Raw genomic sequence first — 71,640 nt, forward strand, 5'->3', positions numbered from 1 at the left:
ATACTGGCACGTAGTAGATGTCCAATTAATGATGAGTCAGCAAATAAAAACTGCCAGCAGATAACGAGGCCACGGTGTTTCTCGTTAAACAAAAACGAGAGATACAGAGTAGTCAGACTGGAATGGCCCCTCAAACCACTGAATCACTAGGGCTGGGCAGCCAGGAGATTAGTGTGTGTGTGTGTGTGTGTGTGTGTGTGTGTGTGTGTGTGTGTGTAAGAGAGAGAGAAAATGACAGGATAAGGGAGGGGGTGGTGACGGAGCCCGGGGTCTGTGTTCAGTGACACTGAGCTGCTGAAGCAGCGGGGCTGTTCTGGGCAGGAGACTGAGAGAAAGACATCAGTTGCCTCTTCTTTCTCCCTCCTGGATGATGGGGGAGGAGAGAGAACAGTGCAGCAGGCAGAAAGGAGAGGGGCCAGCAAGAGGGTGTGGGGTGACCCAGTCACTGAGGCATCCCCAGGGGCAGGGAGGCAGGCAGGCTTCTAGGAAGGCTGGTGTTGAATTTGAAACTGCCAAGTGAATCGCCATCCATCTTTCTTCAGTTCTCTCCCCAACTACTTCCATGCTTCAGTAAAGCACAACCCATGAATCAAGAGATGGGCAAGAGGAAAACGATGGGCTGAGTTTCATTTCTGGGTTGATGTAATGGAGCCAAGACAGCACACTGAAAACAGTACCAGGAAGCCGAGTGGCCATGGGGTACATTTTCCCCAGGGATCCCCCTAAATCCTAGGTTGGGCTTTAGAGGAATTCAAACTAAGTTTGTCCAAATCCCAGAGTACCATCTAATCCCTGCTGGCCTCTGGGTTACGTAGGGTAACCCACTGGCTAATAGCTGACTGTGTGTCTGCCTAATGACTGTGCGCTGGTTGAGCCCCGGGCTAAATTCAAGTTATACCTGAGACACCCCGCAACCCCTCCCTGCCATCAGGTGCTCTATTTGGGAGGATTTACTGGCAGTGCCCTGGACACACCACACTCTCTCATGCAGCCACTGCCTGCCCAGCACCCCTCCTCGGGTAGAGGGATGCCTGGCATATAAATTCCACAGCCAGACCCTCTCCCCTTGACCATGGACGTCAAAGGACACGACCCACCGTGCCGCTCATTGGGCTCTAAGGTGGATAGGCGGACAGAGCATCATAAAAGTTTCTCCATAGGGCAGGACAGCACCAATCCAGAGGCCTCTCAGGAAGCCTGGACGCTTTTCTGGTGTCCGAGGAAGAGCAGCACCTGTGAACTGACTCCCCGCGGACCCTGCTGCCTGCCCCGCCCCTCCTGCTTCTCCGTCCAGGCAGTGCCTGGCGTGGCCAACTCAGAGGCTGGTCACGGGGCTAGCACAGCTGTTGGAGACCTGACAGCTCCCATGGCAAAGGGGCAGCTTCCTCTTGGCTAGACTGTGTGGGGTGTGTGTGTGTGTGTGTGTGAGAGAGAGAGAGAGAGAGAGAGAGAGTCTTGAAGTCACAGAAATTAGTGGCCATTTCAAAATGTAACACTTGTACGTACTTTTCCATAAAATTAAAAGAGGGTAATGACATCTCCCGCCCACAAGCTAAGTAAACACAAGAAGAGATAAGCCTAATTGCCATGACAAAGTTCAAGTGGCTTTCAAGAAAGAAAGAATCCCACTTCATGGGCCCAGCTTCTGACTTTTGTCCACTCGCAGACTCCAGCCCCCTCCAAGCCCCACCGGACATCCCCTCTCCTCACTTTCCCTACTCAGATGAGCAACGTGGAGGCGTGAGAGGGGTGACAGCCTCTTGGTAGCCAGGATATGACTGCTATTTATTTGAGGCCAGGCACCTCTGCACTTGGATCTGATCCCAGGATGTCTGCAGTGCCAGTTTCCCCACTTCCTGGGTGTTTCAGGAGATGCCGTGTACCTCACTAGAGGCAGGGCTGCAGGAGGGGAAGGACTTGAGTTTGGGCCCAGCTCTTCTCGCTAACAGACGTGTGACCCTGGACAAATCATTCAACCTCACTGGGCCTCCACTTCCTTATCTATTAAATGGTCCTGACATTCTCTGCCTTGTGAAAGCCCTGTGTCAATCCAAGTCCTTCAGGAAAGTGAAGTCAGAGGGGATCAGAGCGCTTTGCATCTGCTTGTGTCAGGTGTCCAGAGGTATCTCCAGCCCAGGGCCAACTTTTATGTTTATCTCCTGACTTGGGGACAAGCTTCCTTCCCATCTCCCTGGGCCAGTGGTAATGTCTCCAGGTGCCCCAGCCTCAGCTCACTGCTTACTTCTCTGACTTACAATTCCTGCGGTGCTCCTGGCATCTGGGGATTTTTCTTTCTTTCCTGAGACCTCAGCTGTACATCAGAAAAGGCGTTGTGGTTCAAGCTGCACATTTGATGTGTCCTGAGGGAAGAATTTGTATCAGCTTCACTGGCTGTGTCATCAGTCCTGCAAGTCCTGTGTTTTTATCATGTGCTGTTTCAAATCTTTTTGGTGGGGGGACTTCCCTGGTGGTGCAGTGGATAAGACTCTGCGCTCCCAATGCAGGGAGCCTGGGTTCGATCCCTGGACAGGGAACTAGATCCCACATGTATGCTGCAACTAAGAGTTCGCATGCCACAACTGAGGAGGCTGCATGCCGCGGCTAAGGAGCCCACGTGCTGCAACCAAGGAGCCGGCGAGCTGCAACCAGAGGAGACCTGGAGCTGCAACTAAGGAGCCTGTGAGCTGTAACTAAGGAGCCCACTTGCTGCAACTAAGACCTGGTGCAACCAAATAAATAAATAAATATTAAAAAAAATCTTTTTGGTGGAATTTCAGGATGTACATCCTTTGATGAAAACTTTTAAAAGACATTCTTAAGCCTTGCTTTTCATATGCTTATTCTGTCTTTTCAATCATTGTAAATTCCTTCAAGAATCCCCCCCTTTAAAAACTGTCCAGTACCTAGAATGGGATCTGCCTTAAAACCACTCAATGTCTTTGGCCTTTTAGAGGTCTGCCTCCTTGAAGAAGCCACGGGGGGACAAAAGGACAAATATGCCAAACAAGAATTGTGGGCTGTGGTTTGCCCTGTAAAGGGAATCACACTTACACAGACTATACTGAAAAACGTATTCAACAAAATTTCCCTTTACACCGTAACTTTTAGGAATATCCCTATTGTGTAAAGTGAGACTTTCCTGTGATTTCCTTTGGGCCCCCCAGTGAGTTCTCCTTTACTGTGACACGGTAGAGTAGAAAATCCTGTGGATTACGTGGCAGGTAGTGGCACTAACTTGAGGGCTGATGTAATCACGGAAGAACTCAAAACTTATCTGCAAGGCTGGTCCGTAAGTCTCCTGTGATGGCTGTAAAAGCTAATCATGTTTGCTTGTCCTGTGTCCCTGTGTCCTTATGTTCCTTGCCCTCTGAGGGTTGGAGGCTTCCAGTTGGCTTCAAAGTCAGCCTGGCACTTCCAAGAGAAATCTCTCTCCAGCAACCCTTGGCCAGCTAGCCACCCCGACCCTGCAGCCCTGCATTCTCTCTGCCTTAGAGTCATGAATCATCAGCCCTTTAGAGCCAGAATGGTCACTCCACTGACATCCCTCAAGGCTCAGCTCCACAGTCCCTCTCCATATAGCCCTCCTGGGGGTTCTGTTCCTCTAGATTGACATCCCCAATCATCACTTCTATTTGATTCTATGAATTCTATTACATTAAGAGTGATAAAATGTAGCTTCCACTAATTGACTACTAAGTAGGTGCTTTCTCTGAAAATTCTTCCTGAATTCTCAAAGCAATACTCTAAGGTAAGCATTATTATCCCCATTTTTCAGGAGAGAAGACTAAGGTAAGAAGAGGTTAGTAATGGCTACCCAAATAGGAAGTTGACAAATAGGAGCTTGAACCCCGTCTGCTGGACCCAAAGCTTATGGTTTTGACTTTTGTTTTTTCCAGATTATAATTTTTAAAGGTATATCTTGGTTATTCTGATGAAAATTCTTCTAAACCAGAGCTTAGCATTACACTCTCCATGGAGCATGGGTCTAGAAAATGTTGACAAGACAATAGTCCAGGTGCTATTGACCTCTTGAGTCATTGATGGTTGGGTTACTGTTGGCTTAGAAATGTCCTGTTACTCTAGGTCAAATAACTGGACAGTCCACGTGCATGAAGACTGATCTTGAAGAAATGAAAGGTCCTGAAGTGGCTTCTGAGCCCTTGTCCAGTAGAGGTGCCGGGCAAAGCATATTTTATTGAATTCTAATTCTTTAAAGCTAGTATCTGCTGTTCTTCCTGTATTGGATTTACTGGAATATCCAATTTGGGCCACTCTGTAAGCACTCACCTGGTGCTTCATGGTGATTGCATGCATCCTTCTGTTCCCTCCTCCAGGGTAGACTTTCCCCAGCCTCGGATCCCACCAAAGCCACAGGCATCAGATAATTCATCTTCTTCTTGACTATTCACTCAACAAGCAATACTCTGACCTACTGTGTGAAGTTCCTGCAGGGGTTATATTTTGAATCTACAAAGGAACTCCCTGTCTAGTAAAGAGCGTGAAGAGAGTCAAAGCTGCCCTTTGAATGGCATGAAGTTTAAATAATACTTCAAAATGTAGTGGATGATTGAATTAAGAGTAAGAAGTAATTTTTTAAAAATATTTATTTATTTATTTATTTTTATTTGGTTGCACCGGGTCTTAGTTACGGCAGGCGGGATCCTTAGTTGTGACATGCATGTGGGATTGCGTTCCCTGACCAGGGATTGAACCCAGGCCCCCTGTATTGGGAGCACGGCGTCTTAACCACTGCATCAGCAGAGAAGTCCCAAGAAGGGATTTTCTGGTCAGGGAAGGAATCAGGATAGTTTCATGAATAGAGAACAAAAAAACATACTGTTGTTGAAGAAAGGCATGTCATTTGGGGAGGAAGGAGAGGGAGGAGGGTGGAAGAGTCTGTGTAGGGGAACCGCAGATGGGAGCTGGAGAGGGAGGCCACAACCAGATGGTGATGGGGAGGCTGGACTGTATTCCCTAGCCTATAGTTTCCCAAAATGGGGTATATATCAATACAAGAGATGATTTTAGATGGGATATAGGTGGACAGTTTACATATTAATAGTTTTGCAGTTAGTCGAACATGTGTTAGAAAAATATACATCAACTTATGACCTCATGAATATTATTGCCTTGGATAAGGTCAGGTTGCTTTTTTTAAGGAGGCATTTAGAGACAAATAGTACATAACTAATAGTACAGGAGTCCAGGATGGAGAACAGATATTACCCTAGGTATTTCAAATGCAGGAATTGAATATGGGAGATTGGTTACCAAGGTGATGGAAGAGCTGGAAGAGCAAAAGGGAATTCGAAGCTGCTGATGCCTCTGGGCTGGAACCCAGGGGTCTACACCTGGTTCTACAATGTTGGAAATTGCTGGTACCTTCAGTTCTGGATCCACCTTGACCAGCCTGCTGGAATCTAGAGCCACTGCACTCCTGCTGCCACAGCAGCAACCACGAAAACTTCAAGTAACTGCTGCAGAAGGAAGAGTGTCTCCTCCTGCTGATTTCCAGTTGCCCTCTGGTTGGGTGATTGCCATAGCTTACGTCCTAACAGAAAAGCAGCTGGCAAAGGAGTTCAGAAAATATTATTTGTAGACTCCAGCCCCCAAAACACAGAGGCGAGTGGTGAGGTGGGGGGAAGGGGCCAAGAGACACAGGCAAAAAAAAAAAAAAAATTCCGGGCACAGGACATAAGGAGATGTGACATCAATGAAGTAGGGACGCTGACATGGTAGTGACAAAATGTTAGCTATTGCTATGCTAGGTGACGGAAAGCCAGCCGAAGTTCTTAAGCAGAGGAATGATAATCAGATTCGTGATTTTGGAAGATGACTCTCTAGGTAGCGTGAAAGACGGGCTGGATGGAGAGAGAGATGGAGGTGGAGAAATTGGTTAGGAAACTCCTGCAAAAAATTCTGGCAGGACAGGAGAGGAGCTGAACTTGGAAGGAGGTGAGAGTGTATGATTGGAGAGCTATTCTGTGATTGTAACTGGGGATCCATTAAAGGTGGGTGGGAGGGAATGGGAGGAGTTGAAGATGCTCCTGGAAGCCCCAGTTTGGGTTACCATGGCGATGTTAACGCCATCCACACAGGTGGGAGATGTAGGGAGAAGACAGTCATCTTTGCCCCTTCCCTTTCCCCTCCTCCTAGCTGGAAGTCTTTCCTCCTCACTCTGAACTCTAGTCACTATGCCTCTCTTACTGTTTGTACCACTCTATCTTACAACCTCTCCTAGTTTTATGTCTTCTTTTCCCTCTGATGACAAGGTGCTCAGTAGCAGGGTTCAAGTATACATCCTTGTCTCTGCTAACGGGCTTTCATGGTCTCTGGCACAGAGTCAGGGTCAGTAAATGTTTGATGAAAGAAGCAATGGCTGTCATAATGTAAAGATGGCTATTTGTGTACCTGGGTGCCATGCTTTCTCCTCTCCTCCCCACCCTTCTTCAATTCCTACTAGATTGTTTGCTGATAGCCACATGTCCATGGTGCCTTTAAAATCCCGAGGGCAAAACCCAGCGTCTATGTCAACAACTTAACAGAAACAGCCAAAGCCAGATGAAAGGTCTTTAGCAGAGTTCATTCAGGCTTCATTGTCACTTGACCGCTGTGTCAGGCTCCCCTAACTGATAGTATTCCCTGGTTTCATATATGTATTATGGGCTCAGTAAATCCTGATTAAACTTTAAAATGTAGTCCCTTCTCACTTCAAGGGTCTGTGGCCTGGAATATCCTTAACCCAGGAATCTGAACTTATTTGGTTCTTGAAGGAATAGCCTCCACAGTGATACTCTCTTTGTAGTGTTATTTAATATAATCCTCCCTCCCCAGAAAAGGGGATGGGAAGAGGATAATCAAAATATCCACCAGTCCAGAATTGATTACGTAGATTATGGTCCATCTGTGACTTGAATTCCTGTGTAGCCATGAACAAGAGTGAATAAATTCTGTTCTGGAAATATTTTCAAAGATGTATTGTTAAGGTAATAAAAGGTAGTTATAGAAAAAATGTATAAGATGATTTCACTTAAATTTTAGAATCCTAATAACCTTGGTTATACATGTACATGCACCCACATGTGTGTCGAGAAAGTCTGGAATGAATTGTCCATCCCAGACAGTTCACAGTGGTGACCTCTGAAGAAAGCAGTGGGAAGGGAGAGAGTAGTGGAAAGGTACTTTTTACTTATTTTTATTTGTTTTTATTTACTGTCTGATTAACAACCAGTCAGTCGATTGACTGATCAACTGGGTAAAATGAGACAGTCATTGCCATGTGAGAAATACTCAGCTCAGTCTTTCCCTCTGTAGAGAAGGAGGTCCTGGCTCCCGCCCGAGGCGATGAAAACAGCTGATGCCCAGCCACTCCCAGATCTAGACCACAGCCGGTGTCTTCCTAGACTCACAGCTGCACTGCTGCAGGGTCAGCCGGTTCCTCCAGCGTGTCCTTGGCTGTTACAGCTACACATGGCTAATACTGAACACTCACTGTTACGAAGCACGTTTAAGTGAATTACCCCATTTACACAATACATTAAAACCTATTTTAGAGACGAATGCTCTGAGGCAGAGAGGAGTAAAGAAACTTATTCAAGCTCTCCCAGGGGAGAATAGAGAAGCCAGGATTCAAACCCATGGAGCCATCCCTGACAATGACATGGATGAGTCTGGACCCATCCCTATCAATGACATCAGTGCAAGATGGGAAGTCAGATTTGATGATATTTCCCAGGCACATCATGATCCACAGGGATTTGTACTCACCAAATGCGTAGGAAATGTGTCTGGAAGTCAGAGAAGATGGATCCATTAATGTCAAAACCATTCTGATCTCCTTATTAATACTGGACCTAGGAGTGACTCCACTTAGGAGAAGCCACTGTCACACCTTCGTCAGGATGTTTCCCACAAATGTGTAAACTCTCTAAACTGCTTCATAATAAATGGTATCCCATCAAATGCCCTGTAGAGTTTTTGAGCCTGCCAAGATCTCAAAGAGCGGTAGGTTCCAAGAAGTAACCCCGAGCTATTTCGCAGCACCACCAACAGGTACCAGGATACCCAAGGCTCCGTTCAGTCTGAGGCTAAAGGGGAAATCCTGGGGCTCCCCGAACTATCATCTTTCCCCTCATGCTTCAAACTCTGGTTGAATTATTAAAACTTTGAATATTGTGGGATTTTGACTCAGCAGTAAAGTTCTCTCCAAACACAAAACGGTAAAATTTCTACTGCTTACTTTCAGTCTATGGATCTATGATTGGGAGGATTTCAACTTTTAGGAAACAGTAATCATAATATTAAATTAGAGGTACAATGATAAAATCAGACATGAAGCTTTTGGGTTTGTAATGACATTTTTATTTCTGTTTTGTTTATTACTTGTAAGTTTCTTGAGGGCAGGGACTGTATTTTTATGTGCATCTTTGGAGCTTTGCAAAGTTGCTGCGGGTAGAAGACACTCAGGACATGCTTGTTGAATGGCTGAGTGAACAGATAAGAACAAAACAAGTGCTGCAAATTTTGTCTGCAAACAACTCTTTCTAGCATTTGAGTCCTGGTAAGGTCCTTGTTACACAGGGGAACAATGCCTTGCACAGAGTGAAGATGAGAGGGTAAGTAGAGCTCTGTGAGAAAGGGCCTGGAGTCTGTTTAGCAATATCCTTATAAGCATTTCATAGAAACTCTAAAGCCCACTAACCTTAGAAAGTAGTGCAGGAAGAACAGCGTTCCATGACGCAGGCAGAGCTCACAAAATGCACATCGTCCATTGAAAGCAGGAGTGAGACCAGTCCCTCCATCTGCTGATAGGTGTGTGTATGTGGGTGGGTGTGTGCGTGTGCGTGCATTTTTTTTAAAAAATAATTAATTATTTATTTTTAGCTGTGTTGGGTGTTCGTTGCTGTGCGTGGGCTTTTCTCTAGTTGCCGCGACAGGGGGCTACTCGTTGTGGTGCACGGGCTTCTCATTGCGGTGGCTTCTCTTGTTGCGGAGCACGGGCTCTAGGTGCACAGGCTTCAGTAGTTGTGGCTTGTGGACTCTAGAGCACAGACTCAGTAGTTGTGGCATACGGGCTTAGTTGCTCCGCGGAATGTGGGATCTTCCCCGACTAGGGATCGAACCCGTGTCCCTTGCATTGGCAGGTGGATTCTTAACCACTGTGCCACCAGGGAAGTCCAGGGGGGTGCATTTTAAATCACAAGTCCAGCTCTGACCCAAATCCCTCCTTTGACCAAGCTTTTGACAATTTGGTTAAATTTCAACTAAATATTTGACAGAACGACTTCTCTGTAACTCAGGGCATTGAAGTCTGTCAGCCTTCTTTGGCTGTCTTTGCTGAAAATAGCTCTTATGGGAGCTGTTTTCCAAGGTAAGTACAAAGCTCTCCAAGGAAACCCTGGTGTCCTGAGAAAGGGCAGGATTAGCCATGATAAGTGGGATTCAAACTGTTTTTTGTTTTTTTTCCACAAAGAGGTGTGGATCAAGATTCGACTAGTCAAGTGACTCCTTTCCCCAATAGGCCCAGTGGACAGACTCTTGACCCTGGTTTTGGTTGATGTTTTTCATTATAGCTGGGGAGACTGATTCTAAGGAACTCCAAGTTTCCAAAGGCTAGGATAAAATGCCGAATTTTATCCTGCACAGCATAGCTTATCAAGACTTACTTATTCCCAACCACCTTTTGGGCAGACATGGTGTACACTGCAACTCCCATTTCACCAGAGAGAAAACTGAGACTCAGAGAGGGAAAGCATCTTGTCTGAGACCACACAGCAGAGAAAGCAGACCTTCTGAGAGCAATCCTCAAACTGTCTCCGCTATGCCAGGGAAGCCTCCCTTCACGTTTTCATCCTACATGCAAAGCGAGGTGTGTATTTTAATGAAGTATTTGTACTCAGAATTTGGAAATTGCTCTTTTAGTTCATTACTAGTAAGTTTGGTTACTAGACCAGAGAAGTAGAGAAATCAATGTCTTGCACATTGCAGGTGCTAAATAACTCTTTATAGAATGAATGAATGAGGTTGTAATTCTGTCTCAGAAGCCCTCTGCTGCAGCAGCAGAGACCCCTGGCCTTTCCTATTAGCTCACTCAGGCCCAGGCTGAGCCCAGGCAGGAGCTGCCTGGGGAGGGGGTGGGCTTCTTTGCTCTCAGAGTCTGGGTGCACCCCAGTCACCGTCGCTTCTCAGCCACTGAGCCTCACTGGGCTGGAGCTCTTGGTGCTGTGCTGAGTGCCAGGCCCCTGCCCTGCTCCCCAGCACTGAGCCTCTAAGGTGGCAAGTGGTTTTCAGCCTTGTTTTCTGAGTCTGCCCACAAGTGGCCCACACCACCCTGCCCTGTTTCTAGCTAAGCCACCCCTTTTCCCCACCCTCCGGAGTGCACATCAGGAGAAAGTGATGGGTGTCACATAACAGGGAAAGAAGTTTGAATCCATGTTACACAAGAGAGAGTGAGAGAGAGGAGAAAAAAGGAAATTGTCAACAAACTTCTGTACTTCATTAGTAAAGCGTAACCCATGGCACTACTGGGCAAGGCTCTGTGGATGAGGTGGAATACGGTTGCTGGATCCCCAGAGCACGCTGGGATCTCTCCAGGGGGCTCCCTTTCCCACCTTCTCCATCCCCTTTGGAAAGACCCCTTCTTGACCCTTGAGTTGCCTACTATTCTCTCCATTCAAGTCTATCAGCAATCACACACCTTGGCCTTGATCCTGGCATCCGGAGAACCCCCTGGCACTCAAGTGGGTGTAATAAGACTGCCTCACAGTGTACTTTGAACCATTCACAGACTCAAACTGTCACGTACGGTTTATGGCTGCCAGTCATCTTCCGTGAGTCTTGGGGAGGGTCCTGGCCTCCACTCTCCGCTCTCAGTCTCTTCAGTGAGCGTAAGAAATTGTTACTGAACCAAAACTTGGGTCCACGTGCTGTGTGCAGTAAAGCTAATCTACTGACACCGGGTTGCGGTGAAGACAAGTGCAGTGTTTGTTGCAGGGTGTCATACAACGAGTCTGGAACAGCTAATGCTCAAAATGCCCGAGCTCCCCAATGGGTTTCAGCAAAGCATTTTTTTTTTTTTTTTTTTTTGCAGTACGTGGGCCTCTCACTGCTGCGGCCTCTCCCGTTGCGGAGCACAGGCTCCGGACACGCAGGCTCAGCGGCCATGGCTCACGGGCCCAGCCGCTCCGCGGCATGTGGGATCCTCCCAGACCGGGGCACGAACCCGTGTCCCCTGCATCGGCAGGCGGACTCTCAACCACTGCGCCACCAGGGAAGCCCTGCCATGCTTATCGATGCAGCAGACACTTTGGGTGGATTCCTAACATCCATCTCCACCCACTTCCTTGCTAACAAAGCTCCAACCTTGTTCAGATGGTGTTGTGTTTTCTCCTACTTGCAGTTCTGGGCCTGTATGATAAATCATGTACTTTTTGTATCTATGTCTATATCAGTCTAGAGAGAAGTGTCATCTTTATAACATCAAGTCATCTCATCAAGCACACGTCTTTTTTTTTTTTTGGCTGCACTGTGTGGCTTGTGGGATCTTAGTTCCTTGACCAGGGATTGAACCCAGGCCCTGGCAGTGAAAGCACCGAGTCCTAACCACTGGACCACCAGGGAATTCCCAAGTGCACATCCTCTCACATTCTTTCAGTAGGGTTCAAAAATTTCCCCACATAGGTGTCATGTGTTTTACAAAGTTAATTCCTAGATATTTTATAGGTTTTGCTGATATTATAGGTGCTATCATATTTCCTCATTGATTACTCCTGATAGAGAGAATTTATTATTTTAATTAATTAATTAGGTTGATGGAAATCAACCTTGCTGAACTATTTTATACTAGGAGATTATTTTAACAGTTTTAAATGTACTATTTGGTAAGTTTGATGTATGCATGAGCCCCTAAAACCATCACCACAATCAAGGTAATAAACCTATTCATCACAGTCTAAAGTGTCCTTATGCCCCACTATAATTCTTCCCTCCCACACCTTACCGCCTAAGTGCCCTTATCCCTGAGTAACCTCTGATCTCCTATCTGTCACGATGGATTAGTTTGAGATTTCTAAAATTTTATATAAATGAAATCATATCATATATACTCTTTTTTTTGTCTGACATTTCACTTAGCATAATTATCTTGTGATTCATCCATGTTTTCAATGGTTTATTACTGCTATTGCTGAGTAGTATTTCATGTATGGATATAATCTAGTTTATTTATTCATCAGTGATAGGTCATTTCCAGGTTTTGAGTGTGACAAGAAAACTACCATGAACATTTCTGTTCAAGTCTTTGTGTAGACATAGGCTTTCATTTATTTTGGATGGATATCTAGGAGTGGAATGTTTAGATCATATATGTAGGTGTATTTTTAGCTTTGTGAGAAACTGCCAAATTGTTGTTCCAAAGTGGTTGTGACTATTAATTTTGTGGGTCGACTTGGCTAGGCCACAGTACCCTGATATTTGGTACAATACCAGTCTATATGTTGCTATGAAGGTATTTTTAGAGGAGATTAACATTAAAATCAGTGGACTTTGAGCAAAGGAGAGCCTCCTCATAATGTGGATGAGCTTCATCTAATTAGTTGAATTTTCTAACATCTCATAGTATGTTTAGCTCCATATTTCAATTTTAAAAGAAAAAAGACTGAGGACCCGAAGAAAGAGTGAGTGCAAAAGATTTTAAGTTTCATTAGGTCCCATTTGTTTATTTTTGTTTTTATTTCCATTTCTCTAGATGGTGGGTCAAAAAGGATCTTGCTGTGATGTATGTCATAGAGTGTTCTGCCTATGTTTTCCTCTAAGAGTTTGATAGTGTCTGGCCTTACATTTAGGTCTTTAATCCATTTTGAGTTTATTTTTTGTGTATGGTGTTAGGGAGTGTTCTAATTTCATTCTTTTACATGTAGCTGTCCAGTTTTCCCAGCACCACTTACTGAAGAGGCTGTCTTTTCTCCATTATATATTCTTGCCTCCTTCATCAAAGATAAGGTGACCATATGTGCATGGGTTTATCTCTGGGTTTTCTATCCTGTTCCATTGATCTATGTTTCTGTTTTTGTGCCAGTACCATAATGTCTTGATTATTGTAGTTTTGTAGTACAATCTGAAGTCCAGGAGCCTGATTCCTCCAGCTCTGTTTTTCTTTCTCAAGATTGCTTTGGCTGGGCTTCCCTGGTGGCGCAGTGGTTGAGAGTCCACCTGCCAATGCAGGGGACACGGGTTCGTGCCTTGGTCCGGGAAGATCCCACATGCCGCGGAGTGGCTGGGCCTGTGAGCCATGGCCGCTGAGCCTGTGTGTCCAGAGCCTGTGCTCTACAACGGGAGGGGCCACAACAGTGAGAGGCCTGAGTACCGCAAAAAAAAAAAGATTGCTTTGGCTATTCGAGGTCTCTTGTGTTTCCATACAAATTTTGCAATTTTTTGTTCTAGTTCTGTGAAAAACGCCATTGGCAGTTTGATAGGGATTGCACTGAATCTGTAGATCGCTTTGGGTAGTACAGTCATTTTCACAGTGTTGATTCTTCCAATCCAAGAACATGGTATATCTCTCCATCTGTTTGTATCATCTTGAATTTCTTTCATCAGTGTCTTATAGTTTTCTGCATACAGGTTTTTTGTCTCCTTAGGCAGGTTTATTCGTAGGTATTTTATTCTTTTTGTTGCAATGGTAAATGGAAGTGTTTCCTTAATTTCTCTTTCAGACTTTTCATCATTAGTGTATAGGAATGCAGGAGATTTCTGTGCATTAATTTTGTATCCTGCTACTTCACCAAATTCACTGATTAACTCTAGTAGTTTTCTGGTAGCATCTTTATGATTCTTTATGTATAGTATCATGTCATCTGCAAACAGTGACAGCTTTACCTCTTCTTTTCTGATTTGGATTCCTTTTATTTCTTTTTCTTCTCTGATTGCTGTGGCTAAAACTTCCAAAACTATGTTGAATAATAGCGGTGAGAGTGGAAACCTTGTCTTGTTCCTGATCTTAGTGGAAATGCTTTCAGTTTTTCACCACTGAGGGCGATGTTGGCTGTGGGTTTGTCATATATGGCCTCTATTATGTTGAGGTAGGTTCCCTCTATGCCTACTTTCTGGAGGATTTTTAACATAAATGGGTGTTGAATTCTGTCGAAAACTTTTTTTGCATCTACTGAGATGATCATATGGTTTTTCTCCTTCAATTTGTTAATATGGTTTATCACATTGATTGATTTGCATGTACTGAAGAATCCTTGCATTACCTGGATAAATCCCACTTGATCATGGTGTATGATCCTTTTAATGTGCTGTTGGATTCTGTCTGCTAGTATTCTGTTGAGGATTTTTGCATCTATGTTCATCAGAGACACTGGCCTGTTGTTTTCTTTTTTTGTGACATCGTTGTCTGGTTTTGGTATCAGGGTGATGGTGGCCTCGTAGAATGAGTTTGGGAGTGTTCCTCCCTCTGCTATATTTTGGAAGAGTTTGAGAAGGATAGGTGTTACCTCTTCCTTAAATGTTTGATAGAATTCGCCTGTGAAGCCATCTGGTCCTTGGCTTTTGTTTGTTGGAAGATTTTTAATCACAGTTTCAATTTCAGCGCTTGTGATTGGTCTGTTTATATTTTCTATTTCTTCGTGGTTCAGTCTCAGAAGGTTGTGCTTTTCTAAGAATTTGTCCATTTCTTCCAGGTTGTCCATTTTATTGGCATATTTGCTTGTAATAATCTCTCATGATTCTTTGTATTTCTTTTTTTTTTTTTTTTTTTTTTTTTTTTTGCGGTACACGGGCCTCTCACTGTTGTGGCCTCTCCCGTTGCGGAGCACAGGCTCCGGATGCGCAGGCTCAGCGGCCACGGCTCACGGGCCCAGCCGCTCCGCGGCACGTGGGATCTTCCCAGACTGGGGCACGAACCCGTGTCCCCTGCATCGGCAGGCGGACTCTCCACCACTGCGCCACCAGGGAAGCCCCGATTCTTTGTATTTCTGCAGTGTCAGTTGTTACTTCTCCTTTTTTGTTTCTAATTCTATTGATTTGAGTCTTCTCCCTTTTTTCTTGATGAGTCTGGCTAAGGGTTTATCAATTTTGTTTATCTTCTCAAAGAACCAGATTCTAGTTTTATTGATTTTTGCTATCATTTCCTTCATTTCTTTTTCATTTATTTCTTATCTGATCTTTATGATTGCTTTCCTTCTGCCAACTTCGGGGGTTTTTTTTGTTCTTCTTTCTTTAATTGCGTTAGGTGTAAGTTTAGGTTGTTTATGTGAGATTTTTCTTGTTTCTTGAGGTGGGATTGTATTGTTATAAACTTCCCTCTTAGAACTGCTTTTGCTGCATTCTATAGGTTTTGGGTCATTTTGTTTTCATTGTCAATTGTCTCTAGGTATTTTTTGATCTCCTCTTTGATATCTTCAGTGATCTCTTGGTTATTTCATAGTGTATTGTTTAGCCTCCATTTGTTTGTATTTTTTATAGACTTTGTCCTGTAACTGATATCTAGTCTCATAGCATTGTGGTCGGAAAAGATACTTGATACAATTTCAATTTTCTTAAATTTACCAAGACTTGATTTGTGACCCAAGATATGATGTATCCTGGAGAGTGTTCCATGAGCACTTGAGAAGAAAGTGTATTCTGTTGTTTTTGGATGGAATGTCCTATAAATATCAATTAAGTCCATCTTGTTTAATGTATCATTTAAAGCTTGTGTTTCCTTATTTATTTTCATTTTGGATGATCTGTCCACTGGTGAAAGTGGGGTGTTAAAGTCCCCTATTATGACTGTGTTACTGTCGATTTCCCCTTTTATGGCTGTTAGCATTTGCCTTATGTATTGAGGTGCTCCTATGTTGGGTGCATAAATATTTACAATTGTTATATATTCTTCTTGGATTGATTCCTTGATCATTATGTAGTGTCCTTCTTTGTCTCTTGTAATAGTCTTTATTTTAAGTCTATTTTGTCTGATATGAGAATTGCTACTCCAGCTTTCTTTTGATTTCTGTTTGCATGGAACATACTTTTCCATCCCCTCACTTTCAGTCTGTATGTGTCCCTAGGTCTGAAGTGGGTCTCTTGTAGATGGCATATGTATAGGTCTTGTGTTTGTATCCATTCAGCCAGTTTACGTCTTTTGGTGGGAGCATTTAATCCATTTACATTTAAGGTAATTATCGATACGTATGTTCCTATTACCATTTTCTTAATTGTTTTGGCTTTGTTATTGTAGGTCTTCCTCTTCTCTTGTGTTTCCTTCCTAGAGAAGTTCCTTTAGTGTTTGTTGTAAAGCTGGTTTGGTGGTGCTGAATTCTCTTAGCTTTTGCTTATCTGTAAAGGTTTTAATTTCTCTGTTGAATCTGAATGAGATCCTTGCTGGGTAGAGTAATCTTGGTTGTAAGTTTTCCCTTTCATCACTTTAAATATGTCCTGACACTCCCTTCTGGCTTGCAGAGTTTCTGCTGAAAGCTCTTAACCTTATGGGGATTCCCTTGTATGTTATTTGTTGCTTTTCCCTTGCTGCTTTTAATATTTTTTCTTTGATTTTAATTTTTGATAGTTTGATTAATATGTGTCTCGGCATGTTTCTCCTTGGATTTATCCTGTATGGGACTCTCTGTGCTTCCTGGACTTGATTGACTATTTCCTTTCCCATATTAGGGAAGTTTTCAACTATAGTCTCTTCAAATATTTTCTCAGTCCCTTTCTTTTTCTCTTCTTCTTCTGGGACCCCTATAATTAGAATATTGGTGTGTTTAATGTTGTTCCAGAGATCTCTGATGCTGTCCTCAATTCTTTTCATTGTTTTTTCTTTATTCTGCTCTGCAGTAGTTATTTCCACTATCTTATCTTCCAGGTCACTTATCCGTTCTTCTGTCTCAGGTATCCTGCTATTGATTCCTTCTAGAGAATTTTAAATGTCATTTATTGTGTTGTTCATCATTGTTTGTTTGCTCTTTAGTTCTTCTAGTTCCTTGTTAAATGTTTCTTTTATTTTCTCCATTCTATTTCAAGATTTTGGATCATCTTTACTATCATTACTCTGAATTCTTTTTCAGGTAGACTGCCTATCTCCTCTATATTTATTTGGTCTGAGGGTTTTTTATCTTGCTCCTTCATCTGCTGTGTATTTCTTTGTCTTCTCATTTTGTGTTTGGGGTCTCCTTTTTGCAGGCTGCAGGTTCGTAGTTCCCGTTGTTTTTGGTGTCTGCCCCCAGTGGCTAGTGTTGGTTCAGTGGGTTGTGTAGGCTTCCTGGTGGAGGGGACTGGTGCCTGTGTTTTGGTGGATGAGACTAGATCTTGTCTTTCTGGTGGGCAGGACCATGTCCAGTGGTGTGTTTTGGGGTGTCTGTGACCTTATTATGATTTTAGGCAGCCTCTCTGCTAATGAGAGGGGTTGTGTTCCTGTCTTACTAGTTGTTTGGCATGGGGTGTCCAGCACTGGAGCTTGCTGGTTGTTGAGTGGAGCTGGGTCTTAGCACTGAGATGGCGATCTCTGGGAGAGCTCTTGCCGATAGATTCTACGTGGGGCCGGTAGGTCTCCAATGGATCAATGTCCTGAACTTGGCTCTCCCAGCTCAGAGGCTCAGTCCTGACACCCAGCTGGAGCACCGGCACCCTGTCAGCCACACAGCCGTGTACACGGGGAATTTCTTGCCTTTTGGGAAGTCTGAGGTCTTCTGCCAGCATTCAGTAGGTGTTCTGTAGGAGTTGTTCCACATGTAGATGTATTTTTGATGTATTTGTGGGGAGGAAGGTGATCTCCACGTCTTACTCCTCCGCCACCTTGAAGGTCCCCCTCTCATTCCTTTTTTAGCTTTAGATATTATCAATGACTCATTATCATGGAAGATTAGGATCATGAGGCTTATTTGGTGGTTTTCAGGTGTGCAGCTGGGCACACCTCTGTCGTCTTGCTGTCAGGGAATGCCCCAGACGTACCCCATATCACCTGCCACAGAAAGTCCAACCTCTCCTCACTGGGTGGAGAGTGGGTGGGACACTCAAAAGTGATAGAAGGTGGTCCCAGCTGGGGATCATGAAAAGAGTTTAAGTATAACATCACCAATCTGTACACCGGGTACCTGGCCAGGAGGTAGGGGGGACACAGTAAGAAAAAATAATTCTCATGGCAAAATTCTAGTTTTGCCAATTTTCTAGGAAAACATCAGGCAGTAATTTCCAGTCTACCATGGACACCAATATTCTAGTGTTTGCTTGATTTTTCAATCCTTTAGGCGCATGGATATATATGTCATATACAATTTTATGAATTAAAGTAAAAAAAAATGGAAAACCCTATTGCCATTCGCAGGACCCCTCCCCGTGCCCCCCTTCCCCGCATCAACCAAAATTGGAACTGGGGCTGACAGCAATAAGCCACGGTAGCCAGTCCTCTTGACCGAATACTGCCATCTAGTGGCAAGGAATGTAAACACCCTGGTTTATGCTGGAATCAGGAACCTGAGAGTTGGAACTCAGGTTGGCAGTACCAGGCGCGAGAGAAGGGAGCCACACGCTCTGTATTACTCAACTTTCTGCATGGCGTGAATGGGTAGAAAGAAACCCACTTCTGTTCCACCTAAAGCTGTAAACCCGAGTCGCCCAGGCTAGACCAGGGGCCTCCTCCTCTGTGAAGCCGTAGCTGCATCTCCTGAGCCCCAACTCTGTGTGCTGAGCCAGGCCTGTGCTTGCTTCCCCTGCAGCACTTCTCGGTTGGGCTGTGTGTGTCTTTCTGTCTGTCCCTATCCTTCTGCTCTGCAGACTATGGGATCCTGAGGGGCAGAGCCTGGAGCCTGGCCCAGAGCCTGGTACTTTTTTAGGTGTCCACTATATATAAAATATCTTTAATCATACATCATATATATATATATCTTATGGAATAAAAATGAGTGAATGGCAGAGTACGTGTTCATCACTTTAATAACGTCAGCTCCAGAGAATGAGAGCTCCACTCCTCTTAAATCTTTTTCTAAATGCGGAGGATACTGTGATGTTCTGCTCACATCCTCCTTCAGGAAGAAAAAGCTTCTTCCCCAGCGGCTGGGAATGGCTGGGAGAAGACCTTCAGCCCACAGCCTTCTTTGGAGATCGTATCAGCTGACGGTACAATTGTAGACGGTGATTGTATCAGCCTCGTCCAAGGTCATACCTCCCCCCGGGGTAGCTGTGTCCAATGACTGACCGATGCAGGAGTGATTTATAGAATCGTATCTGATTCCTGAAGATGCTGTGATGTCTCTAAGGTCTGCCCCCAGGGACCTAGTGTGCCTCCGTCCCCAAGCCCTGGCTAACTTGCTCCATTTCTGCACCAGGGGAAACGGACTGTTCTCCCCTCCCCTCCTACAGCTTGGGATACACCTCCAGCATTCCTGCTCCATCTTTTCAGGTAGCTCAGCTGAGTGTCATAGGTTTTTTTAAATGTTTCCTGTGTTTTAAACTGTTTCCCTTCCCTCTGTGCCCCTGTGTGACTCGCATTGTTTCCTGGCCCTGGTGCTTTCCCTCCTTCCCTTGGCAGGTGTTTTCCTGACTCTGCTTGTGGAGTCCTGTTGTGAGATAGATGGTCAACAAGTTCCGAGTCTCCCACAGGGTATTCAGACAAATACTTCCCACCTTCACTCTCTGCCTGTCATTCTACTTAGGAAGAAGCTGCTAGACCAGGGTGGACATGGGTTTTCTGTAAAGGGCCAGATAGTAAACATATTAGGCTTTGCGGGTGTGGGGGAAAAATGTCACCTGCCGTATCAGTAAACAAAAGATGTTGGGGCCATCAAGCCATTGGCCACTGCAGCCTCCACCGACTGTATACCCTGAGGGGACTCAGGATGGAGAAAAGCAAGATACTGGCCCTGGACAGCTGCGGTGCATATAGAGGGAATTATTTCAATGAGCCCAGACTCTTACATCTTCCCATACATAGAAAAGCGCTCAATTCATTAACTTGAGATATCTGGTTTCCTTTAATTAATAGTAATCTCTTAATGTTCCGACTACCTGGTCTTTGTTGCAAAAAATCCTATATATCCAGGCTTCTCCCTTACCTCTTCAGAGCAGTCCCTCAGAGCTATCTGAGAGGCTGCCTCCCGGGCTTAAGTCTTCAGCCAGTCCACTGAATAAAACACAGTTCTCAACTTCTGTGCCTTTTTTTTTCAGTTGACATGGGCCATAGGGTCTATGGTGCAGCTTCTCCACTCCATTGTCTTAGTGCAAAAGCAGCCATAGGCGGTACTCAGATGAATGGGCACAGCTGGGTTCCAGTAAAACTGTATCCAGAAGAACAGGCAGTGGGCCAGATTTAGCCCATGGGCTATAGTTTGCTGACCCCTGTCCTAGACAGTCAACATCTCCTCCCAGCCTCGGCTTGATCTATGACTGTCCTGCCTGACTCATGTCCCATGTTGTCTCAGGCTTGCTCTCTGTGACCCTGACCTGTGTCATCCACATGCTGTGTACAATACCTGTGTCAGCTTGATGGTCACTTGTCGCTTTGTAACTCACCTGAAGTAATAAATTATTATATGTTGGCCTTACTCTTTTGTCTTTCTATAATTTGTTGAGAAAGACAAAATAGAGTAACCACACTCAGAGCAGCATTAGTTATTAAAAAGAGTTAACTGATTGTTCTCATTCCCGGTCAGGGTGCTGGTAAGAACCTTGGGACCAGGAGGAAGGGAAGCTGTCAGGGTAGAGAGACGGAAAAGCATCTCCATGGCTGTAGTAATGTCTTCCTTCCTCCTTAAGCAAATACTTTATGGGGCATTTACTATATGACAGGCACTGTCTGAGCACTGGGGATAAATCAGAGAATGGCACGGAACTATTCCCTATTTTCCTGGGAGCTTCCATTATGGTGAGGAGAAACCAGTGACTCTCTAGGGTGTCTGGTGGTGATAAGTTTATGGAGAAGGGTAAAGCAGCGTAGAAGGATAACTACGTACCGTTTTAGACCGAGTGGTTATGGAAGCCCTTTCACATTAGGAGATCTTGGAGCAAAAGCCTGACTGTGCCAAGAGGAAGAGCATTCTGGGCAGAGGACAAAGCAGTTGCAAAGACCTGAAGTGGCGCCATGTTTGTCATGTGGAGGAAGAGGTGGGCACCACTGTGGCCCGAGCAGATAGAGCGAGGAGGAGAGTATAGGGGATGAAGTTAAATGTTAACGCTCTTATATTTCTAATTGCCTCTAAAAAGGAGCTGTTGCTCCAATTATTTCCTGAAATATGAATCCAGGCTCATTGTCATGAAGGATGTCATGCTCTATACTAAGAGCTCATGATTTCACTAACCCCTTCATGAACTTCTGTGTTGCACATTTTTAGGTGTCCAAGCAAAGGCCATTTGGAAGCACTGTATTGTGAGCATTACACTGAGTAAATCTTCCTTACCACCCGTGAGAGAGTCCCCATAAAAAGCTTCCTCTCTATCCCCCCAAATCCTTTTCCTATTTCCCTAGCTGCCATTTTTGCCTTTATTCAAGGCAGCTTGTTAGCTCATTGTTCTTTTATTTATTTATTTATTTATTTTTGGCTGTGTTGGGTCTTCATTGCTGCGCGCGGGCTTTTCTCTAGTTGTGGCGAGCAGGGGCTAGCTACTCTTCGTTGTGGTGTGTGGGCTTCTCATTGCAGTGGCTTCTCTTGAGGAGCATGGGCTCTAGGCACACAGGCTTCAGTAGCTGCAGCACTTGGGCTCAGTAGTTGTGGCTCGCAGGCTCTAGAGCACATGCTCAGTAGTTGGGGCGTGCAGGCTTAGTTGCTCCGTGGGCATGTGGGATCTTCCCGGACCAGGAATCGAACCCGAGTCCCCTGCACTGGCAGGCGGATTCTTAACCACTGCACCACCAGGGAAGCCCTCCTTGTTCTTCTTGAGGTTTTTTTTAATTACAACGGTCAAATGCAAAATTTCTCTAAATATGCCAACAGATCACTTGAATCAGAGTCACCTGGGGCACTTGTTAAAAATAAAGATTCCTGGGTCCCTGCCACTGACTTTCTGAATCAGAATCTTAGAGATGGCACCCAGGAATCTGCATTTTAAACAAACTTCTTAGGTACTTGCTACTCAAAGTGGGGTTCTCAGACCAACAATATTGGTCTCGCCTGGAAACATGTTAAAAATGCAGAATCTCACGCCCCACCCTGGATCTCCTGAATTAAAATCCGTATTTATCCTGAATTAAAATCCGTATTTAACAAAATCCTCAGGTGAAGCTTTGGTATGTTAAAGTTTGAGAAGCATAGGCCTAAATGATGTTTATATACCTTGGAGTGTGAGAACCACTGAACTAACACCATCAAAAGGTTCTTAGAATAGGGTCTACATTCGGGTTTGGGCCATGGGAAATGGTTGCTTGGCTCACCTAGAGGAATAAGAAAGCTAGACAGCCTGCAGATTCCTTTCTGCATTTAAGATCACTTCAGTCTATGCGGATTGTCTAATTCTCAATGTATGCAACTGCAAAAGTGCGTTCTCATGCTGAAGCTTGAAACTTTCTTGCTGACCATTGTTTTCCAGGGATGTTTAACACAGCCACCACTAGTGTGATGGAATTTCACACTAGTATCCAATCAACTTCTGTAGGCTGGCCTTTGCTAAATGAGTTACCAGTGACATCCAGGTGGCTGCTATTTTAAACAAGTCAATTTTGTTTTCTATGCATTTTATTCATTCATTCAATAAGCATGTACTGAGTGTGGCCAGTAACTGTTCTAGGGGAGAGAGTGGTGGATACAACAAATAAGGTCCATGCTCGCATAGAGCTTCCATTAGAATAGAGAGGAGAGAAAAACAGCCAACAAGCACATGAGTCTGAGAGCAATAAATGCTATGAAGAAAATTTAAAAAGAGCAACACAAAGTAACATTAACTGCAGAACTGTTTGTACTCTTCTCAAATGTATTCTACAAGTTTCTCAAAAGTTATTGAGTAAAACCAGTTATCAGTACATTAAAAGGCATCTCTCATTCTTATTAATTAGGCGCAATTACTGCTATTCCAAATAAATTCAGAAATGGAGGAAGTTATTTAGTACGATAGAAAAGGGTGCATAACTAATACATATAAGAACCATACAGGGACTTCCCTGGTGGTCCAGTGGTTAAGACTCCACCCTTCCAGTGCTGGGGAGGTGGGTTTGATCGCTGGTCGGGGAACTAAGATCCCACATGCCCTGGCGTGGCCAAAAAAAAAAAAAAAAAAGAACCATATATATAAGAAGCATCCAGCAATAGAAGATGCTTGGTTGGTTATGAGCATTGTAACAAACTCTGCGGCATCTTATGGCATTTTTACCATGGGTCTCAGTTTCCCTGGCCTTTGAGTTATTAAGTACACTTAATGCAGGGGATGGAAACTCTTTGCAGGTCCCTGCCTGACCTATATTCCTCTCTGGGAATGGCCCCTCTGGCCGCTGTGTGAACTCCATGACAACAATCTATAAGCTGAGCAGTGACCAATCAGACTTTCTCTTTCAGGAATTTGAGACCCACTCAGACTGGAGTCAGTCAACCGCAGGTGCGTGGACTTCTATGGATGTGGACACCATGTGTGGGCCAAAGTTTGGAGGGCAGGTAACTTGAGTAAGCAGAGACCACAGGTTTAGGAGAACGTCATCAATAGAAGGAAGATAGCAGAAGTAACGGCAACACCAGAGGGCGGCCATTCCCTCCATCCCCATGAGGCCCAGTGGGACCACCTACAGCGACCAAGCCCGGCCTAGAGGCAAGTCTAAACCTTATCCGGCATCTACCACATCCAGTTCCACAAATTTTGCCATCTAAGTGGGTCAGGTCCCAGGAGCAGGGACGTGAATCCAAGGGCGTTTGGCTATATCTGGAAGACATTTTTTCACGTCTTGCTTTTTTTCTTTAAAATAAACTGGGGAGGCGTTTTACCCTAGAATATATCTGTGCTTAATAAAAAGTGTTTTCCTTCAAAACGATGTCATGTATCCCTGTGGATTCTGAATTCCTGACTCACTAGCCCTAGTTTGAGAAACAGTTTGTCAGCCTTCCAGTCTTCGTAGGTGGGAAGCATGAAGCCCAGAGACGATGAGGGCCTTTCTTCTTTGCATCTTGCGCTCAGTTCTCTACCCTGAAACGTGCGACCATGTGGTGCTTCCGGGGCTGCAAGGAAGATTTAAGAGACTGTGAATAAAGCGCTTAGCAAAGTGTCAGAAAAGCATACTAAGTGAGGAATAAATGGTTTCCCTCTCGTTATCATTCCCTGTCGCTCCCTCCTCCACCTCTTCCCACGCAGCTTTCTTCCGCCCTTAGCCTCCCTGCCAGGTGGCCCGGCTCATCCTCCGACCGGAAGCTCGGCCGCTGCCCCCGTGTCCCGCGCGCACGTCCGGAACCGGGCACTCCCGCCGCGCCCGATCCGCCTCCCGGGCCTCGCCCCGCCACTCCCAGAGCCTGGCACCAGGTAAACGCGCCCGGCCCGGACCCCGCAGCCCTCCCACTCTCCCGCCCAACCAGCCGATTCCGGGGCGGGGATTGGGGTTCCGCCCTCACACGAGCGGGCGCCCCAGCGGCCGAGCCTCCAGCACGCGCGCGCCGGCCCCGGGCCCCCTCTCCGGGTCCTCTTCCGGCGATCGCGGCGCCCTCTCCGGGGTAATCGGTAGCGAGACTTTGGAGCTCTGGAACTTTCGCTCAACCCGGATTTCAGCGTGGCTGGATCGGCCTCCCTAACCCCTTCAATCTCTAGTTCGGGCGCTGCGACTTGGAGAAACCTGGCAGGGTTGAGGGTTCCCGATGCTTTGCACCTTTGGCAGGAATTCTGCAATTCTTGGAGAGCCCCGACACTGAGAAGTCTGCGGGGTTGTCAGAGGCTGGGAGTGGAGCCTTATCCCTAAGACCTTATCAAAACCGTCTTGGCCCAAGACCAGGTCAGCCGGAGGACCGGTGCCCAGTGACCTTGGAGAGGCCGGCGCCTGCCGTGGGCCTGCCGGGGCCTCCACCCCAGGGGCCGCAGTCTGAGGTCAGCGATCGGCTGCCAGGGGTTCGGCCGCAGGGGTTCAAGTCTTCCCCATGGCCTCACCCCTGCTCAGAAATCTCTTCGCCTCCCGGAGGAGCCCTTCTTGAAACGTTTCCTTGTCTTGCGGTGCTCTCTTGTTTCCCTTGCTTTTCATCCAGATTATTGGTCAGAGTTTTTCTGACCTGTCTCCGCTCTGGAATAGGGCCCAGCGGAGTCACAGGGGCAAATTATTAAATCATGCGCCAGAGGTCACTTAGTTCAGTCCCCGTCGGATGCTTAGAGCCCCCGTACAGCAGTCCAGCCAGAGTGCCTGATTTTTTTCGTCAGGTTCTCCACGGTCCTGTGGCAGTGGCTTCTCTCTCCAGTTTACCTTACACTGAACCCAGTGGTGTATAGCGCATGTAGCTTTGCCGTGCTGGCCTCAGAAGGCTGCCCCTTGGGGTCTTTGGATAGAACAGCGGCGGCGGCCCTTCCTGTTCTTATCAGTCCACTTCTTCCCACTGACATATGCAGAGCCCGGCCTCAGGCCCTCTCCTTTTTTTTTTTTAAAGTTTATTTATTTATTTTTTAAATTAGTTTCTGCTTTATAACAAAGTGAATCAGTCATACATATACATCTGTTCCCACATCCCTTCCCTCATGCATCTCCCTCCCTCCCACCCTCCCCATCCCACCCCTCCAGGCGGTCACAAAGCACCGAGCTGATCTCCCTGTGCTCTGCGGCTGCTTCCCACTATCTATCTACCTGACGTTTGGTAGTGTATACACGTCCATGCCTCTCTTTCGCCTTGTCACAGCCCACCCTTCCCCCTCCCCATATCCTCAAGTCCATTCTCAAGTAGGTCTGCGTCTTCATTCCCGTTTTGCCCCTAGGTTCTTCATGACATTTTTTTTGAGTGAAGTTAGTCAGAAAGAGAAAGACAAATACCGTATGCTAACACATATATACGGAATTTAAAAAAAAAAAAAAATGTCATGAAGGCCCTCTCCTTTGTTCCTGGGCCAGGTGGAGCCGGGAACAGAGACCAGCGCCCCAGGAACGTGCATTCCGCAGATATTTTCTTTCGCGCTTCTCTGTAGCTCTGACTGCCCTCCTGCTTGCCACAGCTTCTTTGGCAGCCCGGTTGTCTTATTTCTTTTAATCTGACCCCGGGAAGTGGCCAGGCACGATCGCCCTCCCGTTACTCCGGGGTCTTGGGTAGTATGCATTGGCTTTAACCCTTGCCACAGCGTTACAGAAATTACTCTTTTGCTTGAAGGCACTGCTAGCCCTGTGCCCTCCCACCCTGTCCTGGTTTGTGAGACACTGGGCCTTCTTTGCTGACTCCCTGCAGTTGGCTTTTGGAGTTGCCTGATTTCATTTCTGTGCTGTGCACCCCTATACAAGGTGATATGTCCCAGTTTGCCTGAGACGGTTCTGGCTTATCCCCGTTGTCCCAGCATAATTATTAATAATGTCCACTTTCACTTTCAAAAGATTCATGATTTGGACAGTTCCACTGGTCTCTGCCTCTCAAAGCTGGATGCATTCGTGTTTGTAGGCTTGGGAGTGGCACAGGGCAGCCCAGGTAGGACTTGCTCTGGGCCCAGATGTGTTAGTCACAGTCTAGGGAACCAGAATTCCTCCAGGTCCATGCTAGCTCATTCCCTTTCTCATAGGTGGAAGGCTTCAGGTGGCTTTGTCCCCAGAGGGCAGGGGTTCCCCGCTGGCCCAGGCACAGAAATAAGTCCAAGCTGGTACTGAGAGCTTTGTCTAGTCAAATTCATCCCCAGAGGTGTTGTGGGGATTTATAATCAGAATTCACAGCCACGATCCAGAGGAAGGTGTTCAGAGCTCAAGCCTAGATGCTTGACATGGTGCTTTGGCTCCTGGGAACCTAACTGATGTGAAGTGTGACCAGAGTTAGGCCTGGGGTGCCCTTGGACCCTACCCCCTTCCATGCTAATCAGAGTTCTGCATCCAGACAGGACCAGTTAGCCGGGCCAGATGATAGTAAGAGTAGCATATCAGCACTTCTGACTATTTTAGGATCAGGCTGAGAGGTAGGACACTGGTTGTCACCTGGGATGACTAACCGTACTAGTTTTCCTGGGACTGAGGGGTTTCCTGGGACTTGGGACTTTCAGTTTTAAAACTAGGAAAGTCCCGGGCAAACTGGGTTGGCCACCCTATTCATCCTCCTTGCTGCATATGAGACCCACCCAAGGAGCCTCATATAGAGATTTCAGCTTAATTGATCCAGGTAGAGTCCCAGGTAGGGGTATTTTTTTAAACATTCCCAAGCTGATTGCAACAAGACTACCAGAGTGGAGAACCATTAGGTTATAGGCAGCATTGCTAAAAATCCATTGAAGGTGATGATGATGATGATGATTATTATTATTTGTGGTACGTGGGCCTCTCACTGTTGTGGCCTCTCCCGTTGCAGAGCACAGGCTCCGGACACGCAGGCTCAGCGGCCATGGCTCACGGGCCCAGCTGCTCTGCGGCATGTGGGATCTTCCCGGACCGGGGCCCGAACCCGTGTCGCCTGCATTGGCAGGCGGACTCTCAACCACGGTGCCACCAGGGAAGCCCTGATGATTATTTTTTTAGCAGAAGTAGATACATCTCTCAAAAGGCAGTAGAATCAAGTGTGTCATCCTCTCCTTATCGAGAGGGGTATCAAAATGGCACTTGCCTTATTATTGTTATTCCTTTTCCCCACCCCAAGGACTTCTTCCTCATCAGTAAGGACCAAATGTTCTCCTTTCCCAGAATGCTCCAGTACCCCCTCTCCCATGGTAGTAGGTCAGTAGAATTACCTCATTTTGATTGGAGAGGTCAGGATTTGCACAGTCTCAGGTGAAGCTGGCCTGAGATTTCACAGAGCTCCAGCCTCCCAGTCTGGATGATGGCCCAGGGGCTAGCCAAAGGGGCTGGGTGTACTTCAGCATCGTTCCAAGGGGTACTGAGCTTGGAGATCAAGTGTCTCTGGGACTGTTCCCTCTGCAGGCCTCCAGGATCATGTGGTACGTCAGTACTCGGGGGATGGCCCCACGGGTTGACTTTGAAGGGGCCCTTTTCTCTGGCTATGCTCCGGATGGGGGCCTCTACATGCCCGAGGAGCTGCCTCAGCTGGACAGAGAGACCCTGCGTCAGTGGAGTGTGGTCTCCTACCCCAGCCTGGTGAAGGAGCTGTGTAGCCTCTTCATTGGCCCCGAGCTCATTCCAAGAGATGACTTAAACGGTGAGCAGACCCTGCCTTTCTATGCTCCCATCTCACTCTTCTGCCAGCCCAGCCCACCATGGAGTGACACATCCATCATTTAACCCCTAGGAGGTCCCTAGCCACATTTCCGAAACTTTGGAGTTTTTTCCAAATCCCAGAATTGGAAATATCCCCAAAGGGTTAATTCATTCCAGCTCCAACCTCCAGAGAGATGAATGCCAAAGTGATCTGCGGAAAATTATTATTATTATTATTATTTTGCTTATTTTTAAAGAACCCTTTCAAGGGATTTCGCTATTGTCCTGAGATGCTTGAATGTGGGGTATTTCCTTCCTGCGTATGAAACACCCAGACCCTCAGACTGCTGTTTTATCTCCTTTAATGGTCATTCCAGAAGGGACTTTTAGAGTGTTCTGGACCAGCTCATTTCAGACTGTTATGTGCCCTCAGATTCTCTGTGGGAATACCTTTAAAATGCAGATTCTGATTCAGTAGGTCTAGGGTGGGCCTGAGAATTCTACATTCCTATCAAATGTCCAGATGATACTGGTGCTCCTGGTCCATGGACCAGATGTAATGGTGAGAGTTTGGGGCTGAGAAGAAGAGGACCCAAAATGTAGCTCGATGACCAGCACTGATGGTGTTGCCTGGATACATATTAGAATTCTCAGACTTCTCTGACCTACCGATCCAAAACCTGCGTTTTAAGATCCCAGGTGATTGGTTCGCTAATTAAAGTTTGAGAAACACTACTCTAGATGACCTTAGCCTTAGGTAGGATTCTAAGTAAACCATCTCAAGGTTCTGGCATCACAGGCGTGAGATTAAGTAATGCAAAAACAGACAAATACGTCTCTGTCTTTAGGAAGGAAAATTAGAAGAGATGAGACATTTGATTTGTTTCTTATGCAATTGTTTAATTGAATCTCATTGGAATACATGCACACAAGAAATCTAAATAAAGAAGAAATGTATAAAGTAAAAAATGAAAGCCTTACAGCACCAATTCTGGTCTCTGGGGCCATCACTATGAGGAATCCATCAACAGTTTAGTTCATGCCTTTTCAGACATTTTCCCTAGGATTAAACAATTATATTCATACCCAGTATCCTTTATGATAAAAAATTCTGGTCTTTTTATCTGGTAACAAGAGACAGAAACTTCCAATGTAAAAGTGTAAAGAGACTGAGAGTGAACTTGAGGGACAAGAGAATGGCCTTTAATCACTGTCCAACCTCCCCTCTCTCCCCTCGCAGATCTGATCGACCGAGCCTTCAGCAGATTCCGACACAAAGAGGTGGTCCATCTATCCAGATTGAGGAATGGGCTGAACGTGCTGGAGCTGTGGCATGGGGTCACCTATGCGTTTAAGGACCTGCCCCTGTGCTGCGCAGCACAGTTCCTGCAGTACTTCCTGGAGAAGAGGAAAAAGCACATCACCGTTGTTGTAGGTGTGCATCATGGCCGTGCGCCCTGGAGCCCTACAGTGCCCCAGCTTGCCAGTGTCCACCCACAGGATGCCCTCCACTGATGTCTCTCGGGGAGTGTGTTACTGGTTCTTCTAGAGCAGGGTTCTTTTTCTTAAATTGAAGTATGGTTGATTTACAGTACTCTGTGTGTGTGTGTGTGTGTGTACAGCACAGTGATTCAGTTATACATTAACTATCTATCTATCTATCTATCTATCTATCTATCTATTTATCTATCTATCTATTCTTTTTCAGATTCTTTTCCCTTATAGGTTATTACAAAATACTGAGTACAGTTCCCTGTGCTATACAGTAGGTCCTTGTTGGTTATCTATTTTATGTATAATAATGTGTATATGGTAATCCCAACCTCCTAATTTATAGAGCAGGGTTCTTAAACTTTTCTTGTGCCACAGACCCTTTTGACAGTCTGGTGGAGGCTGTGGAACCTTCTTAGAAAAATATTTTACATACATAAAATACACAGAAGATATGGCGCCACGCTCACAGATGCCCTGATTTCTATCCGTGGATGCCTTGGAGGTTCAAGGACCCCAGATGAAGTACTGGGCTCCTACCCTCCAGGATATTGCCTCACTTGGCGACAGTGCTTTAGGGGCCCTTTCTTCCCTTTTCCATCTCCCTCGTCCTAAAGAGGAGGGCTCCTCCTTCTCCCCATCCAGGAACTTCCGGGGACACAGGGAGTGCAGCCATCGAGAGTGTTCGGGGGGCAGAGAACGTGGACCTCATCGTTCTGCTGCCCAAAGGTCGCTGCACAAAGATTCAGGAGCTCCAGATGACGACCGTGCTGGGAGAGAATGTCCACGTGTTTGGAGGTGGGTGCCGGGACAGGGGCTCCGGGGCCAGCATGGCTTTGCCTCGAGTGGTCTGTTTTGGGAGATGGGCTGGAACAAAACTAGCCAATTGACTAGCTGACCACCCTTCCTCCTCCCCTTTCTGTCTCCTTCCCTTCCTTCATCAGTCATATTTAGAGGTTGGTGTATGCCTTGCCTTAGCTCTGAGCAAGCTCATGGCTACACAGTCTCAGAAACTACTGGACGTGACAAGTGCATAAACCAATACTGACAGGACAACCGAGGAAGTGCAGGTTGAAAACCATACCCCAAAGAGGGCCACTTCCCTGCACGTTCACCCTGCTGGTGCCATATCTACAGGCAGCTCCCCAGAGTCATAGCCTGAGCCAAGTGACTCGGGTTCTGTCCCAGGCCACTGAAGTCCAGATGGCAAAAACACGTTTAATAATTATTTGTAAGAGAATGTGCCGTTGCATGTTGGCAGCTCATGCCCTCCCTTGCAGCGCTGAATCAACTAAGCTATGCACTTGGTTAGCAGGTCTAAGTATTTAAAATAAGAAGCTACTCAGTGGGACGCATCGCTAGTGACCCCCCTTCCTGAGCCACATCATGAATCGTAGCGTTTTGTGTTTGCAGAGAGGCAAAAAGCCATCTCCTTAATGTCTGGCCATCTGTTCTGAGTGCATTTAATCATTACGGAGTTCAAGAGTGTAGGAAGGCGGGATGAGTTTGAGTGGAGCCATACTTTTTATTTCTAATTTCTACCTCTGACACCCTACTACACCCCAGGTAGCCCCAAGGAAGGGGTTGGAATATGAGCAATAGGGGTCTTGGTGAGGTTTTGTGCACTGTGGCCTTGGGCAAGCTGTCCAGGTGGCCTGGCTTGGCTTGGTCACTCACCTGGCAGGACACCAAATGTGGTGACAGAAAACCTTCCTTCTATAACTGGCCTGGCCTCCTGTTATAATCCCATAGATGATGTTTTTATATAACACCAGTTTTGTCAAGGACCAAAAGAACAGTGAGAACGAACCTTACCCACGGGAGTAGCATGAATATTCTTTGTCCATTTGTTCAAGGGCAAACAAAAAGTCCCTTCTACTCTTTTCTTTAGCAAGCACATACGCATTCCACTGAAAAGTTTATGGTTTAGCTAAGGCGGGTGTTGGCAAAAATCTTACACCTGAGCCTTAGTAATGAATTACCCATATCTGGCTGCATTTTTCTGCAGTCATGGCAAGATTTTAATGTACAAGATTCAGGTTCCTGAGTGTCCCTGTTACACCCTAAGCACCAGAATTGCTATTTATGAATCTAGGACTGTCTTTACCTAGAATCAAAGCAGAGAACAGCTTTTTGTACCTCTGTTCTGCACCTACGCCCTTCTCTCCTTGTACACAGATATCGGAAGGCTTTGACCTAAGGGCATGTATAGAAGCACCTTTCCTGACCACGGGGTGGAGAATGGTGCACATTTGAAAAATAGTGGCAGGGACTTCCCTGGTGGTCCAGTGGTTAAGACTCCGCGCTTCCAGCACAGGTGGCGTGGGTTCGACCCTGGTTGTGGAACTAAGATCCTGCATGCTGTGTGGCATGGCCAACAAATTTTAAAAAGAAGAAAGAAAGAAAAGAAAAATAGTGGCAGACACGTGGATGGTGATGAATACAGTATGTCACAAATGTGCTATTGCCTGAGCCAAAGGACATTTCTGTTTCATACATGTTCTGTGCTTCAAGAAAATAAGGCAGGAACCTTTAAAGGAATTAGTTTTTGTTTCCAAAACAGGACTGTTCAAATTCTTCCTTTCCTTTCTGGAATCTTCTGATTTGGTTTCCAGGAGGACGTGTGTTAGTTCGGCAGCTAATGGTGGGCACGTGTCTTCCGTTGGTCTGGTGAGCTCAGGGAGTGGAGATGGGCCACCTGGATTGTTGTGCGTTGGACCCTGAGGTTTTCTAGAGTCATGAATTTCCATATACATTGTATACTTCGTTCTTCTTAAGCACAGGATAATCAGCAAGCGCTAGTTATATATTACTTGGGATGTTTTTGGTTGGAAGTAACAGAAAATCTAACTGAGACTGGCTTGAACAGGGATATTTTTCAGCTCATGTCCCTGGAAGTCTAGAGGTGGGATAGGCTCCCGACTGGCTGGTTCACTGCCGTCAGGGAGCCAGGTTCTCTGCTCCATCTTCCATTCAGCCTCGTTCCTCTTGTGGCATATGGTGGTTCCTGAAGGTAACCAAGTCTCTCTTCCTGTGGCTCTCTCTTAAACACAGGGAATCTTTTCCTGGCACCCCAGCAAATACCCACCCTGTACATGGATCTGGAGTCAGTCCTGCACCCTCATGACTGCTACACGACAAAGGGTGGAATGAATAGTAACCTCAGTGCCGGGCTTCCCTGGTGGGGCAGTGGTTAAGAATCCGCCTGCCAGTGCAGGGGACATGGGTTCGAGCCCTGGTCCTGGAAGATCCCACATGCCGTGGAGCAACTAAGCCCGTGCGCCACAACGACTGAGACTGTGCTCTAGAGCCCGTGAGCCACAGCTACTGAGCCCGCGTGCCACAAGCCCGAGCACCTAGAGCCCGTGCTCCGCAGCAAGAGAAGCCGCTGCGATGAGAAGCCCGTGCACCGCAATGAAGAGTAGCCCCTGCTCTCCGCAACTAGAGAAAGCCTGCACGCAGCCACAAAGACCCAACTCCGCCATAAATAAATAAACAAATTTATTTTAAAAAATAAAGACATAACCTCCGTGCCTACTCTGACATTTCCCCTGATGATCTTCCCCCGCTGTCCTCCAAGTCTGGACCCAGTGCAGAAACAGACCCAGGTTTCAGATAAGAGAACAATATTGGCTTGATTGCTGGTTGGGCTGGGCTGAGGAGTGCAGCTTGGCCTGGGAACCCAGTGGGAAGAGCGAGTGTTTCCCTCCAGCCCCTGATGGAGGACCGTGAAGTAAAGCTCAGCCTCTCACCGTCTCACGATCAGATAAACCACCCCCAGAGACTGGGGAAGTGGGCATGGAATACAAAGAGGAATTCTTCCCCCAATATCCCAGAAAGCTGACATTTTCTATCTAGTTTTAGATGATGGTAGAGACATTGGAAATGTGACCCCAAGGATATGAGACATAGTTTGAGTGAAGGTCCCAGCAGGATGGGCTCAGCCTAGGAGCACATGCTGACCTTATGGGCACAGGCTGGCCCCCGGGGGGTTCTTCATGATAACTCCCTCTCCTCTCTCCTCTGACAGTGGAGGGGAACAGCGATGAGCTGGACGAGCCCATCAAGGCCGTGTTTGCCGACGTGGCCTTTGTCAAGGAGCACAATCTGATGAGTCTGAATTCAATCAACTGGTCCCGGGTCCTCGTGCAAATGGCCCACCACTTCTTCGCTTACTTCCGGTGTGCACCAGCCTTAGACTTGCACCCACCGCCCCCCGTGGAGGTGGTTGTACCATCGGGGGCTGCCGGTAACCTCGCAGGTAAGGAGACCCCTGGGCGGAAATGGGCTTTCTAGAAAAACGCCTGTGGTCCCCATCCTGCCAGGTGCACTTTGGTTGAGGAGAAAGGTTGGGTCCTATGTGATGGGAAACGACACACAAGAAGCTTCCAGAAAACTTCCCCCAACTCCCTGGGGGGACATCCTGGCCGCTTGCCACAGGGGGAGGAGGATGGGTTAACCCTGAGGTGCTCCGGCTGCCTGATCTGATGTGTTTGCTCAGCAGAGCGTGGGGAGACTAGGTCAAGGTTCAGCCGCTGGCCCGGCTGGCAGTGCCCTGTGCCAGGAACGTGGACTTTCCTCCCAGCTCCAGCCAGCTGCCCGCTCTGAAGATAAGGGCTCGCCTGGCACAGCGTGTTTTCCCTGGAGACCGTGTGATGTGGAAAGAGACCTGGACTTAGGCTTCTGGGCCCAGTCCTGTCCTTTACTAGCTAAACGTCTTGTCCCTTAGACTCAGCTCCTCAGCTATCAAAGGGAGATTGGAACACTTATCATATCTCTCAGGACGACCACGGGGCACAAATAAGATTCTTTATGCGTGTATGTGAACTTTGTGAGGGTCAAGAGCTATAGAGCTACGTGGCATTAAAATCATTTCCTATAATAATACTTAACATTTGTAAAGCACTGACTATGCATCGGGCACTGCTCTAAATGCTTCCCTTGTATTAACTCCTTAAATCCTCACATGCGCCTATGAGGGGAACGGTACTATGATTTCCATGTTATAACGAGGAAGCTGAGGCACAGAGAAGTTGCTCAGCCTGCCCCTGGTCACACAGCAGTCAGTCCCAGAGCCAGGATGGCAGCCCAGGCAGGCTGGCTCCAGAGCCTGAATCCTCACCAGCATGCAAGGCTGCCTCCTGATTGGCGTAACTTCTTTTCTGATGGTTCTGTTCATGGCATCGCTTCTGATGGGCGTCCAGGACAGCTTAGGTGAGACCATGAAAGTATCTTAGCGGTCAGGAGTCTTCCTGACTTCAGCTAACACAGGGGTGGAAAGAACAGCAAGCTGGCTGTTGGACAAGGATGGCCCAGCCTTCTTCCCATCCATGGCCGCCCATGTGCATCACCCTCCAGGGAGTGATGCCAGCTGCACATGTCCCAGTATCTGCCACAGTGCCTGGCACAAAAGCAATGTTTGCAGAGGGAACTCCGATCTAGCCCTGCTCCGTCAGGAACTAGCTGCTTGACCTTAAGGCCCTGGACACAAAAACAATGTTTGCAGAGGAGACTCCGATCTAGCCCTGCTCCGTCAGGAACTAGCTGCTTGACCTTAAGCCCCTGGACCTCTTGAGCTTGAGTCTCCGTTGCTCCTCTGTCATACAAGGATATCATGATGTTTACTGAAGATCACGTGAAATAAGACTGTGAATGTGCTTCACAAAATTAAGAGTGATGTTGGGTGGTGCGGTTGTCCTTAACTCCTTGTACCTACTCATCAGAGATCAACCATTCATGGCAGTAGGAACCTTCCCCCAAACTACGTTGCCTTTCTGGGCTTTCCATCTTTCAGGGTGAGGAATTCCTTGCTTGTTCCATGCAAACAGACATGCTATTAGGGTAGACGGAGGCTGCTGCTCTGACCCCCTCAGTCCCTTTCCAGGGGACGCAGTCTGAGGGCGCTGGTTCTAGGAGACTGAGTCAGGGGACTCAGCATGTGCTCTAGACTTAGATAAACCTAGTTCACATCCTTTGTCTGCCACTTAGCAGGCTTTGGATGGGTCATTTCAACTTCTCAGAACCTCCATTTTCTCTTCTGCAAATGGTGGCAAGCATGTGTCAGTACCTGCCTGGGGGCAGCATTTGGCACGGGAACAGTGTCAGGGCACAGTAACCTTCTCCTACCCTTTCCTTCTTTTTTTTTTTTTTTTTTTTTTTTTGCGGTACGCGGGCCTCTCACTGTTGTGGCCTCTCCCGTTGTGGAGCACAGACTCCGGACGCGCAGGCTCAGCGGCCATGGCTCACGGGCCCAGCTGCTCCGCGGCATGTGGGATCTTCCCAGACCGGGGCACGAACCCATGTGCCCTGCATCGGCAGGCGGACTCTCAACCACGGTGCCACCAGGGAAGCCCCATCTTTCCTTCATTTTTTTGTAACAGCTTCATTGCTCTATGATTCACATATCATACAATTCACCCACTTAAAGTATACAACTTAATAGTTTTTAGTGTACACAGATGTGGGCAGCCATCACCATAATCAGTTTTAGAACATTTTCAGCACCCTAAAAGGAAGTCCTATTCCTTTAGCAGTCATTCCCCATTTCCCCTCATCCCTCCCAGCTTTAGGCAGCCACTAATCTATTTCGTCTCTATAGATTTTCCTATTCTGGACATTTTATATAAATAGAATCATCCAATATGTGGCCTTCTTTCACTTAGTGTAATGTTTTCAAGGCTCATCTATGTTGTAGCACGTATCAGTACCTTATTCCTTTTTATGGCTGAATACTATTTTATTGTATAGATATACCACATTTTGTTTATGCATTTATCAGTTAATGCACATTTGGATTGTTTCAGTGTTTTAGTTGTTATGAATAATGCTGCTATGAACATTTGTGCTTAGGTTTTTTGTGCGGACCTGCTTTCAGTTATCTTGAGTATATATAAACTAGGAGTGGATTTCTGGGTCACATTGGAACTCTGTGCTTAACTTTTTGAGAAACTGCTGGACTGTTTTCTGAAGTGGCTGCACCATTTTACATTCCAACCAACAGTGTATGGGGGGGGGTTCCAGTTTCTCCACATCCTGACCAAGACTTGTTATTGTCTATCATTTTGATTCTAGCCATCCTAGTGCGTATGAAGCGGTATGTCATTGGGGTTTTGGTTTGTGTTTTCCTGATGACTAATGATGTTGAGTATCTTTTCATGTGTTCATTGGCTATTTGTATATCTTCTTTGGAGAAATATGTACTCAAGTCCTTTGCCTATTTTTTAATTGGGTTATTTGTATTTTTATTGTTGAGTTGTAAGAAATCTTTATACATTCTGGCTTCAAGTCCTATATCAGATATATGATTTGCAAATAGTTTTTCCTATTCTGTGGGTTGTCTTTTCATTTTCTTGATAGTCTCCTTTGAAGCACAAAAGCTTCAAAAAGCACAAAATCTTCTTAATTTTGATGAAATCCAATTTATCTACTTTTTTTTCTTTTGTTGTTTGTGCTTTTGGTGTTGTGTCTAAGAAACCATTGTTCTCCTCTCTTAAGCTGGGTTCATCGCTCAGAAAATGGGCCTGCCCATCCACCTGGTCGTGGCAGTGAACGACAATGACATCATCCACAGGACCGTCCAGCGGGGAGACTTCTCTCTGTCTGAGGCCGTCAAACCAACCTTGGCATCAGCTATGGACATTCAGGTGGGGCCTGTGAGGTGACGTGCAGGTCTGACCCAGGTGTTGGTTGGGTGGAGGTGGACAAGGGCTGAGGTCAGCGTGACCCTCGGGACCCTGCCTTTCTGCCCAGGTGCCATACAACATGGAGAGGATCTTCTGGCTGCTCTCTGGTTCTGACAGCCAGGTGACAAGAGCCCTCATGGAGCAGTTTGAAAGGACCCGAAGTGTGAGTCTACCCAAGGAATTGCACAGCAAGGTCAGTTACCACCCATACACCATGGAGAAGGGAAAGGGTGCAGCCATAAGACCAGACTTGGGGTTTGAAAATCTGTTCAAGGAAAGGGGATGCTTGTTTCTTGAGTACCTCCTATGAGCCTGGCACTTCTGCAGTCACTTCCTGTGGATTTCTTTGTTGAATGAGGAGAGGCAGTAGAGGTTATTGGTTTAGAGTCAGGTGGGGCTTAACTCCAAGCCAGCTGTGAGACCTTGGACCAGTTTCTTAAATTCCGTGCTTCAATTTTCTCATCTATAAAATGTGGATAAAGAGAATGCCTGCCTCATAGCATTGTTGAATTTTAAGTCAAATAATACCCATGAAGAACTTGGTATACTGCCTGGCAATATAGGGCTTAATATATTAACTGTTGTTTTTATTTATTATTGTTTATTTCCAATAATAACTGGAAACCACTTTTCCCATCCAGTATGAGCAGAGACTATTGTTCTATTAGCTTTTTTTTTTTTTTTAAAAAAAGGAGAAATTTTATCTCCTCAGATGGGTAGGAGCCTAGGGAGGGATTGCTTTTATTTTAAGGTAACCTGGTGATGAAAACTTATTTAATATAAAAAAAGAATTTCATATGTTGAATTTGCTTTTAATTTTCTCTGCCACATTCCCACCAAATCATCATCCAGACTGTGTATATCTCCAGTGCCTAGGACCTCACTACCTCACATCAGCTCTAATCATTATGAAGTTCTTTATGTCAAGCTAGAACCTGTTACTTTTTAGCTTGTGCACTGGTGAGCCATCTGATTCCCATACTTGAAGAGAATCTTCATTTACCTGCTAAGCCTTCCTGGGTCCTTTAGCTGTCCCTTACATGATGTAATTTTCAGTGGTCAATGTCCACCTTAAAGGGTTGTCTGCAGAGCTAGATACACCCACACAGACTGGAGTGGAATTTCTGTCTTCTGGAATCTATGCTTCTTTTGATGCAACCTGTCTTAATTAGTTTGGACTGCTATAACAAAGTACCACAGACTGGTGGCTTAGAAACAACACAAATGTACTTCTCACAGTTCTGGAGACTGGAGGACTGAGGTCAGGGTGCCATGGTTGAGTTCTGGTGAGGGCCCTCTTCTGGGTTGCAGTTGGCTGCCTTCTCATATGTGGAAGGAGATTTAGCTAGCCCTCTGACCTCTTCTTATAAAGACACTAATCCCATTCATGAGGGCTCCACCCTCATGACCTAATTATCTCCCAAAGGCCCCACCTCCAAATACCATCATATTGGGGTTAGGGCTTCAACATATAAACTTGGGAGGGACACAAACATTCAGACTGTAACACAACCAAAGTTCAACTTATTTAATGGTTTGTATTGACATCCACAATCCTTCTCCTCATGTAAATGAGATGCTCCATGAAGACAGACACCATATCCCCCAATTCTTCGTTCCCTCCCCTGCTGTACACGTAGAAGATACTCCAACTGCTGGAACAGCATTCATTCATTCATTCATTCACTCATTTGTATTACGTATTGACCATGAGTCAGGAGCTATGCTTGGTGCTGGAGATACAAAGATAAATAAAACACATGCATTGTCTTCTGTGAATCCTAATGGGTCAGGAAGGTATCTAAATAATTTATAATACCCTGTGGTCTCTATTGGTTGCTGTTGAGTATATGCAGGGCTTTTGGCACATTATAAGCATGCAGTGAATTTTCAGAGAATGATCAAATAAACCGTCTACACCAAGGGAGCACTGGGAAGGGAGTCTTCCTTTGTCTAAAGGTAGTGGGGAGTTTTCCTAAAGGAGGTGCCACAAGAGCTGGGTGGGAACTGACGGGAAGCTATTCTCACATCCACAGGAAGGGGGCGTGCCAACAACAAAGCAGCAGGAATGCTTGAGCGCCCTTACCCTGTGTTCTGTCCGTTGTTGAACAAGACTATATACACTTAATTTGCTGATTCATGAGCCAAATTCTAACTAAATGTGTTGACCTGAAACTCAAAGGTATCCTTCCCCTAACTTGAGTGAATCCATTTAGAACTGGGAAACGTGAGAAACCAGATTTTTTCTCTGAGCTGAATCTGAGCCATTCCATCTGAGTGTTTCATTCGAGTTTCTGGTGCGTATCTGGCTATGTTACATGATGGGAATTTTCTCCCCTTTTCCCCACTTCCCCTCAGCCCTGATTCCCACCCCTCTGACCCTGAAACCTGTCAGCTTTCAGAGGCTGTAGTGTCTCAGTCAGTGTCAGACGAGGCCATCACCCAGACCATGGGCCGCTGCTGGGAAGAGAACCAGTACTTGCTGTGCCCTCACTCGGCCGTGGCCGTGAGCTACCATTACCAGCAGGTGGACAGGCGGCAGCCCAGGTACAGGTGGTGGGTGCCTGTGTGTCGGGGGAACCCCTTGGCTTTCAGGGGTCCTCCTCTTCCCCAAGCAGGGGAGAGAGGAATGTGAACAAATGGCCTTTTCTTTTTGGCTGCCCCTTGCTGCATGCGGGATCTCAGTTCCCTGACCAGGGATGGAACCCGTGTCCCCCTGCAGTGGAAGCGCGGAGTCTTAACCACTGGACCGCCAGGGAAGTCCCACAAATGGCTTTTGTGAGCATGATGGGTGCTGCGTGGCACTGTGTCCTGAGACTGTGATCCTGGGAGAGGGAGCTGGGCCTCCAACAAGGAGGAGCAGTTTGCTTGCAGAGTCACTGCAGAGATAAGTTCAAGGGACCAAACGTGTCTTTCTCTCTCTCTCTCTGCACCCTACCTCTCCCCTTCCCCTGTTCCTCCTCCTCCCTCCTGGCCTTGGTTCTCTGCCTGTCCCTCTGTCTTCTGTCTTCCGCCCCCTGTCCCCACCTGCCCCGCCTCCGCAGCCCTCCCCGCTGTTGTCTGGCTACCGCCTCTGCAGCCAAGTTCCCGGAGGCCGTGCTGGCTGCCGGGCTGACCCCGGAGACTCCCGCGGAGATCCTCGCCCTGGAGCACAAGCAGGCGCGCTGTACCCCGATGCGGAAGGGTGACGACTGGACGCGGATGCTTCGGGGCCTGATTGAGGACCTGAGCCGGCAGCGGCAGGGGCGCTTCCGGAAAGCGCTGGCATAGCCAGGCTGGAGCTGGCTTCCTTTAGGCTCCGGACCCTGGGAGGTGTCTCCTCTGAGCTGCCTTGTGCACCTTCTCTCCATGCTTCGGACCCTGGGAGGTGTCCCCTCTGAGCTGCCTTGTGCACCTTCTCTCCATGCAGGTGCAGGAGTTTCTCAGGGGACTGCCCAGCTGGGTCTGGAGCCAGTGGGCTGTGTGCTGTTCCCTGGCTGTTCTGTGCTCTCACCGTGGCTGGCTGGCCGTGTTGGACCTGGTCACCGGGGAGGCGGGGAGGGAGTCGTGGATGATTGCTGGGGGTGCACCCCCAGGGCCAGACAGTGCAGGAGCATCACTGCTTCCTGTGAAACTTTCAGGGCCTGCAAATCAGAAGTCTGGGGCTCAGGGGCAACCTTGGCTCCAAGATTTTGGACCCCCAGATCCTAAAACCTGTGCAGGTGGGGCCCGCTGCATCCATTACTACAGGTCTGGCTCTGAGCCTTAGTTTATCTGGTCCCCAGGTCAGATCCAGAGGTCTTGGCCACAGGGCTTCCACCCTGTCAAGCGTTGGGAATCCCTGGAATAAAAGCGCAAGTTCAGTGTGATGGTGACTCTGCGTGTGCCTGTGGGCAGAGCCCGGTGCCTGTCAGGTGGTGGTGGTGGTGCCATGGTGTCCCGCATCCATCTGCTGCCCCAGGTTGGCAGCGGGGCAGGTGGCACAGGAGTCGGGGTTCAGGATCACCAGATCCAGGCCATGTAGGAAAGCAGGGGCCTCAAACTAGGTCAAGTGGCCCTGTTGCTCATGTACCAGGTTCACCATACTTATTAAACCAAGTCATGATCATAGCAGCAAGAAGCAATGATCCCTTTTTAAACACTAAATAAAAGTCCAAATGCCTACATTTCCACAGGTACCTCCATAATCACGCTGCTCCAGAGAAGTCAGGTGGTTCTTTCCACTGAAGACACGACTGACGGTCCCCCCTCTCCATGCCTTTGACCCTACACTTGCCTCTGGGAGACTGTCCTTCTTTGACGAACCCACAAGTCCCATTTCACAGGCTATTTGTCTTGGTTCCTGGTACTTGCTTACTGTGTCTTGTTTACTCATCAACCCAGCTGGAAATAAGGACCCCTGTTTCCGAACTCTGGCAGAACTGCAACTAGCTTTCTTGAGGTGTGTGTTCCCTTCTGCCCTGTTTTATGGTTATCCACTTGAGACATTATCTTCCTGTCTCTAAGCTCCTTGAAGATAGGAACAATTGTTTAACGCAAGGGCTAAAACTTTTTGGATTTGCCCCTATCGATTAAAAAACTTTTAATATGTTCTCCCAACATATGTGTACTAAATTATGTATAAACTACACAGACCGTGTGCTAAAATAGACACGAAGGAATAATAACAACACCTATATTTATCTTTTCACCCCATTCTCCAGTGGATTGCCTGTGGGCCTGTCTTTGGCAGTTCTGGTTGAACACAGTGCCTGGTACATTCCAGAACCAGCAGGAACCAGGGGCATAGCTCCCCTGTGATTGCACATCTGCCAGATACTGTGCGATGACTCTCAAAGTGTGGTCCTTGGGTTTATCCAAAATACACTCTCCTGGCCCCTACCCCAGACCTTCAGAGGCAAATCTGTGGGCGGGGGTGCACCATCTTCAGTCCTTACAGATGCCCCAAGTAAGTTTCAGCCCTCTCATTCGGGAAACCTTGGCCAGAGGCTTTAAGTATATAAATAATTCTCTTCCACAGGGAGATAGGCTTTGTTTTCACAAGGGCATGCTTTCTTCCTGCTACTGTTTTCATGATCTAGCCTGCACTGTGAAATTCAGGAGCCACTAACCATATGTGACTGTTGAGCCCTTGCAATGTGAATAGTCTGACTAAGGAACTGAATTTTAAGTTTTATTTAAGTTTAACTTACATTTAAATTTCAAAACTATTACTTGATTCAGTCATTGGAAAGCTTCTAGGTATGATTGGAAAAATGCAGATATGTGAATCTGCTTTTTCAGCTGTGAAATTTATGAAGTACGTGAAATACAGATAAGTATTTCCAATGAAAATTCAATGTTCTGATTGACATGTGTCACAAATGTAAACTACATATTGGATTTCAAAGACTTCCAATGAAAAAAATCTAAAATATCTCATTAATAATTTTATACAGATGACCTGTTGAAAGGATGATATTTTGATGTATTGAGTTAAATAAAACATGTTATCAAAATTAATTCCGTCTTTTTCCTTTTCCTTTTCCAAGGACATTTAAAGTTATATATGTGGTTCGCCTTTGTCTCACATTTTATTTCTATGGACAGCAGTGATCTAGGCTTTGGGTACACATGAACACACGGCAGATAGTTGTGGATTTAGTTATATTACTGGGTTCAAATCTCATGTAGATTGAGGGAGGGGGTTAGACAAACACAAACATGTGTACGTCAACACAAGCCTGAGGCTCTGGTCTCTGGGGGCCCCTCCGGAAGGCAATTGAGGCAGGCACAGCGTGGAGGTATTTTTGGCCCCTAGAGGGCGCTGTTACGACCACTCTGAGGGCCGCTGTGAAAGGAGCCAGTGGGCAACTTGCCTCCAAAGCTGCCTTTCCCGGCGCCCGAAGTCTAATGGAGCTTCTGGGCCACCCAGCTTGATCTCTGCCTGCTACTTCCATATCAGAACCACTAGCCCCGCGTCTACTTGGTGCCCAGGGGCTGAAAGGAGAGGCCGGAGGGCATCCTCTTACTGGAAAACTTGACATTGAAGCATGGCGTTCAGTACGTAGAGAGAGGGCAGGAATGCGGGACGCACAGGGGGATGGGCGAACACTCCTAAGGGAATGACCAGGACCCTTACAGCCATCAGCACCTGACAGCTTCGAGACACTTTAATATCCACAAGAGCGTATCTGATGGAGCCCCCAGGACCCATTTATCCATTAGGCAAGACCAGACTGTTACTTCGGGTTCGTGAGATATTTAGAGGCCCATGAAAATATTTTTATTTCTATTAAAAGAAACAATGAATATAATTCGGCTTGGATTATACTCATCTTTATACCAACAGAGTAGTAAAAAAGAACTTTAAATATTTTTTGTAGAAGAACCCCTTGAAAGCAAAAGTGCCTGGAGCCCACGAAAGTCATAATGCGGCCCTCATAGGACCTGCTCTATGCCAGATAATACTTCACCAGAATCAACTAATTTAATCCTGACAGCAAGCTGTGAAACATCTATGTTTTAGAGCTGAGGGAACCTGTCAGGGTGGTACCACCAGGGAACAGAGGGGCTGGGACTTGAACCCAGGCATGTGGCTTCGAGTTTGACGTGTATTTTCATCTTATCATGTTGCGTGGAGCTGGTCCATTCTGCTGTGGTCCGCCACTCTCCATCCTGCCCCAGGCTGTGGCCCTTCCGCAGGGTCCTCCTCCACCCTCCCTTTCATGGGTGGATTTGGGAGAGTGGCCATGCTGCTCCAGGAGGCCCACCAGGGGCTGCTGCAAACCTGCTTCCCAGGTCTCTGCACAGGCCCTGGCACCCAGGACCTGCTGCATGCGGCCAGAGCCAGTGGTTCCTTATTCTTTGCTGCCACATTTCTGAGGGTCTCAGGGCAGTGCTGGGGGTTACAGGGGGTCACAAAACGCTTCACCTTCTGGCTGCTTCGGAGTGATATCCAACTCTGAGAGGCCACTGCACCTGTGAGAGGAGACCCAGAATAAAGCCATTGGACACAGCACAAACAGACATGAAACATGAACTACAAGATATTCTGGCCACAGGGAATCTTAGGGCTGAATGGAGGAGAGGACAGGAGTGAGATGAAGTCTGAAGAAACATCCACCCCTGTGAACATATACACAGGCACACAAACACAGACAGACAGACAGACACACACACATACATTTACATACCTACATACACACTCATCCCCCTCAGTGGAAAAAGCAAGGATCCTGGTACCAATTGAAATTAGAATCAGGTTGAAGTTGTCCTTCTGAGTCGTCAGCTAACTGGCGGTGTGACCACACACAAGCCATTTCATCTCTGTAAGCCTCAGTTTCCTCATCTGCTAATTGTAACACTTACCTCGCTAGTTTATTTTGAGGATTGAGATCATGTATTTCCAATTCCTAGGTAAATGTTAAAATGCCATTCTTATTAACATAATTTAGTCTGCAGTGAACAGTTTAGTACTTTTTTTTTTTGTGCGGTACGCAGGCCTCTCACCGCTGTGGCCTCTCCCGTTGCGGAGCACAGGCTCCGGACGCGCAGGCCCAGCGGCCATGGCTCACGGGCCCAGCCGCTCCGTGGCACTTGGGATCCTCCCGGACCGGGGCACGAACCCGTGTCCCCTGCATCGGCAGGTGGACTCTCAACCACTGCGCCACCAGGGAAGCCCCAGTTTAGTACTTTTAAGCTATCTTTTTTTTTTTTACTAATTGCTTCCTGAATTCGTCTTATCTTGCCTCTTCCTGAAGGATGAACTTGCTTCGTGGCCCTGCGGTGCTGGGACAGCTCTGGGTGCAGGGTTGGAGTTGCCCTGGCCTGCTCAGTGCACCCAGCGACAAGCCCTGTGGGGGTCATGTGGGGGTTGAATGTCATGGATTAGTCAGTAGGGGCTCTGCTGGGCAGTTAACAAGCCACATTAATTTGCAGTGATGAGAATGGTGGCCTGATTCCCTTTCCTGAGCACTCATGATGGGCTGAGCCCTTTGTAAAGCACGTTCCAGACACTGGCTCTTTCAGTCCTCGCAAGGACTGTATGAGAAAGTACCACTAGGGGCTCCATTCTAGAGATGAGGAAATGAAGCTCAGAGAGGTTAAGTAATTTGCCCAAGGCCACCCAGCCAGTGAGTCCTGGAGGAAGGATGTGAGGCTGAGTTAACCTCGGAGCTAGACTAACTAAGAGAGGAACTTTGGGTCCGATGGCTTCCAAATTTTCTTCAATCAGAGTCTGCGAGCTCGATGGGGAGAGGGCTGTGTCTGAGGGTGGAGGAGAGGAGAAGAGGGCCCATCACTAGGAGACGGGCCATCTGGGGAGAGGGGCACAGAGCCAGTGCCTTTGCAGGGAGCTCTCCTCTGGCTCAGGCTCCCTCTTGGAGCTGGGTTCCTCTCAGGGATGCTGGTGTCTGCTGAGTGGATTGGGTATGGTTACGGGACAAGAGGGAGGTGAGAGTAATTCTGTGGGATTGTCAGCTGCTGGCAGGGAGGCCCAGCCCGGTGGTTCCCACTGGAAAGACTCAGACTTGGATGGATGAAGTCAGGGAGCCTTGGTTGAGTTTTCTGTGTCCCCAAATAAATAAAGGGTGAGCAACACAGGAAGGGCTGGACTATTAGCCTCCTGGAAAGAGGAGAGGGCCAACTTCTGTGTCCTGCTCACTGTCTTTGTCCAGAAAAGCATCTCCCCAGAACTCCCTTTCAGGCCCAACCCATCAGTTTATCCATTCCACAATCGGGCATCTCCCAGGTGCCAGCTGGGCAAATGCTGAGGGCCACTGTGCTGACTTCCTACCAAGTGCTGGGGAGAGAGAAAAAGTAGGAAAAGATGGGGCTGGGGTGGACTTATGCAGAAGGATAAAAGTTTGTGGCAGCACCCAGGGGCTGTCCCAAGGCTGTGCGGGACTGGTTACTGGTTCTCCAGGGCAGGAGCCCAGGCAGTCCCCCTGCGGCCTCCTCTTCCCCCACCCCCTCCCGCACTGACCCTCAGTGTTGCAGTGATTGGTTTAGAGCCTGCTCCCCCGCTACTTAAACAGTCCTTAAAGGCTGCTGTCAAATACCCCATAAACCAGGACCTGGCGTCCACACCTAGCCTTCACTGAGTATGGCCTCAGTGACTGGGTGATGGAACAGAACAGGCGGGAGGAACTGCAGGGCCCAGAGGAGGACAGGTGACTGGGCAGGAGAGTGTGGGGCTGGAGTGAAGAAGGCTGGGCTGGGTCTCCAAGGGTCTGCTAGGTACCAAGGGGATGCTCCTCGATTCAGGACTGTTCCCTTCTCCTCCTCAATGGTTTAGCCATCACAAAGATCTGTTATAAGAAGGCAAGGGACCTCCTGTTGCAGCAGAAGTGTCTGTGCACTTGCTCCTTGGGGAGGGGACCTTCTTTTCTCTGAATGAATGCCCAGGGCCTAAGTCACCAAGGCCAAGGTCCTGTAACAGGTGCAGAGCCAGGAACTGAGGCAGGGCTCTGCGTGGGTCAGGCCAGGGTGAAGCCCCTGGAGCCTCCCCTTGGTTTGGCTGCTAGGGGGACCTGTTGAGTGCCAACTCTCCAGCCTCTCCTTGGTCTCCTAGGTCGCTGGAATCACTGGCTTCCACCATCCCTGATCCAGGGCTCATACCCCAGCAGGGACAGCGCTTGTTTGTAAAACGGATGCAGTTTAGGTCTTGAGGGTTCAGAACGGTCAGGGCGCAGCTCTGGGTAACGCTTCTGCAAATGAACGTCCCTTCGAGCTGCGTTCTTGCCCTCTCTCCCCGCCCCCCCTCAACCCCTGGACAAAAGCGCCCTCCAAATTCTTCTTCAAGCCTGGAATGGCCAGCAGAGAGCAGCAGAACACACCCAAAGCCCCTCTCCCTCCAAAGGTGACTGACCGCACCCCACAGGCATGCAGATCTGACCTTGTTCTCTGACCCTGAAGGTCAGAAAGGGGGGTAGGCCCCAGAGATTTTTCTTTTTTCTTAGCTCATTGTTTCTCAAATTTAATATTGGGAAGTCCCTCCTTTAAAGCTTAAAAAAAAGGTATATATATACATATATATATATATATAAGTATATATATATATACTCACAAAGTATATATCACATATAATTCCAGTGTTGTCTTAACCAGTTTTTGCTTTGTAATAATGTACTCCAACATGTACAAACATAAAACTACCTATGAACCCCTTATATTGATATCTCCCAAACAAGGAGGAACAAACATTCAAATTCAGTGAGAACAAATCTACAAACAAAATCAGTAAAATTCAAAGTAATCTCATTAATGTGTATAATCCATCGTGTACTGCACTCAAATTTCTGGTGCCCCGTGACAATGGCACTGCACGCCTCAGACAGGATCTTCGTTGTTGTTGCTTGTTTAGCGTATTTACTTTCCTTGTGTGCTGGAATAACTTTGCTCCTTCATCACTTTTCATACATTAACCACCGGGAAACATCCCAAGCACAGGACGTTGTGATGTCATATAACTTTTACATGGCACCAGCTCATCATATATTTGTCACATCTGTGTGCCTCTCCTTACTGGCTTGTGACAATTGAGATGCTACTGTTGCTTGCAATTGTAAATACAGGTACAAATGCAGACGCTGAAATTATGTGATGATTTACTTTTCTTTTTTTTTTTTTGCGGTACGCTGGCCTCTCACTGTAGTGGCCTCTCCCATTGCGGAGCACAGGCTCCGGACGCGCAGGCTCAGCGGCCATGGCGCACGGGCCCAGCCGCTCCGCGGCATGTGGGATCTTCCCGGACCGGGGCACGAACCCGTGTCCCCTGCATCGGCAGGCGGACTCTCAACCACTGCACCACCAGGGAAGCCCGTGATGACTTACTTTTAAGGTGGCTGGCAGATGATGCAGAAAATGTCTTAAAAAAATTATCAAATGAAATCACACACACAAATACACCATTGATTAAGAATTCTTAAACAGCAAGAGTACTTACTGTATGATATTACTTATACGTGGAACCTAAACACTAATACAAACTAATGTATATGCAAAACAGAAACAGACTCACAGACATAGAGAGCAAACTAGTGGTTACCAAAGGGGAGAGGGAAGGGGGAAGGAGGAAGTTAGGGGTATGGGACTGAGATTCAAACTACTATGTATAAAATAGATGCACGATAAGGATAAATTGTATAGCACAGGGAATTATGGCCATTTTCTTATAATAACTTTTAATGGAGTATAATCTGTAAAAATACCGAATCACTATGCTGTGGACCTGAAACTAATACAATATTGGTAAATCAACTATACGTCAATTAAAAAAATAAATAAAATAAAAAAAAGAATACATGTCTGGAGCCCTGTTTGACAAACATCATCTCCCCTAACCCTTGCTTTTTACAGATGAGTGAACAGGCTCAGAGAGGAGAGTTGACTTAGCCAAGGTCACACAGCTAATCAGATGGGGCAGCTTTAGGACTCTGAGACTCTGGGTAATTTCCTGCACATTTCAAGCAGCCATCTTTCCAAGCTTGGAACAGGAAAGAAATTAGATATACACAGCCACTGCCACAGACAGGAAGAACTTGTCTAAAGCCTTGCCAGACTCCAGGGTCTGAAAAGAAAGCCCAGTCTGCACTTTTCTGTATGTTCTCATTTTCTGATATATATACATGTATATAGGTATGTGTATATATATATATGTGTGTGTGTGTGTGTGTGTGTGTGTGTGTGTGTGTGTATGTATGAAAGTTTATGGAGAGAACAAAATATATACTTATTAAGCCTTTAAGATATTGAGGCCTTATTGGATACTACTTTTACAGCTTGGGGAAAATAGACTATCTCTTCCCCAACTGCAGGGGCAGGTTTTTAATTTGAGGTCTATTAACTCCCAGAGGGTCCATGGATAGAATTCTGGGGGTTTGAGAACCAGATGGGAAAAAACTGCATCTTTATTTTCCCTAGCCTGTACCTGAAAGGTAGCACTTCTTTAAAATATAAATGTTGGCAACAAACCAATTAACACTAAAAGCACCTGGGACTTTTTGGCAGATAAAAATCACAGACATTTTTCACATGGCGTTATAGTAGCAGTAGTAGGTGTCTTGAAATAGCATTAACACTCACCACTACTTTAAAAGAATATTAGATCTGACACTATATTATGTTATTTAATTATTATTAAAGAGTGTATATTTCTATATCACATATATTTAAAGGTATTTTGGTAACTGTCTTTCAATATAATTAGTTTCCTTTCTTATCCTATGTATTTTATTTTTGTGCATTTGAAAATATTCCTCCAGGCTACTGAAGAACACACAAGAAAATTACTCTTCATTTGGGGAAAACAAATCTGTAAAGTTACCATTTCTTGTGCATCAGTTATAAATTGGGCACATCCTGGGTTCTATATGGTACATTATCGCTAAATCTTATAACACTGAGCTGGACAATATCATCCCCTTTTATACATGAGGAAACTGAGGCTCAGAGAGGTGTCTAATATCACACACTCCACAAAACATAATAAATATGTCCAGTACTGTAATAGAAATAGGGACAAAATGAGGGTAACAGTGTCTGTTTTTGTTCACTACTGTATCCCCCATGCCTGGCACTTCTAAGATGCTCAGGAGATATTTGTTGAGGGACTAGATGAGAAGACATCATGTAGCCCTGCCAGAGTTGGGATAGGAAATACTTCGAAGGAAAATGAGAGTCAGGATGAGCCTTGGGACTTGGGGAAATACAAGCTGATAGAAAGCAATCATGGTACTCCATTCCCCATGCCAGTTTCAGAAAGGGTTGGTCACCTGGCTTTGGCCCATGAGAGGCAAGGGAAAGCTCATCCAGGACAGGCTCTGCCTCTTGACATTAGAATGGGAGGTGGGGACATTTGGAGCTGCTGCAGCCACTTTGCCCCCATGAGGATGACAGAACAGAGATCGGGCAAGGCCCTCAGCCCTCAGGGAGGCTGCGCACCTCTGAGCTGAGCAGCTCTGCGCCTCCCACCTCTGGACTTCTAGTTAGAGGAGATAACAAGGCTGGTTACATTTAAATCCGTTTTAGTTGAGTTTTCTGTACTTTGTGGCTACAGGCATCCCAGTGAAAGGGTGTGTATGAAGAGAGAGATGGGGCCATATCAGGAAAGACTTCCATGCTCTTCTAAGAAGTTTGTGGTTTATCCTCAGAGGTGATGATGGGGGTGGGTGGGGTGAAGGATTTCATGATTGGAGGAAGGGACTGAAATGGTGTGATTTATGCTCTAGAAAGCATACTTTGGAGGTGGTGTGGAGGATGGGATTGTGCAAAATGGTTAATAAAATGGTAGAATAGTGCAAAGATGGTAAATAAGCCAACTGGGGTGGGACCTTGTTCTGCTCTCAGCTTGAGGAGAAAAAGAAATAAAGCAAACATGTTGAAATTTGAAATTTACTATAGAACTCAACTTCCAGGTGACCCACCATGGAGTGGATCCAATCTCACAGATGTCAGAGAGGACAGGCTGCTGAGAGGATGCTCAGAACGGTGACCTGAGATCCTGCCAGCACCAGGGCCATCATCACATAAAGGGTCAGTCTGGGAATTCCCTGGAGGTCCAGTAGGTAAGAACTCCACGCTTTCACTGCTGTGGCCCACGTTCAATCCCCGGTCGAGGAACTAAGATCCCACAAGCTGCGCCCCACGACCAAAAAAAAAAAAAAAAACAAACAGAAAGGGTAGGTCTGACCGGTGCCATTTAGTACCAGGAATCTTCCCTTCTAGCCTATACAATTCTTTGAAAATTGATCATCTTTCTGTGATTTAAGTGGTTACACTCCATGAGCCAGAGTACTCCCCCGCCCCGCCTTTTTTTCTAGGTAGAAGAAAGCTTGCTCTGTTTGGGTGTGTGGATCTGTGTGTAATCAGCTCAAGGGGCTGGAGCAGAGTGTTCTAGTCATCTAGACCTGTCTTGGGGACAGAGGGGGACAGGGGAGTGGCCTGGGAGTCAGGAGAACTGGTTCCTGCTTCTGCTTCTGCCACTGTCTGGCTGCGGTCCCAGACGTGCCCCGTCCACTCTCAGTGCTGTGAATGGTGGGCTTGGCTCCACATTTTCTGTGCTCTTCCCGGTCCCCGTGGCCCTGGACTCTGACAACCTTCCACTGGGCTGCATCGTTTGCTTGCCTTGGTCCTGCAGAGGGAGGGGAGGGGTTTCCAACGCTTCTAATTAAACCGTGGTTCTCAGGGTCAAAGAAAACGTTGGTATCAGTGGCCAGTGGAACATTCAGCATTTGTAAAACCCCTACTATGTGCTCGGTACCATGCAAGTCATGAGGAGGCATCTTGAAGGAGAAGGAAGCTCCTGCTCTCCAGTAGTTGCCAGAAGACGTGTACACACCCCCCCCACACACACATGCACACACACACATGCACACACACAAATGTGAAGTGGTGGGAGCCCTGGGTACTTTCCTGTGGTGGTTCTGAGAACGGGGGCGATCACTGGTGCAGTGTCGGGCGGTTAGTAAAAGCTTCTAGAGGGAGTGAGTCAAGTGTGTTTCGGGTTTGGGCTCAGGGGATTCTTATCAGCTGTGATGGACTGGATTGTGCCCCTCAGATGTTCATACATTGAAGTCCTAAACCTCAGTACCTGAGAATGTAACTGTAGCTGAAGACAGGGTTTTTAAAGAGGTAATTAAGTTAAAGTGAGGTCATTAGGGTGGGCCCTAATCCAACATGATTGGTGTCTTTATAAAAAGAGGAGATTAGGACACAGCACGTACGGAGGGAAGACACAGGGAAAAACCATCTTCAAGTCAAAGGAACAGATCCTCCCCTCATGGCCCTCAGAAGGAACCAACCCTGCCAACACCTTGATCTCAGACTCTTAGCCTCCAGAATTATGAGACCATAAATTTCTCTTGTTTAAGCCACCCAGTTTGTGGTCCTTAGTTATGGCAGCCCCAGGAAACTAATATACACCTTAAAATACCTTTTTAAAATAAATAAAATAGCATCCCCCCCATCTTCAAATAAAATGTATGGTCCTTATGTTCCTGTAAGATACCCATGCTTAGTCTGTGGCCTAACTCTACCCACTTGGAAAGTCATGGGCTTGCATTCATTCATTCATTCATCCAATAATTTTTTAAGGTGTGCCGGCTATAAGCTAGACATGGTTTTAGGTGCGGAGATATAACAGATAAAGTACCTGCTCCTCTGGAGCTTTCATTCTGGGGAGGGAGGGGGGCAGGCAATAGAGGAATAAATAAATAAGCAAGATAGTTCCAGACTGTGATAAAGGTGTGAAGGAAAATAAACAGAGGGGTGAAGATGTGATGGCCATCAGAGAGGTAGGGCCAGCTTTTGGTGGGTGGTCAGGAGACGATCTCTAGGAGTTGACACTCCAACTGTGAGGACTGGGTAGCCTAGCATGAAACTGAGGTTTAGGACTTCAGTGTATGAACATTCCAGGGGGAAGTCACAGTCAGAGCAGGGGCTTAAGGGTGGTGCATGCTTGGGTGTCTGAGAATCCCCAAGAAGGTAAGTGTGCTTGTGGCAGGGTCCATAAGGGGAAAATGGGATGAAATGAGCTCCTGAGCCCGGCACGGAGCCCATCATGCAGACCTTTTCAGGCCCAAGACAGGCTTAGGACAAAATGGTTTAACTTGCATAATTAAAAGATCAGTCTGTACCATATGATTCAGCAATTCTACTTCTGGGTATATAGCCCAAAGCACTGAAAGCAGGGACTTGATCAAATATTTGTACACCCATGTTCATAGCAGCATTATTCACAACAGCCAAGACAAGGAAACAACCCAAGTGTCCATCAAGGGATGAATGGCTAAACAAGTGGTATATCCCTACAGTGGAGTATTATCCGGCCTTAAAAAGGAAAGAAAGGGCTTCCCTGGTGGTGCAGTGGTTGAGAGTCCACCTGCCCATGCAGGGGACACGGGCTCGTGCCCCGGTCCAGGAAGATCCCACACGTTGCGGAGTGGCTGGTCCCGTGAGCCATGGTTGCTGAGCCTGCGCGTCCGGAGCCTGCGCTCCGCAACGGGAGAGGCCACAACAGTGAGAGGCCCGCGTACTGCAAAAAAAAAAAAGGAAAGAAAATTTGACACCTGCTACCACATGGACGAAACTTGAGGACATTATGCTGAGTGAAAGAACCAGACCCCAAAGGACAAGTACCATAGGATTCTACTAAGGTGAGGTACCTAGAATAGGCATTTTCATAGAAACAGAGAGACGGTGGCTGCAGGGGGGAGCGAACGGGAAGTTAGTGTGTAACGGGTACTCAGTTTCACTTTGGGATATGAAAATGCTCTGGAGGTAGGTGGTGGCGGCAGTTACACAATAGTGTAAACGTACTTCATGCCACCAAACTGGACACTTCAAAATGGTTAAAGTGGCACATTCTCGGTTCTGTGTATTTTGCCACAAATGTAAAAAACTCAGTGTGGTTGCAGCTCCAGAGCAGAGGGAGAGACAGGCTGGAAGAAAGGGGGCGGCCCAGGCCACTTCCCCACTGCTCTGCATCCTTCCAGGCTGGCTCTAGGATTTCCACCCAAGGACTCTCCCAGGTCCCAGGGCCATGGATGTTGAGCCTCGGTCCAAGGCTCCCCACGTAGGAAGCGCACTGTGACCTTGCCTTTGGTGTCACACTGCTGCTGAGGTGGGAGGTTGTGAGGTGGAGGCCTGTGCCACCAGCTGCTGCCCTGACCCCTTGCAGCCTCCCCGGCATGGAGCAGCCTGATCGGCCGGCATCAGACAATTCCTGCGCCGGCTCCTGGTGCTGCCTGGGCAGGCCTGCAGGGGGGAATAACCCTGCCCCGAAAAAAAAAAAAAAAAAATCTTAGTGTATGAATAATTACGTTTTTAAAATCCCAACTTTTTTTTTTTTACATCAAAAGGAATTCTGTAATCAGAGGTTTAATTTGCAGATTTAGTGGCATTTGGCAGGTTAAAAGTAGGTGCTGTGAAGTGAGTAAGCGTGGGATTTGGGGCTGGAAGCAAAGAATGGGGGAATCTGCTGGGCCAGAAATCCCGGCTTTGAGCTGCCTCGGAGCTTTGGGGCCTTATTTCCTCTGCCCACAAGCCACGCCGGACCGCTCTGCTCTCGGGGAAAGAAAGCAGGGAATAGAGAGGGAGAAGCATTAAGTCCTCCAGCCCTCCTCCTTCAAAACAACTTTCTTGGTTATGTTTTGTTTTGTTTTTTTCTGATTATTTGCTCATTGCAAAAAAAAAAAATCCTGAAAATATACAAAAGCAAAAAAAAAAAAAAAAAGATCACCTGAAATTTCACTTCTTGAAGGTAGTAGGAGTACCTTTTCCTCTTCTCTAAGACAACGTGGATGAAAAACCCTTTGGCCAGCTGGACTGGGCTTCACAACAGGCAGGTTTACTATCCTTACCTCTCTCTTATTTTTCTTTCCCTCTTCTTTTCTGGAAGTCTCCCTCTTTTTTCTTCCCCACGAAAGACAAAAACAGGAGCCTTGACATACGAAGGTCAGGAAGGGAGATTATGGTCCAAGAACCTTTCCAAAAGAGATGCTGGCTGGCGGAGCAGCCTCAAGGAAGGGGCCCAGAGCCGGCAATCTTGGTTGAGGGAGGGGTGCAGCTGGGTGGGTAACAGAGAAGGGTTATTCCAGGGGGGCCCTTTCAGAGGAAGGGAGGGGAAAGAAGCAGGCATGGGCAGTGTTTATCTCCCAAATCAACTAGTCATGGGTGGCAGGCTAGCACTAGGAAGGGGGCCCTTGGTGAGGTGACTCTCCTCCACTGAGACAACTTCCACATAGGGGTAGGGCTCAGGGCTGTCTGTAGTGGTGCTCCCGACAGCTGGGGTGTGGGGCGTATTCCCTTGTATGCCCTTTGGTCCTAAAAGGGGTGTGTGTGTGTGACAGGGAGAGAGAGACAGACAGGATCGCTGGAGCTCACCAAGGCCCAAATCTAAAACCTGTAGAAGGCAGCTGCCCCTGGACAAACGTTACCAGTGGCCTCTGTGAGGACAAACACAGAAGGAGACACCAGCTGGGCTGTCCGGAAGCTCACCCAGATAGGAGCAAAGCCATGGGACAATCCGGCAGTTTGTGGGAACAGGGCAGGCAGTTTTAGGAGACATGAAGGGAAAACGCAGAGTGGTTACAAAACAAGCTCTTCCTGAGGAAACCAACTCTGTTGGCCCTGCAGCGCCTTCCTCAGCACTTGTGGGTGGAATCTTCTTCTCACAGACTCTGCAGATACCTGGCAAATATTAACGGCTACCACTAATTTAACATGGCCGTCTCATCCCCCAAGATTCTGGGATTCTGCCCTTGTACTAAAGCCAGAAAACAAAGACTAAGAGAAGATGAGGAACTTGCCCTGGGCTCCCAGGTAGGAAATGGCAGGGAAGGAGGTTCAAACTCAGGTCTCTCTGACTCCAAGGCCCTACACACATCCATCAGCCCTTGTGACCATGTTTCTCCGACTTATATCATCATGAAATACTTTTTAAAAGTGCAATGGACTGAGGAGACACCAAGATGATTAAAAGGCAGTAATGTGCTTGGATCACACCAGGCAGAACGTGGTCTCGCAGATTAACTAATTGTAGCAAGAAATTATGAAAAGGAGATTTGTATTTTTCATTTAGAAGAGAAGTTCCAAATTCTGCAAATTAAACCAACTTAATTTTCTTAATAATTAAATAGAACACAACTTTAAATACGTATTTTATACTTTTATTATAACGTATGACCCCCACAGACATTTTTTCATCGAAATAATCCTTTTTTATTTATTTATTTATTTATTTATTTATTTGGCTGTGCCATGTGGCTTGTGGGATCCTAATTCCCCAACCAGGGATCGAACTTGGGTCCGGCAGTGAGAGTGCAGCGTCTTAACCACTGGACCGCCAGGGGATTCCCTTGAATTATTTAAAAACTACCTTTTCACTTAGGAGCAAGGACGTGGGTTTGGATCTTTGTTATCAGTTTTAACATCAAGTCCACTTCTGTTACCACTACAGTGTAGCAAAGGCTAAAACATCAAGAACCCAATTTGCCGTATTTGTGTTGTGTTTTACTGTAGTTATTATTAGTAGTATTGGCAATTAATTACTTCCTTTTCAAGAGCTCTTCTCCCAACTTTTTAGAAACTCTCTTCATTTGGAGGCTGCTTAATTTTGTGATTGTATGATTCAAACCCAGCTTGGAAGCGCACGATTCTGCTTTTTATTTAAGACTTCCTTCTTCTGGATCCATAAAGATTGATACCGGACAGCAGATATGTTTAGGATACAGGAAACATTGAAACACATCATGAATACATTTGGATCTTATAAGTCTGAACCTACAATATAGGCTGATGATGATCACATGTCAGGAGCTGGTTTTGCAATAATGGCACATCGTTTTCTGCTGCAAATGCCTCTATCCTGTTCCTGAACCCTAAGGGTTGTGTTGCCACACAACATAAGGGTCCATTGTTAGACACCATACATCAATGGAGGCTGTTTTGGATGTCACATGTGTATGATTAGGTAATGCTTTCCTCCATTCTTCAATAACGCTCATCATTTTTTTTTTTTTTTTTTTTTGGCGGTACGCAGGCCTCTCACTGTTGTGGCCTCTCCCGTTGCGGAGCACAGGCTCCGGACGCGCAGGCTCAGCAGCCATGGTTCACGGGCCCAGCCGCTCCGTTGCATGTGGGTACTTCCCGGACCGGGGCTCGAACCTGCGTCCCCTGCATCGGCAGGCAGACTCTCAACCACTGCGCCACCAGGGAAGCCCAAGGCTCATCATTTTTGAAAAGCAGATTACCACGTAATAATATCAATGGCACCTATATAAATGTGGCCAGTATTTTTCTTAAGCAGATATTTTAAACATTTTTTAGAGCAAAAATATGGCTACTAGAGCTCTGAGCTTTTTTTTTGGTGAAACACCTATCAACATCCCACAGCACCAGGCTGAACCCTAGCCCTCATAAGAAATTGGTAAAATCATGCAGTGTGCAAAAAAGTAGCAAATACTTGGTAAAAGACATGCCCTCTAGAAGTGCATTCTAGAGAAAAAACAAAAAAGATTCAAGGAACTGCTCTATTGATAAAGTCATTAAGGGTCCAGTGATTTGAGCCATGGTCAGGCTAACTCCCCAAAGCAAAGGACAACTTACTGCACCTTAAACTCCTACTACTGAGAAAGAAACACAGTGCTTGGCAGACTTCTTGGGGTGCTGAATGTTATATATTCCATACTTGGGAATCCTGTTATGATCCATTTATCAGGTGATGCAGAAGGCTGCTAGTTGTGAGTGGGGTCCAGAGCAAAAGCAGGTTCTACAGCATCTCCAGACTGTAGTACAAGCAGCCCTGATTCTTGGCTTGTACGACCTGGGAGATCACACAGGGTAGAGAAAGATGCCAGGTAGAACTTCTGCACACCCCAATAAGAGAGCGACAACCCAGCTCTTAAGGTCCAGAAAGAGGGTAGAGGCATTTACGGCAGAGAACTATGCACCATTATTGCAAAAACAGCTCCTGACATGTTACTGGGTTCTTGTAGAAATTTAGCCTCTGACCATGGGAGGCTAAGAGGCCACAAGGCCATGAGCTGGATACTGTGAGAGCCAGTAAGTCATAGGCTGGGGTGGGGTGGGGGCAGCAGAAATCTATGAAAAAATGAAAGTGATACTTTGGGGACTGGGCGGGTCCAGGGGACAAGTGAGCTGAAAGTGGATGGCCCGGACACACACGCCACTTACCACTACGGCTCCAAACATACCTCCCTCAGCTCACACCTGTGGTCTTATACAGGGAGGAGGTGCTCTCTATGACCAGCTGACAAACAAAGCAGAAAAAAAGCCCTGTAGGGATCATAGATGGGTCAGCTCAGTGGTAGCTATGAGCCCAAAGAGGACTGCTGATACACTATGACCTCTCAAGGGTGGCCCTGAAAGGTAGTGGTCAAGAGACCTCCAATGGACTCTCGATCATCCCCTGTGAGACAGAGGAAAGAGTCAACGCAGACTGTGGTCAATGGCTGGCTGATTTGTCAGGGCCCTGGAAGGAGCAAAATTGGAAGATGAAGGACAAGAAAGTTTCGAGAAGAGGACTGTGGATAGACCTTGGGGGGGGGGGTGTGTGTGCCAAATGTGAGAATCTTTGCATTGACTGGTTAATGCCTGTCAGACACCATCCCCTGCAGAAGAGGGGAATAAACAACTGAGTGATTAGGACTTCAACCAATAGCTGTCAGCCCACTTCTGTTCTCAGCCACCCCCGTGTTTGCACACCAGCTCATGAGCAGAGTAACCCTGGTGGCAGAGAGGAAGTCATGCATGAGCCCAACAGCATGGACTCCAGCACACCTTGTTGCTCCCTACTTTCCATAAATAGCTTTGTGATCTAAATCCGATCCAGCCTCTAGATCCAAATACTACGTTACAGGGAATACAGAAGAGGGGGGAAAGAAAAACACTTTAAATCACGCCTGAGAGATGTAATCAAGCAACCCAAACTATGGGGAACTCCATAGGAAAAAGCGCCTGAATTTCTTCAACAAATGAATTGCAAGATGAGAGACAGCATAGATTAAAAGATTATTTTAAAACTTAACAAACTGTAAAGTGAGGTCCGTACTTGGATTATGATTTTTTTTCATGGAAATAATTCTGACATTTACCAAATAATTGGAAATGTGAAAACCTGATAGCTATTTGAGGGTTCTAAAGAATTATATTTAATTTTTAAAATATTGTAGTGGTATTGTGGTTATGTGTTAAAGAGAGAGAGAAAAGAATCCTAAGCTTTTTTTTTTTTTTTTTTTTTTTTGCGGTATGTGGGCCTCTCATTGTTGTGGCCTCTCCCGTTGCAAAGCACAGGCTCCGGACACGCAGGCTCATCAGCCATGGCTCACGGGCCCAGCCGCTCCGTGGCATGTGGGATCTTCCCAGACCGGGGCACGAACCCGTGTCCCATGCAGCGGCAGATGGACTCTCAACCACTGCACCACCAGGGAAGCCCAAGAATCCTAAGCTTTTAAAGACATACACTGAGGGACTTCCCTGGTGGTGCAGTGGTTAGGAATCTGCCTGACAATGCAGGTGACACGGGTTTGAACCCTGGTACGGGAAGATTCCACATGCCTCGGAGCAACTAAGCCCCCGTGTACCACAAATACTGAGCCCATGTGCCACAACTACTGAAGCCCGTGCAGGTAGAGCCCATTCTCTACAATGAGAAGCTACCGCAATGAGAAGCCCGTGCACCGCAGTGAGGAGTAGCCCCTGCGCACCGCAGCTAGAGAAAGCCCGTGCACAGCAACGAAGACCCAATGCAGCCAAAAATAAATAAATTAATTAATTAATTAAAAAAAATAAAGATATACACTGAAATATTTGTGGATGAAATGGTATGATGGCTGGGGTTTGCTTCAAGTAAAACCAGAAAGAGGACACAGATGAGGTATAGATAAGGTCAAACTGGCCAGGGCTTGATGGTTATTGGGGTTGGATAATGGATACTTGGGGGTTCATCATACCTTTCTGTTCACTTTTTGTTCTTGTTTTTGTTTTGTTTTGTCTTGGTCACACCACATGGCATGCGGGATCTTAGTTCCATGAGCAGGGATCAAACCCCCATGCAGCGGAAGCAGGGAGTCTTAACCACTGGACCACCAGGGGAGTCCCGGACTTTCTGTATGTTAGAAATTCTCCACTTAACAAAAAAGTTGTGGGCTTCCCTGGTGGCGCAGTTGCTGAGAGTCCACCTGCCGATGCAGGGGACACGGGTTCGTGCCCCGGTTGGGGAAGATCCCACATGCTGCGGAGCGGCTTGGCCCGTGAGTCATGGCCGCTGACCCTGCGCGTCTGGAACCTGTGCTCCGCAACGGGAGGGGCCACAACAGTGAGGCCCGCGTACCGGAAAAAAAAAAAAAAAAAAGTTGTGTGATTGAGACGTGTTACCTTACCTATAATATAAAAAGAGAAATCCTTCAACCTCCCTCAAGAAATGTTATGAGAGTAAACTAAGATAATAAATATGGGAAAAAGATTGAAAAGTTAAAATTACTAAGCAAATTAGAATGAAATAATATCACAGATGACACTGTAAGTGGGGCTTGACTTGAGCCCGCGTGTCAAGAAGGGAAGAACTCTCCCTAATCCCAGGACTAGAAGGATGCTCTAGGATTTTTCAGGCTGGGCTCCATGACTCTCTAGGGGTCCTCAGAGTCCCTGCAGGGGCCTCAGTGGGAGGCCTGTGGGGAGGGGCTCCTGGCTTTTACTTCTGCTGTCTGTAAAGCAGCTCTGCTTTGATCTGTTTGTTATAATGAGCTCAGGACCAGATTAAGACTTTAAAGGCCCCGAATACTGAGAAGACTGTGATGCCTCCATGCCTACATACAACTGGATTTTAATCACTGACACGGAAGTAGCTCATTTCTAGTTTTGCTGATGGAAACATTCTAGCTGTGTTTATTCAAGTGGAACTTTTCTCTCTCCCTCCTCCTACTTCACCGGTGTTCTGAGCATATGCTTAGTATGCCTTTTGGGTAATCACAGCATTGACTGGGGTTTCACAGTATGTTTCATCTAAAAGGGAAGTTTCATTTGTTTAAACTTTCGATCGAATCTAATGTCTATTTAAATCCTCTCTCCAATAGCTCACCAAGTATTTCTCCACCTTTGGCTTAAACACCTCCTATACAGGAGATTTACTATCCACTAAATGACCCTGGCAGATTTTCAGATTATTATTAGAAAGTCTTATGTTGAGGCCAAACATGTCACCTTCGAGCTTCCACCATTGGTCGGTCCTCTGTCCTGAGGGCTACGCTGAGCAAGCTTAATCCTTCTTCCACTGTCTGCCTCTGCTCAGCCAGGAGCTCAGGCCCAGTTCTTGGAGTCAGCCTGTCTCCTCCATCTCTCCAATCCTGCCTCCTCAAATAGTCTCCCCAGACAGTAATAATAATAACCATAACAATAATAGCGGGGCTTCCCTGCTGGCGTAGTGGTTAAGAATCCGCCTGCCAATGCAGGGGACACGGGTTCGATCCCTGGTCCAGGAAGATCCCACATGTCACGGAGCAACGAAGCCTGGGCACCACAGCCACTGAGGCTGTGCTCTAGAGCTCACGTGCCGCAACTACTGAAGCCCGTGCACCTCAACTACTGAAGCCCACGCGCCTAGGGCCTGTGCTCCGCAACGAGAGAAGCCAGAGCAATGAGAAGCCCACGCATCGCCACGAATGCAACCAGTGAAAGCCCACGTGCAGCCATGAAGACCCAACACAGCCAAGAATGAATAAATAAATTGATGAAAACAAAATGAAACAATAAGAGCCACAATTAACTGAACTCACCAAAGTCACACAGCTGGAGGATTTTAGAACCAAATGCTAGTTTGTTTGATTCTGGGGTCTATGTTTTTAGCCTCTGCGTTTTGTTTTTAACCTCCCTTCTAATATGAAACAAACTCAAAGTTTTACCTCTTCAGAACATCTAGAAACCATTGGTATAAGAGAAAAATTTCAAGTGCCCTCTAGCTTTTGACAGGGAGCACTATCTAGAGTCTGAAATACTGAATCAAGGAGTCTTCACTGGTCAGTCGAAGGCCGGGCCCCTGAGCTGGATGGCCGTGGTGCGTATCTGCTCCGCTCCTCCTTTACTGAGGCATCTCTTAGGTGTGGAGGCTGAGCTGTAGCTTGCGATGGCCTTTGGGCCGCGGGGTTGGATCTGCTGCCTGCTCTCTGGATCATCACTGATATCTGCAGAGATGTCCTGTCCACCTGGGTGATTCGTGCCCTGCCGGAAGTTCATGGCCGAGGTGTGAGATAGTATCATGGGCACCTCATTTGGGGGCTTCTGGTTGGCTAGCTGGGGTCCCATGCCAGTGCTCTGGCTGTAAGAAAGCCTGGGGAAACAATTTCACGAGTTTCTGCTTCCTTTTTGTGAGGTGGGCTCTTCTCACCGAGATTCATAAGGAGGGGAATTCTTCCAACAAAGGAAGAGAGAATAGATGTGATGAACTGAAAAATGACCACACCTCCATGGTTATGAAATTCCCCAGGTCTTTGCATTTAATGAATCAACACGTATTTATCAAATCCAAGGTCCCTGTAAGGCACGGTGAGTGGGAAGGGAACTGTCACATTTAGTTGAAACCTCCAAAGAGCCTGAGGTCTTTCAGCTCCAGCTTACACCAAGCCTTAATTGGGGTCTTTACAGGACCAGAGGTCAAATTGGGGGGTGGAGGAAAGATGAAAGTGACTTGCCTTATCCTCTCAGACTTAGAATGCCCAGCTAAAATCCCCAAACTCTCACCCTACAGCCAGGGCTTACACAGGGCTGTCAAGGTGACATTCCTAAAATCTAGGTAAAATGGTGTCACCTCCACAGCTCAGAAATCCTTGATTAATCTCCATTACTCAGACACTAACCCATTCATTCCCTCAAAGGGTATCAGTGCCTATTATGTGCCAGGTACAGTGTTAGACACTTGGAATATAAAGATGAAAGCCATGGGCCCGGCCCCCAAGGAGCTCAGGGTGTAGCCAAGGAGAAGGATAAGAACCAATGTCATGCAGGAAGATGGAGCACACACGGCCAAGTGTCGTTGGTGCCTCTTGCCGAAATGCCCTCCCTGGAACGGCAACCCCCATACTTGTATCCTGTAAATCCCGTGCTTCCTTCAAATCAAATCTAGACTCCTCCCTGGGAGATCTTAGATGGTTCTCTGTGTGTTGTGAATGCTGGAATCCCCCAGAGAGCTCTCTGGGGAGGGGGAGGGAGGGCTATGGCATCTTTACTGTGTGTTTCCTGCAATGCCCTGAAGAACATACTCTTAGCGGCTAATAGGATGACCCTTCTGGTTTCTCTTCCAAAAAAAAAATGAACACAAGTCTGGTAATGCCTTTCAGGAAGATGAAAACCCATTTTCATGTTTTAGTACCCGAATGTGATGGGGTTGCTCCCAAGGTCACATTTGCCATGTGCCCTGCACCTAGAAGGCACCCAGTGACGGTCCATGGGGTTTGTTTGGAGGCTCATCTTCCATCCCAATCAGGCCTGCGTGGGGCTGGGCCCCTTAAGTGGGGGGCTCCCTAAGCTGACTGGGGGCTTAGAGGGAGCTTTGCTGCTGGGGGGATGTTCCACCTCCATCAGTTTTAAGCGAGGAATCTGGGCCCAGAAGATAAAATGGTTTTCTGCCTGATGGAACTTGCCACTTCTCAGATTGGCCAGCGAGCTTTGGTCTCCGGCCAAGTGCACGGTGGGCTTCCCTGCTTTGATGTGGTTTTGCAAGGAAAACATCTGCGAATGAGCAACAACCAACACATTTTTCTTTTCTCTGTTAGTCCACCTTGAGTTTTTAAAAAAGCAATGCTAATTAGCCTCTTGCAGCTGGTTGAGTCTGGGAGGCCACCGCCCTCTAGAGGAGAGAGTGGATATAGGTTTCAGAGTCTGAATATCAGCATAGATTTAGATTAATTTAGGATTTCCAAGCAGTTATTCAAATGTATGCCATTGGTGGAAAAGGAGGAGAGGGGACATTTGGAATCAGGAGAACTAGGTCCTGAGTCAGTCACGCTCTTCCTCTTAGTTAAGGTGCCTAATTTTTATGTCTGAGCCTTGGTTTTCTGATCCATAAAATGGAGATATCAATCAAAGTACCACCTCAGTACTGATGGTCTCCAATGAAATGATGCCTGTGAAAGCCTGTGTGATCTGTAAAGCACAGATATTAATCAGGGAGGAGTACCAATCCCCAAAGAATTGTTCATTGATATTAGAGGCAAAAACACATTGATCACTTATTTTTGGAAGAGGCTTTTAGTTGAATTAGATATGCTTTATATTGCAATGGCCTAAAGAATAATATTGCCTATAGAAATAGATTTAATATTAAAAACATTTCAGCTTGTCTTTTTTTTTTTTTTTGATTGTGGGGAACATTTCTTATTTTGAGACAATTGTGGATTCACAGGAGGTTGGGAAAAAAATGAATAGGGAGGTCTATGCACCCTTCACCCAGCTTTCCCCAAAGTGAACATCTTGCATTCCTCTAGTACAGTATCAAAACCAACAAATTGGGAATTCCCTGGTGGTCCAGTGGTTAGGACTCCACACTTCCACTGCAGGGGGCACAGGTTCAACCCCTGGTCGGGGAACTAAGATCCCACAAGCTACATGGTGCAGCCACAAAAAAAAAAACCCAAAACAAAAAACCCCCAGCAAATTGACATTGGTATAACGCACAGAACTTGTTCAGACTTCACCAGTTTTACAAGCTCTTATTTGTATATGTGTGTACGTAGTTCTGTGCAATTTTATCCCCCATGTAGCTTTGTATAACCACCTCCCCAATCAAGATGCAGAACTGTTCCATCACCACAGGGCTCCCCCATGCTGCAAGATTCACACTCTCCCCTAACCAGTCCCCAACCCCTGGCAACCGCTAATTTGTTCTCTATCACTATAATTTTGATATTTCAAAAATGTTATATAAATGGAATCATACAGTATGTAACCTTTTGAAGTTGGCTTTATTCACCCAGTTTAGTTCCCCTAAGGTCCCATGCAAGTTGTTGTATGTATCAACAATGTGTGCTGGGACTTCCCTGGTGGTCCAGTGGCTAAGACTCCATGCTCCCAATGCAGGGGTCCCAGGTTCAATCTCTGGTCAGGGAGCTAGATCCCACATGCCACAACTAAAAGATCCCGCGTGCTGCAACGAAGATCCAGAGTGCGGCAACTAAGACCTGGTGCAGCCAAATAAATAAATATTTTAAAAAAAAAAACCCAAAACAGTGTGTACTTTTTCTTTGCTGAGTAGTATTGATGGTGTGGATGTACCACGGTTTGTTTAAGCATTCACCCACTGAAGGACATTTGCGTTGCAATTATTCCTGATGAGAGAAGGAATAAATATTTCCTTTATTGGTTCATTCAGTAAATATTTAGGGAGTTGCCCCACGTGCCAGGTCCTACAGTAAGTACTGGTGATGCAGCAGTGAATTACAGAAAGATGATAAACCCGTAAATAAAGAGGATGATTGCAGGGGTGATAAAGGATGGGCAAGAAATAAACAGACTAACAGGCAGGGTGCACGTGGCTCCTTTAGAATGGAGGTTGGCGGTCGCCCCTCGGAGGAAGCAACGTTTAAATCTAGACCTGAATGGGGGGAACCAGTAATTCAAAAGCCCCAGTAAAGAGCCTACGAAGCAGCAGGCAGAGGGAGCAACAAGTGCAAGTACCCTGAGGTGGGCAAGTGCATGGTCGCTAGGGGAACAAAGAAGAAGCCAGGGAGGCTGCAACCAAGGCGGAGGCCCGGGAAGGAGCGGTGGGAGAAGCAGGTAGAGCCTGTGCGCTGCAGGGACGAGTTTGGATTTTATTCTAAGCCTGTCAGGCAAGGGGAGGCATGATGCCCTTAACGTTTTAAAAGATCCCTCGATAGAGTCTACAGACAAATTCTCTTTTAAGCCCCCGGGGGGAGTTTCGCTGAGTAACTACTCATTTATTATTCACAAACCCCCCCCCACCCGAACAAGAATTGAATGCTAACAGCCGTTGCTGCCGCTTGCCACTGTGGGACTCTCCACCCCCCAGTCGAATGGGAAGGTAGACAGGGTAAAACTTTCTTCTGCAGCTCCGAAGCCAGCAGCTCAGCAAGGACAGATTCATACAGAAGCAGAATCTGCAAATGCTTTCTTTATAGATACCCCTTTGGCCTTCACGTGAGCCCCGTGAGAACTTGCTGCACTCCTCCCCCATCCCCCTGTGCACCTGGCTCCCACCCCCCACTCCCCAGTTAGTGGTGGAGGTGAGAGGAAGAGGCAGCATGTGCAGACAGAAGAGAGGGGAGATACTCTAGCACGTCTCAGGGAGCTCCAGGTCGGCCTGAGGGATGGGTGGCTGGGTTGGGACAGAGAGAGAGAGACAACAAGAAAAGACCAGTGTGGGCTGATGCGGGAGACAGGCAGGGGACGGACTGGGGGGTTGGGCAGGCACGGAGCGTCCCATCGCAGCCTCGGTAGTGGGGAGCGGTCACTTTGTCCCTCTGGACCTGGGGTCCTCACCAGAGGCTTGTATGTTCTGGTCAAAGGGTACTTTCCAGCCTGGGGACAATTCAGTTCAGGACAAATAAGCATTTCTCCATGTCTGACTTCCCCGAGTGAAACTGAGGAGGGAATTGTGGTTCAACAAACGCATTGACTATTTCCTTCCTTCAAAATAGTCTGGGAAAGAGTCTCTAAACTGAACTATCTCTAAAACTCAACAGCAGAAGTTGACCACATGCAGAGAGGCTGCCGGAAAGCCTCCGACTCTGGAGTAACTCACATTAAGAAAAGTTGATACGCTGGGAATCCCCTGGCGGTCCGGTGGTTAGGAGTCAACGCTTTCACTGCCTTGGGCCCGGTTCGACCACAAGTCGCACAGCGCGGCCAAAAAAAAACAAAAAAACTTGATATGCAAAACTTTAATTTTCCTAACTGATAAATGAGGACGAGTTTGGCAAACTAGAGCTCACAGGCCAAATCTGGCCACAGCCTGTTTTTTTTCTTTTTAATTAATTATTTTAATTAATTTATTTTTGGCTGTGTTGCGTCTTCATTGCTGCGCAAGGGCTTTCTCTAGTTGCAGCGAGCGGGCTTCTCATTGCGGTGGCCTCTCCCGTTGCGGAGCACAGGCTCCGGACGCGCAGGCTCAGCGGCCATGGCTCACGGGCCCAGCCGCTCTGTAGCATGTGGGATCTTTCCGGACTGGGGCACCAACCTGTGCCCCCTGCATCGGCAGGCAGACTCTCAACCACTGCGCCACCAGGGAAGCCCTGTGTGTAGTTTTAATTGCTAAGTTTGTGGTACTGTTTTTTCGCAGCTATCAATAACTAGGGAACCGGGATTTAGATTTCCTCAGATATGGTTGTCCAGTGGGATTCCCTTCATACAGAAAGATTTCTACACAGCTCCTTGGGAGCAAAGCAGAGAAGCGAGACTATGGCAGCACTGGGGTTGTTGGAGGACCAGGTAGATAAAGATTCTTCACCAAAGCCCCTAGGACAGTCAGAGATCCCAAAGGTGCCCCCATTTAAATAGATCACCGAAAAGCCTGTTACTTAGCAGGCAAGACTGGAACGATGTGAATCCCCTAAATGTGCTTAGGGCCCTGGGGTTCTGTAGCCCAGAGGCACACCGGCTGCTTGGCTTGGAATGGTGAGCTGGGCTGAGACTTGAGGGCTCCCTGTGGCCCATTACTTTAGGTCTTAGGCTGGAGTCAGAACTGTGCAATCTACACCATGGCTGCTCACACCTGTTCCCCAGGGGTCACCCCCTAATCAGGAAGAACACCCTCCCCACCCTACCCTTGATCAGACAATCCTACCACCTTAGACTCATCAAGGGCAACAAACCAGAGCCCAGAGAAACTGAGGGCAAGAAGTGGGGAACTCTGGCCTCTACTTCGAAGTTAAAGAACATCACCCAAACATCAGGATACAGATCAGATTTGGTTATGAAATTTAGTACAGTAAAATGAAAGTTGCAGTAAATGTTTTTAAAGGAAAAGTAGTTCCAAACCTTCGTCAATCCCCAGCTTAGTAAACATCACCATGGGATTTCAGGAGAGAGTTGTGCAGGATGTTGGATGGGTGGCTAGGCTGCCAATGGGCTTCCCCTTCCAGATCACCCTCAAGTCCCTGCCATCTACCTGCTGTCCTCAGGAGAAACGAAAGCTCTGCCCGCTGGAAGCAGAATCAGAAGGACCAATCGGCAGGGTTTCTGACAACTAGAGGCAATCGTGAATGGTCATTTTGGGCACACAAAGTGTCCTTTTGCTTAAAACTCCTGAACCAGTGTCACCAGGGCAAACCATGTTTATGATGAATGTGACTTAGACTCTAAATAGAGTTTTCATTCATTTCTTCAACTGATATTTGCCAAAAATGTTCATTGAGCCTCTCTACTGATATCCAGGCACCCTTAAATGCTGGAGATACAGAAGCAGATAGTCTGGGCTTGCTTCCTGCACCAGCTGGGGCAGTCTCAAGGAGTTTCAAGTCACACAACGGCAATAATAATAGCTTTTGTTATTAGGACTGTTACCATCATTATAGTATAGTGATGGCCTTCAGTAACTGCCTTTTCTGTTCTCTCCTTAAAATTCAGCCACCTGTTAGAAAGAGTCCACCATGAACACCATTAACCATCAGGCCTTGTGGGCTCCCACCAGCCACGTGGTAAGATTACTCATGGATATAAGAGTCTTCTCTGTAAACTGTAAAGTGCAGTTGCTGAGGATGAGATAGATACTTCAGTGAAGACCAAGTTAGTATACACTTGACTGGAACTCTGAAGTTTTCATATTTGAAATCAAATGAAACCATTTTCTGGTAATGCTCTGGGGCGCGTGTGTGTATATATACATATATATATATATATCTCAAACAAAAATCTGTCTTTATTACAAAACAAAAATCTGTAATGAAAAGAGTGAAAGACTCCTATGATACTCCTAACTTTCTGCGTTCATTGCTAATAAAAATGAGAAGTCAAGGAAGTAGAGTAAACCTCCTTTTTACTCTTAACCCCCGACCTTCCCCCCTCCCCACACACAAATAAAAGATCATCTCTGTTGGTAGCTGGTGTGTGTCCTTTCAAGCTTTTATGTACATCTAAACATATATACATATATCTGAAATAAAAATGGAATATTATACCCACTTTTAAAAAAATGTATTTCATCCCAACTCAATACTACTACATGGCTCAGCTAAACAGCATACACATTACTCATATGAATATACCTGAGTCACCTACTCTGTTTTAAAAGCTGTGTAGACAGACGTAGAGAACAGACTTGTGGTTGCCAAGGGGGAGGGGCATGGCGGAGGGATGGACTGGGAGGATGGGGTGAGCAGATGCAAACTATTATATACAGAATGGGTAAACAACAAGGTCCTACTGTAGAGCACAGGGAACAATATTCAATACCCTGTGATAAACCATAATGGAAAAGAATTTTTAAAAGAATGTATGTATGTATAACCGAATCACTTTGCTGTACAGCAGAAACGAACACAACATTGTAAATCAACTATACTTCAATAAAGAATAAAACAAAATGAAAGCTGTGTAGAATTCCATTAATGGCTGTTCCACAGGTTTCAATTCTCCATCGCTGAACAATCAGATTGCAAAGAATCATTTGCCAACACTGTTGCAGTCATCGCGTTTGTACAGACATGTGCATTCTTTTATGAATATTCCTGTAGGGTAAGTACTTAGAAGTGGCTTGTTTTTGAACCTGGCAGTCGTTGTGATAATGAGCTGTAGCAGAAGGAACGCTACCCATGGATCAGGAGTCCCCACGGTAACAACAATTCCTACCACTCACTCATGGATAACTCACCCAACGTCTCTGAGCCTCAGTTTCCTCACCAGGAAATGAAGAGAGTAATCCCCATTGGCCTATGTCATGGGATGCTGCAGAGATCAATGGAAATAAAAAGCGCAGGGATGCTTTGAAGGAAAGGCGTTAAACAGATGCGGGCATGGGTTGGAGGACGAGGTGTTATTACTCTTCCCCCTTAGGTGTGCAAGCATAGGAGAGGTTGTGAAATTCCCTACTTGAATTTAATTAACTTTAATTTTTAAACTATGCCAGAACATTTGGGGAGTAAGATAGTTAGAGGTGCCAGGGCTGTGGGCTCAAAACAAACATGAGACTTTGCTGGCGGAGACTCCAGAACTTGTCTGCAAAAGCCCAGAGGGCTCCTGGCCTGGCCTCACCCTGGGGCCTTGGAGGCCGAGTGAGACCAAAGACTCCCGGCCCCTCGTGGCTGGATCTGATGTGCTCTATGGAAGAGTTTCGTAATCATCGGAGCCATCCGACTTGCAAGAGTTTATCCTAAGAGGGGAGCTCCCGTCACTGGAAGTATCCAAGGAAAGGCAGATGAACCCCTGTAGGGATGACGCAGAGAGGTTTTCCGTGGGAAAATCGCCACCAGGAGTCCGTGATGGATCTTCTTCTCCGAGAAGCCAACAGTCTTTGTCCAAAGGTGGCTGAGGGCTCTGCCACCAACCTGGTCATCACTGGGAGTCCTTTGCGATTTATCCCCTACTCTGTGGCTCTATTCCTCAAAGACTTTGCCTACCACCAAAAAAACCCACTTTTACTATGAAACAGTGAGGGTCCATTCATTTTAATTTATCAAATCAGAGACAATCAGAGCTCCCTTTTCCCTATAAAATAACCGAGGGTTGCCTCTCCCAGCCTACATGGTTACATCCTTGAACAACGATGTTTAATTCAGAGGAGTTGGTTGATTTGTCGAAGGACACACAGCAGGGAAGTTGCCGAGCTGAGCCGAGTCAGGGCCACCTGAACCTGCATCCTCCCTCCTGAAGCAGAGGGCGGGACCCGTCAGAGGCCCCTGGGGATGGCCTCCCTCCAGCAACTCTGGCTTTATAGCCCCCTGAGCCAGGATCCCTAGTTCTAGAATAAAGCACACTACACTTGTCGTTGGAAGATGGGGGTTCAAATCTCAACCTTGCTGCTTTCTAGCTGTACAAGCATCTGGAAAACGGGAGCAATGACACTGCGCTCTCAGAGCTGCTTTGAGCAGCAAATGAGACAGAAAACTCTCTACAATATCATAAACGAGTGAGCATGAAAGGAAGCAGCATGTGAGGGGGTGGAAACCTGCACGCACATTCGGGGTTAGCATGACTGCCTTTTCCTGGAGCAGGGGAACTGCTGTACGGAGGGGTGGTCTGCAGTCGGAGGACCAGCTTCCCCACCCTGGAGCCAGATCTCTCCAGGAGAAAGTGATGCGGAGCCTGACACTTCCAGCTGCCTCACGAAAAACACTGGCCGCACAGGGACAGCAAGTAAACGACCCAGCGCCAAGGAAGCTGTGCTTCCTCACTTTGGAAATTCACATTTTAATGTCTCCAAAATGTTACAATCAACAAGGGCGTTTGGTGTAGTCTTTCTTCTACGTTGTACCGTCTGTGGAATAATCTATCTCCATCAGAGCCCCCAGCAGCTCTCGCAGCCCCTCTCCTCACAGAGCCCAGGGAGTCCTCAAATCAAGTGGGTAAACTCTGAGCACGTCTCGCCCCTTCTCTTTACAGGAAACCGAGGTCCAGAGAAGGTGAGTGATGAGTCCAGCATCATGGAGGCAGGAATGTGACTTGGCCAAGGTCACATCGCCAGGAAGTGGTGGAGTTGGGATTTGAACCCAGTGCTTGTCAGAAGATGTCATCAGAAACAAGAGGGTGATGATATGCATCCTTGTGGTTGGTCTGAGGGTGAAGTAGCTGACGTCAGGGGAGGTGCTTTGTGAACGAGAGGGGCCATCCCACCCTGGTCCATGTCCTGCCACGGGGCCTACA

The 71,640-nt window shown here is 46.8% G+C and overlaps 1 protein-coding gene across 1 annotated transcript; it reads left to right on the plus strand.

Moving 5' to 3' along the window:
- Nucleotides 1-24,369: 24,369 nt before the first annotated feature.
- THNSL2 (threonine synthase like 2) lies at nucleotides 24,370-40,729 on the plus strand. The gene is made up of 9 exons (XM_081254101.1): nucleotides 24,370-24,402; nucleotides 27,950-28,184; nucleotides 29,424-29,618; nucleotides 30,320-30,472; nucleotides 33,705-33,935; nucleotides 37,169-37,317; nucleotides 37,424-37,549; nucleotides 39,752-39,903; nucleotides 40,401-40,729. The coding sequence occupies exons 2-9, from the start codon at nucleotides 27,962-27,964 to the stop codon at nucleotides 40,624-40,626; spliced, it is 1,455 nt and encodes a 484-aa protein (XP_081110227.1). The 5' UTR covers nucleotides 24,370-24,402; nucleotides 27,950-27,961; the 3' UTR covers nucleotides 40,627-40,729.
- Nucleotides 40,730-71,640: the final 30,911 nt, after the last annotated feature.

The sequence above is a fragment of the Mesoplodon bidens genome, assembly GCF_964165515.1.
Source record: "Mesoplodon bidens genome assembly, chromosome: 14".
In the NCBI taxonomy this organism is placed as follows: Eukaryota; Metazoa; Chordata; class Mammalia; order Artiodactyla; family Ziphiidae; genus Mesoplodon; species Mesoplodon bidens.

Excerpts from the sequence above, each read along its gene's own strand:
- THNSL2 (XM_081254101.1), top strand. The coding sequence starts at position 27,962 with ATGTGGTACGTCAGTACTCGGGGGATGGCCCCACGGGTTGACTTTGAA. Across the intron at positions 28,185-29,423 it reads TCCAAGAGATGACTTAAACG|ATCTGATCGACCGAGCCTTC; the intron begins GTGAGCAGACCC and ends CTCCCCTCGCAG. Across the intron at positions 30,473-33,704 it reads GAATGTCCACGTGTTTGGAG|TGGAGGGGAACAGCGATGAG; the intron begins GTGGGTGCCGGG and ends CTCCTCTGACAG.